Below are 57,494 nucleotides of genomic sequence, written 5' to 3' on the forward strand. Positions count from 1 at the left end.
TCCACCATGGATAAGGGAAGCTCTTATACATTCGACAGCAGGCGCAGCAAGACAAAACAGATCGTGGAAAGCGACAGAATCTGTTACGGCCAGCGGTTTGTTTCTCCAGCGTATGAAAGAATGGGAGGGGAAAAGCCCCTGACCACAGCACTATGCTTTCACGGCTCAGTCCACCCGCCCTCTCTGGCAGGCTAGCCTGGTCAGCGTGATGCTGGATGCTCCAGTGCAGAAGCTCAATGCCAAACCTTCTGCTGCCCCCCCCCCCCCCCTCTCCCAACACGGGTTTATCTGCCGCTTTATCTGTCCTGAGCCCGAGCCTCTCTGCTCAGTCACCATATACAATGTAAAAGTCTGCCTAATCAATTCTGGGGCTGCGTAGAACCAACTTGCATTGCACTGCACCCATCCTGAATACTATGGAGAGCACTACATATGGAGAATAAAGTAATACATGTGTTGTAATGAATGTAATGATCCTTCACTAGGAGTTTTAATTGAAGTGTTTAATAGAGTGGATGTGTGAGAATGAGAATAGTTGAGTATGTGGGACAAAAGGACACAATCAAAAGAGTATTGAGAAAGGCCGATTGATAGTGAGGGATTCCTCTGGGTGCAGTGTGCTACTCGGCATGCTGCCAATTGAGGGGGTTAAACAGAACATGACACATGATTAAAGGTTGAAGTCCTGTCACTAGTTCAAGCCAGTGTTAGAGATCTACTTTGGAAAATACTGACAGTTGAGAACAACATTGTGGAGGCAAATCTGTTTCTTAATATGAGTATAGTTTATATCACTGATTTGCATTAACATAGAGCAACACATTATAAATCCTCAGTAATCAAAGAATATTGTCAGAGTTTCATTGATATTGTCATAACAAACAGTAACTCGGCCCATCTTTCACGTCATAATGAGATAAGAGTACTGCTCCTCTCTGTGTCCATAGGAGTTGCATGCATAACAACACATATGATTTCAGTCTTTCTATTGGCAGCAGGTAGTGAGTTCAGGCTGGTTTCCGTTATGGGGCCTCACTTGCTCTATGGTGTTATGAATACTGGGATTGTTCTCTGGCGTCTGTCAGCACTTGAAGAATGTTGAGAAAGGAAGACCAGACCCTTTTTACCCCACTGGAGAGATGAGATGGGCCAAATGGGACTCTGGAAAGGCTATCCAGGCACCGCCCATATGTATAGCCCTGGTCTTATATTTGTCTGAAGCAATCCACTACTGGTTGTAGCAGAAGGTCAATAAACCATTTATCTGGCCTTCCTGTCCTCAACCAACATCTAACATTAACAACCAGTTATGAATCCCACTTAAAATACTGATTCCTGTTCAATATGAATTTCCTGAGTTTTTGATCAAAAGTAATATGTCTATGAAAACCTAATGTATTTGAATGTATCTTTTCTAAAATATCCCCCTTAAACCTTTCAGCGGTGTCCTTCTCTACATGGCCCCTGGACAATATAAAGCTCATAGTTAGGGTTAAGGGTTAGGATGATGAACCCTGGCATGGGCACTGGGTAGAGAGGTCAGGGTGTTAGAAGGGTTAAGTATTTTTGTTTTGATTTGTTGTATTATGTGGTGGCCCCTCCCAGCCCCCTCCCCTGGGGTCCGTGGCCCTGGGGCCGTTATAAATAGTCCCGTGGGCTCCCCCTGCTCTGACAGTGAGGCTAAATGTCTGCAGGACATGCTCAACCTTTGTCTATCAATGTTCCTCTACTAACCACCAGCAGGGTTGGCATATAGATGCACAGAGACCAACGCTCCGCTCCACACAGACAGGACACAGGTCTCTATGACTAGACTAGACAGAAAGCGACGTTGCAGGTCATTGGAAGTCAGTAAAGTTAGTGACTCCTAGAGAGTTGCATGTGGAACTGTTGTTTAAGTGCGGAAGCATCTTTAGGTTTAGAGAGGCATTTTTTGCTTCTAAGTTTGCTGTCTTGTTTTTTGTTTATACTACCTTGAAGGCATCACTGAGATAGTCATTATTGATACGGTAAACAGAGCTTGGTGACTCAAAAGGAGAATACACATTTTCTCCTGTTTTCGCTCCTCTTTTCATCCCTCCATTGCTTTGGGGTAGCCTCTTGACTTTTTGGCCACCATGTGGGAGTTCCGGTCCATGTCGTTCTGGCGGGCGGTGTTCGCTGAGTTCTATGGCACCATGTTCTTTGTGTTCTTTGGTCTGGGGGCGGCTTTGCGCTGGACCACCGGGCCCCACAACGTTCTCCATGTGGCCTTTTGCTTTGGCTTGGCCGCTGCCACCCTCATCCAGTCCATCGGTCACATCAGCGGGGGACACATCAACCCGGCTGTCACCTTCGCCTACCTGATTGGCTCCCAGATGTCCCTGTTCCGCGCCTTTTTCTACATCGTGGCCCAGTGTCTGGGGGCGCTGGCTGGGGCCGCCGTGCTCTACGGGGTCACCCCCAACAACATGAGGGGAAACCTGGCACTCAACACGGTAAGACTACCTGACCAATGACAGGTGATATAGGAATGAACCAGGGTTGGGGTTAATTCCATTTCAATTCAGTCAATTCAGCTGAATTGACTGAATTGAAATGGAATTGATCACAACCCTGATAGGAAAGTCTGTGGTGACAATCACATTTCAGAGTTCCATTGTCATCTGCCATGAATAAATGAAATTAACTTGACAGGTGATAAAGAACATCTGTGTGTGTAACTACGACTTATTTATTTGTACTATTTTCTAAATTGTAGAATAATAGTGAAGACATCAAAACTATGAAATAACAGATATGGAATCATGTAGTAACCAAAAAAGTGTTAAACAAATCAAAATATGTTTTATATTTGAGATTCTTCAAAGTAGCCTTGATGACAGCTTGCACACTCTTGGCATTCTCTCACGGGGAATGCTTTTCCAACAGTCTTGAAGGAGTTCCCACATATGCTGAGCACTTGTCATCAAGGCAAAGGATGGTTACTACATGATTCCATATGTGTTACTTCATAGTTTTGATGTCTTCACTATTATTCTACAATGTAGAAAATAGTAAAAATAAAGAAAAACCCTGGAAAGAGTAGGTGAGTCCAGACTTTTGACTGGTACCGTATATATATATATATTTGAACAATGTTAGATGTTATGAATAGTTAATAGTCATAAAATATCTGTAATTAAATGTGTACAAAAACACCACTCTTTAGAATGCATGCGCAATGTAAGATTTGCCAATTATACTTTTTTAGTGAGCTATTTTTATGCATTCAAGGTTTAACCTATTGATTGATTGACTGACTGTTAGAGTTTTTCATATCGGCCAGTGGAGTAGATATAACTTCAAAAAGTGAACAGTAATCATTCATTCAACTGTCTGTTCTATCTCGTCCCCCTTCTCCAGCTGCAGCCAGGTATCAGCCTGGGCATGGCCACCACCATGGAGGTGTTCCTCACCCTGCAGCTGGTTGTCTGCATCTTCGCTGTGACCGACGAGAGGCGTAATGGACGCCTGGGCTCTGCCGCCCTAGCCATCGGCTTCTCTGTCCTCATAGGACACCTGCTGGGGGTAAGACATGTATTCCAAATATATAAAATATATGTTTATAGACCATAGAATACAGGGAATTGTATCGGGTGAAAACGGGCTTAGACACAGGGTTGGGTGGGTTGAAGTTTAGAGATTTTTAGCACTTTAAAAATGTTGTATTTACTTAACTTTTTTGACAACTGTTTTTAATAACTTGTAATAATGCTGAAAGAGCAATAAACAAAACTAAGAGACATAGGCTTGGAGTGGGGTGGTAAGAGACCATTATGACGCATTATGATAGGATCAGGGCTAGGTTTCCCTAATGCGTTGTAGCACTAAGATCATCTTAATTCCATTGAAATTGAGTGGACGAAACATGATCTTAGCGCTACAGTACGATGCTTTTGGGAAACCCGGCCCTGAACAATATAGAACATCAGTCAATGTGGGATATTTAGGGATAGGTCAATTCCAATAATGTATATGAATAGATGATGTCAGAAGCAGGAATGCCTGATTAAACATGGGAATCCCCATCTCTGTGACTACAAGAGAGAAGGGGTGTGTAATCCATTGTTTTGATGGGGTTGGTCAGGACTCTAGATAGACCAATATGAGTGCATTAAAAAGTACTATTGTATGATGTAGGTAGGTTTTTCACCACTGCACTCTACATACTGTTACCAAAATATAACCCCGGTCTATTCTCTTTGATATAGATGTACTACACTGGTGCTGGAATGAACCCTGCCAGGTCCTTCGCCCCCGCTGTCCTGGTCAGAAACTTTGTCAACCACTGGGTAAGACACTTGGTTCACACCTTACAAAGCCACAACGTACAGCAATTTAAAGATTTTACAACAATTTACAGCAATTTACAACAACTTACAATATGTTGTTTGGAGTTTAGAACTGTGAAAAAGCTAGATGAACTCACCAACACATTCCCCTCTCTATCTCTCTCTTTGTGTCTCTGTCTCCCTCTCCCTGGTCTGGTCTGGTCCTGTGCCAGGTGTACTGGGTGGGTCCGATGATTGGTGGTGCTATGGGAGCTATTATCTATGATTTCATGCTGTTTCCCCGCATGCGCGGTCTCTCTGAGAGGATGGCCATACTGAAGGGCACCAGGCCCACAGAGGCTGAGAGCCAGCAGGACACCCGAGGAGAGGCCATCGAGCTCAAGACTCAGGCCCTATAAGCCTGGTGGAAGAAGGTTGGCTTTTTGAACCCCCTATCCCCCTATTCTGTACCCAAACCCCCTCCGAACCCTCAACCCCACCCAACACACACGCGCACACATACCTCTTCCCCCCTTCCCCTTTAACCCGCCCACACACATAGTACATATGGACCACAGACACAAACCCTCCTCACCCTCACAACAATTCCACCTTCCTCACCATCCTCATTCTCACTCTGCTGATCCAGAAACAGGACGTGCTGAATTACAGGGCAGCCAAAGCCCTAACCACCCTCCAACACTCCACCACTGACCCTCACCCATACCTCCCCCTTGGACTGCAGGATAAAGACGTAGGGTAAGAAGAGGACTTAGTTGCCACTGAAGAAAGCACCCTACTGTGGCCTGTGGTGTAGGGAATGGGTCACTCCTGGCTGACCAGGTGGCTATAACTGCTCAGGACAGGGGCATCTCTCTCTCTCTCTCTCTCTCGTTTGTAGTCTGCTAGGAGTGAAGCTACAGTAGAGCAGTGGACTTCTGCATGCTTTTTCCATTTTTTCATCCAGTTTGAATCTCTCCCTTGTGTTTTTCTGTTTTTGTTTCATGAAACTTTGGGAACCTGACATGTATGTTATATTATACCTTCAAAGAATTTATGAGGATTTTATTCGACTCAAATTCCATTTTCAAGTCTTACGTGTGTTGTGTGTGCGTGTGTGTGCCTGTTTTAGCAAACCATTTTTATTCTGGCCTTTTTTCATTACCACAATTCCTTTGTTCGTTATCATGCTTAGTTGTCTTTATTCATCACGCTGTAGCCTATTCTAAGGGAAAGAAGCATCTTTTGCCCCCCTCCTCCTTCATTGATTTTGCTACAGTAAAGTTCTGATTCACTAGTAGTTTTACAGACAACATATTTAGAGTGCTCCCCTTTTATCGCAAAGCCCTTAAATTTTTGCGTTGAAGTCAAATTGTTCTGAGTCTGTGTCTTTTCAAGGGGAGCACAAACAAGGTCAGATTTATATCAGAATAAACACACAACACACAAAACTTAACAGGTCTTTTGTTAACTCAATCTCCATCTCTATTTAAACACATCTTGAAAGGGAAAGGGGGATACCTAGTCAGTTGTACAACTGAATGCATTCAACTGAAATATGTCTTCCGCATTTAACCCAACCCCTCTGAATCAGAGAGGTGCGGGGGGCTGCCATAATCGACATCCACGTCATCGGCGCCCGGGGAACAGTGGGTTAACTGCCTTGCTCAAGGGCAGAATGACAGATTTTTACCTTGTCAGCTCGAGGATTCGATTCAGCAACCTTTCGGTTACTGGCGCAAGTCTCCTACCCGCAAAGCTACCAAATTGTACATTATTATACATTTTTTACTACAAAATTCCACTTCTTTGACCTGTTGGCTCTCCTTGACTTCGATACAGCCATGTTAAGTGCCTAAGAAGATAAAAGGGTTTTTACTGTATGCAGTTCAGTACCAGTATTATCTGTACCAGACTGTTACGTTTTACTCAGTTTCTGGAATGCCTTTTTTTTCATTAAAGCTTGTGCCCTTAGAGCGGATTTATGTACAGACGTGTGACAGCTGGATTGGCTTTCATTTCGCGTCATTTTATGTAATAACAACAACAAAAAACCTGACTGGCTTTGTTATGTGGATCAAGCTTGTTTTCTTAGTTGATTGTAGTTTTCTTATACATAACCTTTTAAAGAAAAAAAATCACCAAAATGTGGCTGAAAACCAAAATGAGTGCATGATGATGCAGTGGCTTCTTGCTGGTGTTAGCAGACACCTGGTGCGTTTTCTCTTCTCTCTAGGGGGAGAGGTTATCTTTTCTCTCTAGGGGGAGAGGTTCTCTTTTCTCTCTTGGGGGAGAGGTTCTCTTTCCTCTCTAGGGGGAGAGGTTCTCTTTTCTCTCTAGGGGGAGAGGTTCTAGGGGGAGAGGTTCTCTTTTCTCTCTAGGGGAAGAGGGATCGATTTAAGATCAGGGAGTTATTTTCAGTGTACCGGTAAGTCCACCCTCTCTGATATCTAGTCTGTTTGCCCTCCAAACTCAGGTTCTTATAACCTGGTCCTAGTTCTGTTTGTGATATGTTGCCACTAAGTTAGCAAGACAGCACAAACAGATCTGAAACCAGGCTATGGTTCTTACACCTGGGGGGTAAAAACAGAGAAGAATCGAGAAGATAATCACCTAAACTGAGGCGATTTAATTCTTTAGCTTTGTTACTAGGTGTGGACGTGGGGTAAACTAAACGTGCACCTGTATGATCTCTTCATAACATCTCTATCAGAGGGACATTAAACTTGGAGGTCAAACCCCCCTTTTTTGACTCCTTAGTCCCACTCTTCCCTCCATTCCTCCTTCCTGCTTTCACCCCCTACCTCCTCCCACTGTTTACAAGGCGGCCATTTTGTGTTCCGATCTAAAGGTGACAGGACAGTTGATGCTGCAGGGACTCTTGTGATGGGATGGAGGGGTACTGCAGTGTTGAACCAGCTCATAGCGTTATTACAAACCACTTCCATTTTCACTACTTGATAGAGCAGTAAACTGAACAAGACATGAAGCTGATTCTCCTTTTACATTCACTTTCATTTCGCTTGATTCCTCCAGCGGTAGATAGAATAGATTTCCTTCCTTATTTTAGTTTATGACTTATGTTGAACATTTTGAAATTAAAATAATTATGTTTGTATTCCATTGAAAAGCTTTGTGATGTACAGTGTAAAATGTTATTTTTTAATTGACCATGATTGTTGAAACTGGATGGATAGACAATATAATTTCAAATCTATACAATGTCTCCTCTTTGGCCATTTGGTTATGAAAGGTATGGGAAAAGACGTGATACAGTATAACAATATGCTTGGATCCTATCAAGAACATATTATAAACATACTTTCATAATCAGAGAACCCTGGATTGATTATTTTATATGTAAAAAAAAAACCATCCTAAAATTCAGATTATTCTGTCGGTCTGTTTTCTTCTAGATTGAACTGTAGGAAAAAACAGTTTTGATGTTCATTATTACCAGGCAGATGACAGGTGTTTTCAATTTCACACAAATATCTTTTATTAAGATGCTCATATTTCTGTTGGTAAATGATGGGCATTGTCACTACTGGTCTCAATGACATACAATATTACAGCGCATTCATTTAGGGTACTAAGTTCAATAATATAAACTCAATTGGCTCCAATCCCCTTGAACCGAATATACATTATTTCTAAGCCAATTGTAAAATCTAACCTCAATATAAATTTGATATTTATTAACTCCAACAGGGATTGAATTTATGTAAATAAAAATGGACTTGGAATTAATGGTTTGTGCATACATCTTCGATAAGGAGAATATTACCAACATTAAGACCTCAGTGTGTGTTAGTGTTTACTAAAGTCTCATTAGTCTCTCTGAATGGCACACAGTTGTGATATTTAGCATGCTCCTATATTGACCCAACAGCAAATCATTTTATTGAGAAAAATTAAAACTTCAAGTGGGACTGTCCAAAAGGTAAGGTATCCTAGACTGGCAGCACATAATATTGATATGATGGTTCCTAATCTGAATAGATTCTCTCAATAGCCTATATCTGGGTTTGTAGCCATGGTAGACCATCAGCACTACCAAGTGGCCAGAGGATGTATATGCATTTAAGTGACAACTGCTGAAATAACAAATTATCTTTGTTCATACCCTCTATATGAGACATGTTATTCTCACTTTAAGTAGCAAGAGACACTGTATTAAACCGGACAACCTCCAAACATCAACTTAGTCTCAGACAGTTTATTAGAAATACGTAAACAAAAATTCCCACTGCATTTAACAAACTGAAATTTATTTAACCTGATCTGCAAAAAAAGAAAGTTGCCAAAACATAGTAGTGCATTTTCTTTAACACTTGCAAATTAAATTAGGTAACTTATTGACAAGTTATATTTTTGTTATGTTTATTTTTGTTATCTGCTCCTACACTTTTGTTTGATACAAAATGTCCAACGACCACTGCATTGAAATAAACTACCGGTATATCCTTTGAAAATGTTCTGTATTTACACTGATATATACTAAAGAAAAAACATCCTCGCAAAATGCGATTGCAAGGAAAGGTTGTATCATTCATTATAACTTACAACTTATGTTATACTGTAAAATATGTTTAACATGCATAATCATTTAAATATCTCAATATTTAAATCAATGAATGAACTATTACCTGTAATATTTGCACGTTAATGTACACTGGGAAAATATTTGCTTTGAGTTAAAACTATAGATACATTAACAAAAATCTAAATCAAACTGAAACAAAATGAACAGTATGAACAATAAAATGGGACATTTTTATTTAAAAAAAGAAAAGAAACTACTTTATTGAAAATAGGCGGTTGTTTTGAAACCTGTTTTTCCCCCTCATTTAAAATTCACAAATATGTCTAAATTCAATACGTAACCTCACAGACAATATTAAATAAAAAAGGGAGAGGTGGGGTGTAACTAAGATATTATCCCATCAGAGCAGGGCCACATTCAGCAGGCAAACATTGTCAAACGTTGCAGATAGAAATAGCATGAATAGAACCGACATGATTCCTTAATTCTACATGTCAGAGGCGTGTTTGATCTACATTACGTATTTCAATCTGAATGTTCCACAACGTGGCCCTTGGTTAAGTTAAAGGACGATATAACTAAACCCCACAACAGCACATCATGGAAACAACTGAATTTTCCATGCAGAATTAGAACAGCACCACACTAGGACAGTGGCTGAAGAATGCTCTGGTGTCATGGTATGACAAACAGTCTTTCGTCAGTGAGTTTCCTGTGATGTGTTTGGAAAACTGGTGATGTTTCCTCCTTTCAAATATGGCTACCAATAACTCATCTCTAATCTTTCTCTTCAACCGACCTTTGGAGGCTTTACTTCCTTGTTGTCATTGGTTACAAAACTTCCTTTATGCTCCCATTACTCCAAGTCTGGCATCTCTGAAAAGTTAGAAGACTTAAGGTAAAAAGTTATTCTACCAATTCCACAACATCGCTCATGTGTGGATGGTATGAGGATTTTCAAGAAACTTAAAATGAAATGTACTATGAAAATGCTCAAGAATGTCTGCTTCCTACATTCTTTGGTCATGTGCTAAAATGTTATCAAAACTTACTTTCATCATCACTGTCGTGCTGTAAATAAAAGAAATTGACGATTAGTGTCAAATTTACTCGAAACGGCAAAACATAAAAGCAAGTAGATATCCTTTTCCTTACATCATCGTATACAGTAACGTTACATGTTTGCAATTCCTTTGATATTTGCTGTAAGGTTAATTTGGAGATAAAAAATAAATAAGTAGAAACACAAACCTCTTTTAGACCTTCCATACCACCCATGCCCAGATCTGGCATACCGTCTTCTCCTCCCATCGTGTTCATCATCTGAAAATAAGAGACAACAATCACCGTTTGGACATTTAAAAAAAAACTACAATGATTGAACATTTAAAAACAATACACACTTAATGCAACATGACATGCTTGCTTTGCTTGCCTCTGAAAACTTGTCAAAACTGGACAGATCCTCATCAGAATCATCTTCCCAGTCTTTCCAGTTGTTGAAGTCGACACCCAGCCATTGAAACTGTGGAAAACAAAAAAGACATCCCAAATCAACATTTTAACCAACATTTAAGACAAAATGCCCCTCTTATGTGATCTTAGTCTCAGAGTAGGATTGCTGATCAGTTTGACCTTTTTGATGAATAAGATACATGAACATGAGGGATGTAATCCTAGATGAGCACTCCTACTCTGAGACACTTTCTGAAGAAGAGCCCAGAAATACAAAAACAGAAGAGGGAATGTAGAATATTGTACCAAAACATTTCTGACCTTTGCCTTGTCCTTCGTTAACCGTGGCCATGCAATGCCTGCCTTTGCTTTCTTTAGACAACACAACACAGACCTGTCTGTACGTTTGTGCTTGGACTCCTACAAGGAGAAGAAGAGAGATGCTCATAATATATTACAAGTAATTTTGTATGAGGGATCATCTTTTTCATCCTATTTAACATCCAGGTCATTGCAGTTGGTGATTCAGCAGCTAAATGAAAAAATTAAATAATAATACTTACATTGGGGTCAATTGAGTCAAATAGGTCCAATTCATTTTGGTGTTTGAGGTTTTCAATCCCGCCAACACAACTGAAAAGACAGAACACAGTAAAATACAGTGACTTCAGAAAGTATTCATACCCCTTGATTTATTTCACATTTTGTTGCGTTACAGTCTGAATTAAAAATGGATTAAATATATATATATTATTGTTTTTCATCCATCTACACAAAATACCCCATAATGACAAAGTGAAAACAAATGTATTGATAATTAAATACAGAAATCTCATTTACAGAACTATTCACACCCCTGAGTCAAAACTTTGTAGAAGTACCTTCGGTAGCAATTACAGCTATGTCTTTCTGGGTAAATATCTAAGAGCTTTCCACACCTGGATTGTCAAACATTTTCCCATTATTCTTTTCAAAAAAATGTAAGCTCTGTGAAATTGGTTGTTGATCATTGCTAGAGAACCATTTTCAGGTCTTGCCAGATTTTCAAGTAGGTTTAAGTCAAAACTGTAACTCAGCCAGGAACATTTACTGCCTTCTTGGTAAGCAAGTCCAGTGTAGATTTAGCCTTGTGATTTAGGTTATTGTCCAGTGTCTGGTAGAAAGCAGACTGAACCAGGTTTTCCACTACGATTTTGCTTGTGTTTAGCTCCATTCAGTTTAATTTATATCTTGAAAAACTCCCAAGTCCTTAACGATTACAAGCATACCCATAACATACTGCAGCCACCACTATGATTGAAAATATGGAGAGTGGTACTCAGTAAATGTGTTGTATTTGCCCCAAACATAACACTTTGTATTCAGGTCAAAAGGTGATTTGATTTGCCACATTTTTGCAGTATTACTTTTGGTGCCTTGTTGCAAACAGGATGCATGTTTTGGAATATTTGTATTCTGTACAGGCTTCCTTCTTTGCCCTCTGTCAATTAGGTTAGTATTGTGGAGTAACTACAATGTTGTTGATCCATCCTCAGTTCTCTCTTATCACAGCCATTAAAGTCTGACTGTTTTAAAGTCACCATTGGCTTCATGGGTTAGGGCGGTTTCCTTCCTCTCCAGCAACAGAGATAGGCAGGACGCCTGTATCTTTGTAGTGACTGGGTGTATTGATACACTATCAAAGTGTAATTAATAACTTCATCATGCTCAAAGGGATAGTCAATGTCAAGGGTTGTGAATACTTTCTGAAGACACTGTAGATGAACGGTTTGCTCATTCAGACAGTAAGGGCCGATAAAATTCATCTTATTCCTGGACTAAAAGGAAAATACATATGCTTTTTAGTCCAGGCAGGATTAGGTTAAATCTGTGTCCGGGAAACTGCTTCTGCAAGTGCAATAGGCGTAATTTATGGACAGCTCACAATTTACCCTAACATCAGTGTCAATTAAACTGCAGTGTGTCCCGGGTCATGGTGAAGCAGCTTACCGAAAATCAAGTTTTGATTTTTCAAACTTTACTTGAAGATCTTTGCTGTCTTCTACCAGGAACTCAATGAACACGGAGTCCCTTCTGTCAAACCACTTTGCTGTTGCTGGCTGCCTATTGGACAATAGAGAAGAGAGAAGACTTATTAGTCCAATACAAAGCAACGGCCAATGTCTTCTAGGTTCTGTTCATAAAATCCAAACATAAATATTTGGGAAATTGCAACCCCATCATTAGGAAATAGGGATGGAAAACAATGAAGGGATAAAATCCTTTCATTTTGGATGCAAAACTGAATAATTTGCTGTTTAGAAAGCAGTCTCCAGGTCTGTTGCATGCATCATCAGGTGAAACAGAAAAAGCATGCACGTTTGCTTTAAGCATTGACTAGCTAACTAAGATAATATTGTTTGGTTACATTCAATACTATACATCAGGAACATTCATCATCAGGTAGCCAAGCTAGTCTAGCTCCTCCACCCATTCAACCTTATCCAAGGTTATACTTGGTCAGGTGGCTAATTGTCACTGGTCTCTGCCCTTATTTCAGTGGTTTTGCTGGCATTTCCTAATGGTTATTCTTGGCTAACCAGATCCAACACTCTTCCATATATTAATTCATGCGCTAGCTAGCTGACAGGTCACATAGAATGTCACTCCAATTTGCAAGCCAGTAACGTTTGCTAGGCTAGCCTATTTGCAAGGAAATAGCTAGCCCACGTGAATAAAGGACTATCTGCTCATGTAACCGTTTTGGAGAACTAAAGCCCAGCCTTGTATTATTGATAATATCTCATTACGGCTCATATGAGACTTTTCCTGGAGTGTAGAGCTGACAATTCGACTAGTGTGAACTGACAAGCGCTCCATTCATTCCCACTAATCGTACCCCATGTGCATGGAGGCAGCATGTAGGCCTAACGTTAGCTAGCTACGGTTAGCTAAAGCTATAGAGTTGCAGTTTATGTCCCGTGGACAAAATGTACTTTTATTGCAGAGTTGCTATACATATACATACATGTCGGAGCATTCCAGACAAGTAACGTTGGCTAGCTAACATAGCTAAGCTATGAGTAACAAAACTTGAAGCTAGCAATGGCTAAATTGCTAGCAAGCTACCCTGCATTTGCAAGGGAGGCCATCGCTTTGGACGCTAGCTCTCTCATCCGACCCTCCATCCCACACTTACATCTCTTGCTATCTAGTTCTTTCCGCTCCAGAAAGGCAGTATTCGTCACAATGTGCTGTTGGATATTGAGTTCAATCGGTAGCTAAATATGACAGGGCACAATGTTTCCTCGTTCTCGTGCGCAATGACGTATCTCTCGTATTCGCTGGTTTCACTATCACCGTCTGGAGACCTTTCTGGATCATTCTCTCATGCCGGGGGAAGTTTCTTGCACGCGCTTTACCTGAAGCCTAGGTTGAACGCCGTTACCGTGGCAACACACACACACACGATCTGTAACATTATTTCACCTGTATAACGCAGGTGTGTATGAACAGGTGTTACGTGTGTAAACAATATTTAAAAAATACATGTGATTTTTGTATTTAATTACCAATAAATGGGAAACATAAATACACAGTGTAAACACTAAACAGAAACAAAATATTCCATCTCCTTATTCAACAACTTTATTTCTAGCCTTGAAATTAATTTAGACAACGTCTATTAAAAGGTTGGACTGGACCTGATCCTCATGGTTGTTTGGTGTTTACATGGTCAGCTCCTGCAAAGAAGAATTCAAAAGGTTTTTGCATCTTAGGAGATTCCAACATTGAATAGAACAGAATAGAATCTAGAACTGTAATGTCCAGATGTGCCTGTAATCACCTTACAACATAGAAATCAAAGAAACACGTAAATTACACATGATCTTACATTTACAACAGATTGACAACCAATTAAATATTCTTACCATGATGGCACTGATGATGTCATTGTTGTTTTTGAGCGCTCGTATAGCCTTCAGTCGAGACACATTGGCTTGTGACATCACCAGTTCAATGTCCTTCACGGCAGTCTCATCAACCTGCAAAGCATGATGGAACACATTGGTAGTGAATCAGGAACTGCTTATACTGTTAGAGCATAATGAGGAAGTAAAAACTGCTGATGTCATAAACAATGTTTTATGATAAAAGTTAAGTAAACGCCAGAGGATGTAGGTTGGAACAAGCCTGGTTCAAGATCTGACAGAACAGCACAAACAGATACGGGGCCACGCTAAGTTCGACCCTTCACCTCTTCCTCTTTGCTCTCCTCTTGTATACTGTGGGCTTCTGTGTGTTCTCCTGGATGATGGACGTTCTGTCTTCTCCCTGGACCTTGAACTTCTCTGCTGCTGCCAGCTGAGCTTGTTGGGACAACTCCTCAATCTGGAAGAAAAGGAAATCCACTCTCAGAAAACAGAATTGCAAGAATATCTCTAATTCATAAAGAACTTAACATAAATACTTTAATAAATAAATTGCTTATGGCATTTATAGCAATTTTATAAGGTATGTGTAAACTATTTGAAAGTAATCACGTCCGATCTGAAATGAGAAGCCACACTTTTTCAGATCCAACCAAGATGCAATGGATAAATGATTCTCCTCGCGTTTCTGATTACTACTTAAACCTTGTGTGGTTACATTTTCAATGTTTACTAAAATAAAAATGATACAATTAATATTTTTTTTAACCTGAGACTCATTGGCCTTGGCTCATTTTCTGTGACGAACATGTAAAAGATCACATTTTCATTGAGTGCACACCCCCCTACACATTTATATTACATATGTGGTTATCCAAGTGTATTAAAAGTGTGGAAAGGTGGGTGTGTAGGGGAAAACAAATAAAAATGAAACAAAAAGGTTTCCTCTGTGACTTCACTCGTCTTCCTCCTCCCTGGGCTTGCTGTTTCAACATAGCACCAAGAACCTGTCTGTCTGTCTCCCTGCCCGTCGGACTGTCTCCAACTTTTCTCGCACTCTTTACCCTTTGTAGTGTGTGAAACTACACAAATCAAATCAAATGTATTTATAAAGCCCTTCTTACATCAGCTGATATCTCAAAGTGCTGTACAGAAACCCAGCCTAAAACCCCAAACAGCAAGCAATGCAGGTGTAGAAGCACAATCTCTTGTGGGAATCTGCACAATGTTATTACAATACATTATTTCGATACATTGTGAAAAATTCTGTATTTTCCCACACTCTACCCCAGCCGGTACAAATTGGGACACAACAAATAAATAGCTTTCCATGTGTGGCTCCATACCACAATCAATCAGTACGGCAAAAATAATCTCTTCAAAATAATTTTTGCAGAGAGAGAAGCTAGTGTTTTCCAAATATGAGGATCATGTCTCTGTCAATTCGGAGTCTGACAGTGAGTTGGAAGAAGAGGAGAAGATTGACCCTCAGCCAGCCCCAGGACCAGCCCATCAGCAGACAGCCCCAGGACCAGCCCTTCAACAAAATTGTGTAATTGAATGGTCTTCTTGCCCAAGGAATGAGCCACCTCGCATGGCTGTCAATGTGATAAAACTAGGGATAAAACTAGGCCTGACGCAGATGGCGGTTACGCATGTGCAGGACATAAAGTCTTCTTTTGAACTGTTCATTCCAGACACCATCCAGAAAATCATTCTGGACTGCACTAATTTGGAGGGAAGGCACATTTTTGTAGAGAGATGGAAGGAAATTGACCAAACTCATTTACATGGATACTTTGGGGTTCTTATCCTTGCTGGTGTTTTCAGATCCAATGTGGAATCCACAGAATCCCTATGGGATGCAGAAACTGGCAGAGAACCTTTCCATGCTACAATGTGTCAGGACCCGGTGTGAGAAACAGTCACTAATAGTCGGCAGAACCCAGAAGATGAGGCAGACACAGCAGTACTAGAGACGGTGGTTTAATCAAGGTAAAAGATCTTCAGGCAAAAATATAAATCCACAACGTCAAAAGTAAAGCCAAGAGAAAAAATGGAAATCCTCCAAAATACAAAGAAAATCCACAAAGTGGTAAGAACAGCAGGGAAAAAACAAACCTCAAAAGACTAATCAAAAATAAACAAGAACAAAACCAGAGTACCTCTGGAAAATCCAACAAGAGAAATATATGTTCACAGCATGGCTGGGGCTGGGTGCTAACATACAAACACAGAGCCAAGAACTGAGGGACACTAATGGTTTAAATACCTACAAGGAAATGAGGCACAGGTGAAAACAATAACTAGAAGGGGAAAAAACAAAAGGTTCAAAAAGGCGCAATGGGGACATCTAGTGACCAAAACCTGAACAGTCCTGGCCAAAACCTGACACAATGGATTATCCGCTTTGATTACCGAGACACCAGACCAGCTCGGCGGCAAGCTAGCTGCAATCAGGTCAGTGTGGGACAAGTGGGTGGACAGCCTTCCCCTGTTTTACAACCCAGGGCCCAACGTTGATGAGCAGCTTATGCCATTTAGGGGCCGCTGCTCCTTCAGGCAGTACATACCGTCTAAACCCGCAAAATATGAAATCAAGATCTGGGCTGCCTGTGATGCTGCTTCATCATATGCGTGGAACTTGCAAGTGTATACGGGGAAGCCAGATGGAGGAGCCCCTGAGAATAATCAAGGGATGCAGGTTGTCTTGGACGTGACACAGGGACTCCGTGGCCACAACATCACATGCAATAAAAAATTTACTTCACACAAGCTGGGACAGGAGCTCCTCAAGAGGAAGTTAACTGGCCACTTGTGATGTTCTTCAAATCTTGGACATCATCTGAATGGCATTGAACCCAGATTGGAACAGAAGGAAGCTCCAGAGGAGACAGCTCTTTCTTGAGGAGCTGGGTAAGACCTCAAATCCAGAGTTGGCAACATATCCCAAGGACCACAGCTTCTGCAGCCATCGTGAAGAGAATGCTGGTGCCCCATCTGCCCGAACCACAGAACCAACAACTCCAATACCAGAAGTAAGTGTGAGTGATGTTGTTGCATGTGTGTCTGACTCTCCTACCTTGGCCTGCTGTAACTATATATGTGAGTGAGATGTTAGTACAATTCCTGAACTAAGTGTTTGCATTTATTTTAATGGCCAGATTGGGAATTTAGCCAGGACACCGGGGTTAACACCCCTACTCTTACAATAAGTGCCATGGGATCTTTATTGACCTCAGAGTTTCAGGACACCCGTTTAATATCCCATCCAAAAGACAACACCCTACACTGGGGAATTGGGATATTTTTTAGACCAGAGGAAAGAGTGCCTCCTACTGGCACTCCAACACCACCTGGTTTCCCATCCAGGGACTGACCAGGACAAACCCTGCTTAGCTTCAGAAGCAAGCCAGCAGTGGTATGCAGGGTGGTATGGCTGCTGGTGTTTTAGATTGCAGCCGGTAGCATCAAGGACAGGAAGACACATAACACATGCATTAAGTGCAAAAAATACATTTGCATCACACAGTAAAACTGTGTGTGTAGTCCGGCCTTAATATGTGTTCAATGGGGCACATTTGTAATTTCCATACCATACTGTATGTAAAATGTGTCCTTCCAAATTGTTCAGTTCAAAGCAATAAACATCAATAGTGATAAAAACCTTGTTTCATTTATATTTGTTCAAGATAAACATTTATTCCACCCATGTCCTGATTATGATAGATTTGTTTACAAAAATCAAATTTTATCAACAACAAAAAACGAATTGTGCTTTTATTTATAAATGTGATCTAGCAGAGAAAACATCTAAGTATTAAGTATTTTTACGTAAATTGTTATGGCTGTTTTGTTTTAAAAACCCAATAACATTGGGTGAACATTGGGTGAATAACAGAAACAGAAACACAACACAATGGTTAAAATAGTGTCACTTGCCTTAGCTTCCCCGAAGAAAATGTATGCGTCAGAGGCGGAGCTGTTGTAGACGTCTGGCTTGGGGATGACAAACAGGATGTTCGTGGACTTCCTGATGTTAACCCTGGTTATGCCCATCACCTGGCCTGGTGTTGATAGAGAAGATCATTGCTTTATTCTCCATAGAAAACATGTTGTTTATAGGAAACGTATTGCCTATAGTGTGCAATAAACATATTGTCCGTAGGAAACTGAACTGAAAGTCATTACAACCATTAAAAAGGGATAAGATAAGTCTCTGAAGAATTACATAGCAGTGATTTCCAGGTTGAGTGGAGAAATAACAAAAAGGGGCATTGACAGCAGTAGGTGTAGCTAGCTAGCATGCTAACCTTATCTTGCTATTTAATACTATCTGTTGTTGCTGGATTTCTTTTTTTACTACACCGTATTCAAAAGATTAGCCAGCTGTCTAGGCTATGGCTGGTTCTGGAGCTGGATTTGTCATAAGCATTTAGGGGAAAACTTAGCCATAGATGGATAGCGGAAACCAGTATCTTTGACTTCCCCATTGATTGTTATCTCCAATGTTTTGGCATCTTCCATAAATTGCGGACTCAAATCCGCCATAGAAATAGGAAGAATAAGATGAAGCTCTGATAATATGGGTAAATATTGAACGGTTTGGGCTAGAGACTAGTTCTTCTACACTGTAATGGACACTGTGCAAGTTTTGTTAGGCTGGCAGGCTATTCGGCTGCGGTACAATAAAGCCAAGTCCTGTGCTCATAGTTCTCACAGGGGAAGTGAAATTATAGGCTACAACGACTTTGCTCATGATGCATGCCGCAAATGACATGTAACAACAGCACAATAAATGTTACTTGAATTTTCTTTTCACAGTGTGCTATTTCATTAAAGGATACACACTTGTGGTTTCTAGCTGCACCAATAAAAGCAGTGGAGCATGTAGTGAAGCAAAACTTTAGAGGTCAAAACCATTCATCTTGGGTAAATGGGGGGAGTGGGGTTGCAAAATATAATTATATCACACAATTTACCATTTATAAAATGGTAATATTATATATATATATATATATATATATATATATAACATTTGTTTTACGTGCTCCTAACCAACTGTGCTATTTTATTAGTTTGTAACTTATTTTTTTACTTATTTTGTACATAATGTTGCTGCTTCCGTTTCTTATGACCGAGAAGAACTTCTGGATTACTCACCTCGAACAGGAAGAAGCTTTTTCCTTTAACGAGTCCGACGAGTCCGACGCGAAGGATATATTGCTTTCTCGGGAACAGGCCCAAATCTCTGTCATTTGCGTGAAGAAAAGACGTAGAAAAAGGGGGCAGAGGTCAAGCAGCCTTCTAAACATTTGTAGGCGAGCGAGTAAACTCCCACTGCCATCCGTTTTATTGGCCAACGTGCAATCATTGGAAAATAAAATTGATGGCCTACGATCAAGATTATCCTACCAACGGGACATTAAAAACTGTATTATCTTATGTTTCACTGAGTCGTGGCTGAACGACGAATATAGAGCTGGCGAGATTTTCCATGCACCAGCAGGACAGAGAAGCTACGTCTGGTAAGATGAGGGGTGGGGGTGTGTGTCTATTTGTCAACAGCTGGTGCGTGATTTCTAATATTAGATAAGTCTCAAGGTATTGCTCGCCTGAGGTAGAGTACCTTATGATAAGCTGTAGACCACACTATCTACCAAGAGAGTTCTCATCTATATTATTCATAGCCATCTATTTACCACCACAAACCGATGCTGGCACTAAGGCTGCACTCAACCAGCTGTATAAGGCCATAAGCAAACAAGAAAATGCTCATCCAGAAGCGGCGCTCCTAGTGGCCGGGGACTTTAATGCAGGCAAACTTCAAATTCCTTTTACATAATTTCTACCAGCATGTCACATGTGCAACCAGAGGAGAAAAAAAACTCTAGACCACCTTTACTCCACACACAGAGATGCATACAAAGCTCTCCCCCGCCCTCCATTTTACCAAATCTGATCATAATTCTATCCTCCTGATTCCTGCTTACAAGTAAAAACTAAAGCAGGAAGTATCAGTGACTCGCTCAATATGGAAGTGGTCAGATGACGCGGATGCTATGCTACAGGACTAGCACACATTGTCCCGGGATTCATCCAATAGCATTGAGGAGTATACCCCCTCAGAATCGGCTTCATCAATAAGTGCATCGACGACATCATCCCCCCAGTGACTGTATGTACATATCCCAACCAGAAGCCATGGATTACAGGCAACATCCGCTTCGAGATAAAGGCTATAGCTGCCGCTTTCAAGGAGCGGGACACTACGCTTATAAGAAATCCCGCTACGCCCTCAGACGTACCATCAAACTAGGCAAAGCGTCAATACAGGATTAAGATTGACTCCTACTACACTGGCTCTGATGCTCGGCGGATGTGGCAGGGCTAGAAAACTATTACGGACTACAAAGGGAAACCCAGACGCGAACTTCCCAGTGACGCGAGCCTTCTAGGCGAGCTAAAATACTTTTATGCTCGCTTCAAGGCAAGCAACACTGAAGCATGCACAAGAGCACCAGCTGTTCTGGACGACTGTGTGATAACGCTCTCGGTAGCCGTTGTGAGCAAGACCTTTAAACAAGTCAACATTCACAAAGCCGCGGGGCCAGACAGATTACCAGGACGTGTACTCAAAGCATGCGCGGTCCAACTGGCAAGTGCCTTCACTGACTTTTCAACCTGTCCCTGACCGAGTCTGTAATACCTACATGTTTCAAGCAGACCACCATTGTCCCTGTGCCCAAAGAAGAGAAGGTAACCTGCCTAAATGATTACCGCACGACAAGGGCACGACAAAACCTATTCCCCCTCAGGAGACTGAAAAGATTTGGCATGGATCCTTAGATCCTCAAACGGTTTTACAGCTGCACCATCGAGAGCATCCTAACGGGTTGCATTACTGCCTGGTATGGCAATTGCTCGGCCTCCGACCGCAAGGCACTACAGAGGGTAGTACGTACGGCCCAATACATCACCGGGGACAAGCTTCCTGCCATCCGGGGCCTGTATACCAGGCGGTGTCAGAGGAAGGCCCTAAAAATTGTCAAAGACTCCAGCCACCCCAGTCATAGACTCTTCTCTCTGCTACCGCACGGCAAGCGGTACCAGAGTGCCAAGTCTAGGTCCAAGATGCTTCTAAACAGCTTCTACCCCCAAGCCATAAGACTCCTGAACATCTAATCAAATGGCTACCCAGACTATTTGCATTGCTATCTAGCCCTGCTCAATTGCATGGCAGGTCGACAGCCCTCTGTGATTTCCGAGGAAACTCGGGTGACACCAGATTCTCTCAGAAATGTAGACTTTGGCAATTTCCGGGATTCCTCGAGTGGCAGGTGGAATTCGAGGAAGAGCGAGGGCGACAGGGAACAGACATTCTCTGTTTCCCGTAGCCGCCCATCAATCCAGATGGTCAAGGCTATGAGGGAGTCGAGGTCCATGGGCAGCTCCCGCGCTGCGAACTCGTCTTTAATCACCTCCGATAATCCGTGAAGGAACGTGTCAATGTGGGAGTAACAGTCCACCATTTGCCTCAGTCTGGAGGAGTTTGTGGCAGAGGTAAGAAAAGTGTTCGATTCTCCATTGTCCGAAAGAGAGGCTGCTTGTAAGCTGCTCTAACTGTGTCAAGACTCCAGTAGTGTCGAAGACTACGCGGTGGATTTTTACACGTTGGTATTTAGGCCGAAATTTGCATGTGTATATCTGGTTTATATGAGTATTGGGACTCAGTCAAAGGTGTAGACCTGGTTTGTTGGAGTACTGGAGCTGTGGTGCAGAGGTAGACCTGGTTTACAATTTGAGTATTCGGGCTTCGGCACATTTAGACCTGGCTTAGTTTACTAATTGGGATCAAACACAGGTGCAGACTTTATAGGTATGTAAATTGCTGAAGTACAGGTGTAGACCTGGTTGGTATGAATATAGGGACTGAAATGCAGAAGTACTCATTGTTATGACAATTGGTTCTGGCACGTAGCAGTAGACCTGTTTAAAAAAATGTATCTATATTGGGTTAGACGTGCAGGTGTACACCTGGTTTAGTGGAAATTCAGTAAGAGAGATTTGGTCATTTCTTAAAGCAATAATCTTTATTTAATATTGATTAATTATTGCAATAATGAGGCTGGTCGACCCCCCACTCTTGATTGTTGGACCAAGTAACCTAACCTTTACACAAATGCAGAGTACTATATATAGCTGACACTAACAATGCTCAGTCATGGTTGGTTCAACCCCCCTCATGCAGACCAAAGAACATCATAAGCCACTCTGGGTTTATCCTGTTGTTACCTGCACGTGGGTTGTTGTCTTAACCCCACCCTGGCTTAGTTTCCCAGATGCAAGGATGATTTTGAAACAATGAGGGATTGTTCTGCTTCTAAGCTATCTCTAGTAAAACACATTTTTTTCTCTGTAATGCAGTCTTTAACACATTTGTCAGCTCAAGCCATCTCCAGTGACCATATGCCCAGATTAGCTGCAGGGAACTAGAGTGGAGCCCATGAAAACACAGACACTAGTAGGACAGAAATGTCTTACTATTAGTTAAATATGAATTGTTAACCATTAATATCAAATAAATCAGGTAAATATGTAATTTTTCCCTCATACTGGTCTATAACACTATTGGGGCTGAAGTAGAAGTGTAAACCTGATTTGTATGAATGTTGAGGCTTGGGCACTTGGGTAGATCTGTTTTTATATGAGTATGCCCTTGGATTTACCTGGTTTATATGAGTAATGGGGTGTAGGGATACACAAGGCTCATACAGGTAATGGGTGTGGATGGACATCTATTGCCCATTCATATATTTTCTGGCAACAAGTTTGTGGTAGGAAAAAAGCCAGTGGGGCTGGGTTACATGTTTTATTATACCACTGTACTCAGAAATGATCTATGAAATTATGAGTGCATACATGTCCGAGATCACAGGACTAACATATGCAAATAACAGCGTTGGGGTATGCAGTGAATAGCTGGATATAGGTTACTTTTGGTGATTTGGGGAATAGAGGCCTAAGGAAAGTGGATAACAGGGCTGGGATAGGCAAGTAACAGATATGAGATGTATTGGCAAAGGAACTGGGTCTATGAATAACAAATAGGGCATTTAGGGCTAAGACATGGGTATATTGGTACTTGATTGTATCAATATTAGGCTATTGGCATGTGGGTGTTATGGTTAGGACATGGGGGTTTGAGTAATGGGTTTGAGGTGTGTGGGTAATGGGGTTTAGGTGTGTGGGTATGTGGGTATGTGGGCTGAGGTATATAGATATTGGGGCTGAGGAATAGAGGTAAATGTCTGTTAATGTTATGGCATTACATTTGCATAGTGGCATGTTAGGGAAAATGTTGGGAACAAGGTTAAATAGGTCGTTTCACTAAGGTAATGCATGCGCTGTACATATTTGTGCTGAGAAGTGTGTATGTAGATTGCACTGGATTGCCCAAGAAGATGCTCGAGTCTCCCCAAATCCTTGCCAACAATTTTTAACCAATCACAGAGGGTTCTATGACGAACTTCCTGTTTTCAGTTGTCTCTCGTCATTAAACTGTTGGACATGGCTTGAAAGTACAAACCATTTCCATAAGTATATTATTGAGTACGCGGTTGTCATAATAATGAAACAGCTAACGTGGTTATGTGAAAGTTCAGAATGTGTATGATGTAAGTAGGGGTTGATTTTGTATTAGGCTGTGTCTCAAGGACGTGGAAAGAGAAGGACAACCTCGAGTATAGAGAAGGGGACTCGATTAATTGTTAGCTAACGTTACGGATAGATTAAAATGGATAACAAGTATATATTGACTACAAAATACGTGTTATCAACATATCCACTGCAGCACACGATTTTCAGGCAATGTCCATATATGTTTTAGCTAGTTCCGTAATCTAAACCCCATCCGACAGCTACGGCAAAAGGTGAGACGGTTCACCCCACACCGCATTCTAATTTAGTAAAATGATTATGGACGTTCCACTTTGGAATTTGAACAGATTCCTTGGGTTCCTCGCTGCGCAACTCGAATGTCAGCGAATATTTGTCTAGTAATCTGATGTGTCACAATTTGTACTACTTCAGTTTTTCTCTTCATGTTCAACAGGGGGATATTTTCTCGATTGAAGGGATTATATGGGATCGCAAGGTAACTGTCTAATAAATATTTATAATTGTTTCATATGACTGTCAGAGGTCAAATGTTGCTCACAACCAAACATGTTAATAGAGGATCGGGTTGAGCTAGCCTCAGTTTCCTTTGTTTACTCAGTCTGCATTTCAGAACAGCTGATACGTCCATTTCAGCACTGCCGCGATACTGCCAGCCAGCCAGCGTGTTGTAGCTTTGACTTGTCCTGCGACCACTGACACCAAACATATGAGCTCAAGCGGAATGGTAGCACCCGCTCCAACAGACATGTTTCACAGTTGTTATTTGTAGTGGTTTAAGACTTGCGATATTCGAACGTTCTGTCTGTATTGCGTCGCGGTGCATACACCTTGCATTCATTGCCTCACGCAACATACCGGTAGGTCGAGTAGCAACGATGTACCAGCAGAAATAAGTGATTTAAACCACAAGTCAACATTTTAACCTGGCTGCATGCTTTTTTGTTGTTGTAACAGTCCATTCGAGCACCGAATGGAAACTGTATATATAGTCTAGTCGTGGTGTTCTTATATCTCATGAATGTGTCATTATTGTCATGGTAGGCTAGTAAACTCCTACTGCATTGTTACACTGTTATGGTTCAGATTTAGGTAAAGATTAAGGAAGGAGTCAATTACATTGTGTTTATTTCAAGTTTTATGAACTGAAATTAGTAATTTCAGAATATGGGATTAGCCAAACTCCCTAATTATGTTCATTTAATTCTGATGTTGCCTATTAAGGTCAGTATTTCACTTGACATGTTTTTGTTTCACAAGTGGCTTGCCTTAAACACAAGCCACTATTGATTATGAGGTGGCTGTATGACACACTCTCTCTCTGTCCTTGGTGTCTCCTGTGCAGTTTCATTTTAGCTCAGATTTTCAAAATTGTATACAGATCAGAGTATATTGGGATTGCCTGAAATGAGAGAATGACATATTAGAAACTTTGTTGGTCCTGTATGGCTCAGTTAGTAGACCATGGAACGTGCAACGACAGGATTATGGGTTCAATTCCCTGTTTACAGTACAGTTTCATCCCGGTGTAATAAATGTAACATTACATATTTTCCTTTAATGGCTTGAATATGTGTCTAACAGAGGAGGCTCCTCAGGGGAGGACCATCCTCCTCAGTGAATTTCATGGATTTTTTGAAATAGTGAAACATTAAAGTTATAGTTTTTAGATACAACTATACTAAATATATTCACCAAATAATTTATTAAAACACTGTTTTGCAAAGGTCTACAGTAGCCTAAACAGCACTCTGTAGGTCAGCACCATGGTGTAGCCTGAGGACAGTTAGTTTACGTCCTCCTCTGGGTACATTGACTTCAATACAAAATCTAGGAAGCTCATGGTTCTCACCCCCTTCCATAGACTTGGACAGCAATTATGACAACTTCCGGAGGACGTCCTCCAACCTATCAGAGCACTTGCAGCATTAACAGATGTCTACTCGGTCAAAGGATCAGAGTTTAAATCTAGTTCTAAAAGCATAAGCTACAGCTAGCTAGCATTGCAGTGCATAAAATGTGACTCAAAGAGAGTGAAAGACTATAGTTGTACAGTTTTGAACAAATTAATTTCTTTAAAAATGAACGAGATGGAGAGAGCTATATTTTGTTGTATTTTTTTTTCTCACTTTCTCTTAGCTAGCGAATGCAGCTAGATAGTTTAGCCTACTCAAACACCTAGCTCAAACAGAGAGGGATGCTATGTTAGTTAGTTGGCTATCCAACATTGGAACTCTTCCAAGTCAAGGTAAGCTTTTGGTTTTATTAATTTATTGCCACCGGGGCCTGCCGGTGTAACTGCTAAACTGCTTGCTGACTGTACTCTCTACTGCATGATTGTAGCAGGTTTACTAACGCGTTAGTTCTAGTAGCTATGTTGATTATGAGATTAGCTAATATGTTGACAACGATGTAGGCTGTGTGTAGCGGTTATGTTATGAAGGTTTGGCTTGGAAAGTTTTTTTCGCCTGTGACAGCTGATGTGTTGTGCCATGAAGTCCACAAGCGAAGGGAAAAGGTGAGAGGAGGAGAGCGCGTTGATGCGAGAGAGAATTATATGAGCAAAATTATCATGTTGTTTGTATGTGGATGCTATGAAAGTGAACTGTTTGCGTGATCAGGTGTGTGTTCATTCTGCCAATTCTGTTGAAAAATGTTTCTTAAACGGAAGCAAACGAAGCTTTGATAAACATACCTGAATTTGTCCAATAGAAACTTTCGTTTGCAACTGTTGGACTAATGATTACGCCCTAGATCAGCTAGATGCAGGCAAGAGTCTGCAAGGCGGTATTGAATGTGTCAGTCTGTTACCTTGATTACTCATAATGTTCTCTCGACCTGTGCACCTACGTTGTAAACGTTTATTCATAGGCTAGGTTGTAGCAGCCTCATGATGGGTATAGGGAAAATTTGAGTATCATGTAGTAGCTTAAACCTATCAATGTTTTATTGAGCTGGATGAATGGAATATGAATAACAGTCATCCAATATGCTATATTCTGCCGGGGCGGCAGGGTAGCCTAGTGGTTAGAGCGTTGGGCTAGTAACCGAAAGGTTGCAAGTTCAAATCCCCGAGCTGACAAGGTACAAATCTGTCGTTCTGCCCCTGAACAAGGCAGTTAACCCACTGTTCCTAGGCCGTCATTGAAAATAAGAGTTTGTTCTTAACTGACTTGCCTAGTTAAATAAAGGTTAAATGTAAGTCGCTCTGGATAAGAGCGTCTGCTAAATGACTTAAATATAAATATATAAATATAATAGAAATAAGGCCATGCTCATAAAAAAAATAAAAATCTTCCTCCCTCATCTTGAACGTCACCGACCACTACTGGTGTCTAATGGTTTCTCTCTTGTGTTTCCCTATGCAGTTTCATCAGTTGAAATGAGTGTGCGCGCGGGGCAGGGTAGCGACGAGGTTCTGGTGTCCCAGGCGGTGTGGGACTACTTGGCTGCCGCCGGCCGGCCCTGGCTCATAGACTTCCAGGACAAGCAGGGCCTCAGCGCAGGCATTATCCGCAGAGGGGAGCGGGGAGGCTGCTGCGCAGTGCGGCTACGCCCCGTAGAGGGCTCCCGTTCTGGGGGAGGACCAGGGATGATGGAGGGGGGATACATCTCCAATGAGACGCGTAAGTCCTTCATAGACTTATGCCGCTGTGCCCGGAAAGAGATGAGCAAACAGGAGGGGGGTCCTAAGTGGAAGAGGTCCGTGCTGCCCTGTGTTGGGGTGGGGGTCCTGGAGGGGGATGGAGAGGGGAGCCTGCTAACACCTCAGCCTCCCCAGCCCAGACGCTCTCAGAGGCAGCAACAGAGGTGTAGGAAGCCTGCGGAGGATGAGGCCTGTGTGGTCCTCTCCAACTCCATGAACTGCATGTCCCACGATGCATCAGGACAGAGGAAGCAGGACAACATGGAAGTCAACTGCAGTATGATGGCATCCTCTCATAGCCGCTCCCAGAGTGAAGCAGACGACCACACCTCATGTTCCATCTGCATGGGAGACATGGTGGAGAGGACCACGCTGGAGAGGTATAGCTACATATTTCAAGTTTTAATGTCACGTGCACAGGTACAGTGAAATGCCTTTCTTGCAAGCTCTAACCCCAATAATGCAGTAATCAATAACAATGTAATACTAAAAATAAAAAGGTTGGGCTCCCGAGTGGCGCAGTGGTCTAAGACACTGCATCTCAGTGTAAGAGGCGTCACTGCAGTACCTGGTTTGAATCCAGGCTGCATCACATCTGGCTGTGATTGGGAGTCCCATAGGGTGGCGCACAATTTGCCCCGCGTCGTCCGGGTTTGGTCGGGGTAGGCCATCATTGTAAATAAGAATTTGTTCATACTTCTTAGGGATAGCCCCTTTTTTCCCCAATTTTCACCTAAAATGACATGCCCAAATCTAACTGCCTGTAGCTCAGGCCCTGAAGCAAGGATATGCATATGTAACAGTATAACTTTAGTACGTCCCCTCGCCCCGACACGGGCGCGAACCAGGGACCCTCTGCACACATCAACAACTGACACCCACGAAGTGTCGTTACCCATCGCTCCACAAAAGCCGCGGCTTTTGCAGAGCAAGGGGAAACCCTACATCTAGGTTTCAGAGCAAGTGACGTAACTGATTGAAACGCTACTAGCGCGTACCCGCTAACTAGCTAGCCATTTCACATCCGTTACACATATTCTTGGTACAATTTGAAAGGAAACACTTTGACGTTTGTGGAAATGTGAATTGAATGTAGGAGAATATAACACAATCGGTCTGGTAGAAGAAAATACAAAGAAAAAATTTACTTTTTTTTTTCTACCACCATCTTTGAAATGCAACAGAAAGGTCCCAAATCTAGCCATCACTCTGGTTGTAATTCCGATGGTGTCCACAAGATGGCAACAGTGTATGTGTATAGTTTCAGACGGATAACTTGTAGTATGAGAACTACATGACATTTAGTGTGAAGTCACCCAGGTACATTTGGGCAAATCGTGAAGGAGACATTTACATTCACATTACATTTTTCTGCAAGAATATCGTCAAATCTGTATACTTGGACTTTGATTTAGCTTTTCCAGTATTAGTAGCCATATTATAAGTTCAACATTTGCAAAATACCCAGTTTTCATAACTCTCCATATTTGTATAATTTTTGTACAAAAGGAAAAGGCTTGCTGTCGCACAAGGTTAGCAGCTACATTTTGCGACAGATACAGGGTTTCCCGATACTCCCGTAAAGCCCAGCTCATTGGCTATCTAGCTAGCTTTCTTTGACCCTGATTGGTGCTTATTTGACAAAGTTACATTTGATCAAGTGAAGACCGCCCGCGTAATCGGCGTGTCCTGAAGGCGTCGCTCTCTGACCAAATTTGGTGTTATATAGGATATACTACACCCCGAGTGATATAGTGAAGTCTGGTTACGTTCTAGGATCTCTGAGGAATAAATACAAATGTGATTTGACTGATTGAAACAACGTTTAGGGTTAGATTTTCACAGATTCCTTTCTTTGCAAATTGAACTAGTGGAAAGACAAAATCGATCGTGCATGCTATATGGACCTTTTTAGGATGTGAGAAAGGATTTTATCTCTGGGACCCTTTGGATGATAAATCAGAGCAAGATTTCAGAATGTAAGTACACATTTCACCTTCAGAGGTTAATTTATCAAACCTATTGCGGTGAAAAAAGTGTTATTGTTAGGAGCTCTCCTCAAACAATAGCATGGCATTTTTTCGCAGTAATAGCTACTGTAAATTGGACAGTGCAGTTATATTAACAAGAATTTAAGCTTTCAGCCGATGTTAGACACTTCTATGTACCGACATTTGTTTTTTCTCTCAAATCTGCAATCGTGACACACGGCGCTGCATGATTTACAACTGTCTCGTTGACGGGACTCCTATCCCTAAGACTGACTTGCCTAGTTAAATAAAGGTTCAACAAAAAAAAAACACTGTAAAAAATTTGAACAGTATAAAATAAGTAAGCATACTATGTACAAGGTCAGTTCCAGTACCATATTTACAATGTGCAGGCATACTGGATCGATAGAGATAGATATGTAGAGGGGTAAGGTAACTAGGCATCAGGATATATGATAAACAGAGTAGCTGCAGCATATATGAATGTGTGTGTAGAGTCAGTATAAATGTATGTGCATATTATGTGTGTGAGCAAATGGAGTGTTTGTATGTGGGTTGGAGTATCAGTGTGCATTGTGTGTAGGGCCCTGTGAGTGTACATAGAGACCGTGCAAAAATAAGTGCAAATTTGAAAGTAAAACCATTCTCTCTCACTCCCTCCCAAGGTGTGGCCACGCATTCTGTCGGTCATGTCTGGACCAGGCCTTCAAGGTGAAGAGAGCGTGTCCGGTGTGTCGTCTGGTGTACGGCCAGCTCATAGGAAATCAGCCGGCTTCCGGGACTATGATGGTGGAGAGGGACCCAGATCTGGAGTTGCCGGGACATGAGGGCCACGGGTGTATCTGCATCATCTATAGCTTCACACCTGGTCTACAGGCGGTGAGTGTATATGACAAAAGAAACACGTTCATGAGAAAAAACACGAGGTACAGTTGAAGTACGAAGTTTACATACACTTAGGTTGGAGTCATTAAAACTCGTTTTTCTACCACGCCACAAATTTCTTGTTAACAAATTATAGTTTTGGCAAGTCGGTTAGGACATCTACTTTGTGCATGACACAAGTCATTTTCCCAGCAATTGTTTACAGACAGATTATTTCACTTATAATTCAATGTATCACAATTCCAGTGGGTTGGAAGTTTACATACACTAAGTCGCCTGTGCCTTTTTAAACAGCTTGGAAAATTCCAGAAAATTATGTCATGGCTTTAGAAGCTTTTGATAGGCTAATTGACATCATTTGAGTCAATTGGAGGTGTACCTGTGGATGTATTTCAAGGCCTACCTTCAAACTCAGTGCCTCTTCGCTTGACATCATGGGAAAATCAAAAGAAATCAGCCAAGACCTCAGAAAAATTTTGTAGACCTCCACAAGTCTGGTTCATCCTTGGGAGCGATTTCCAAACGCCTGAAGGTACCACGTTCATCTGTAAAAACAATAGTATGCAAGTATAAACACCATGGGACCACGCAGCCGTCATACCTCTCAGGAAGGAGACACGTTCTGTTTCCCAGAGATGAACGTACTTTGGTGCGAAAAGAAATTAAGTACTGGAATAGGCCTAGCTTGAAAATCAGACATTTCATCCATTTGGTGGTGAAAAGTTGTAATTATTGTAGCCAGTTGTCTGTATGAACCGTGCTTAAAGGATGTATAGTCTTAGGTCTATGTTGTTGTATAGCTAGAGTTATGGGCCATTTTGCATACATTTACTTTTATTCCCCTAAGTGCACGTGGAACTGCATGAAAATCATTGTTTATTTCAAACCGTTTTGAAATTGATTCCAATGTCACACAATGGCCCCATTTTATTTATAGAAAGACCCATAAACAGAATATGAGGTGACCAGTGTTCAATTACTCTATATACAGCGCATTCGCAAAGTATTCAGACCCCTTAAAAAAAATATATATATATAAGTATTCAGACACTTTGCTATGAGACTTGAAATTGAGCATTCTGTTTCCATTGATTATCCTTGATGTTTCTACAACAGTCCACCTGTGGTAAATTCAATTGATTGGACATGATTTGGAAAGGCACACACCTGTCTATGTAAAGTCCCACAGTTGACAGTGCATGTCAGAGCAAAAACCAAGCCACGAGTTCAAAGGAATTGTCCGTAGAGCTCCGGGACAGGAATGTAGAAGCACAGATCTGGGGAAGGGTAACAAAAATATTCTGCAGCATTGAAAGTCCCAAAGAACACAGTGGCCTCCATCATTCTTAATTGGAAGAAGTTTGGAACCACCAAGACTCTTCCTAGAGCTGCCCGCCCGGCCAAACTGAGCAATCGGGGGGGAATGGCCTTGGTCAGGGAGGTGACCAAGAACCCAATGGTCACTCTGACAGAGCTCCAGAGTTCCTCTGTGGAGATGGGAGAACCTTCCAGAAGGACAACCATCTCTGCAGCACTCAACTAATCAGGCCTTTATGGTAGAGTGGCCAGACGGAAGCCACTCCTCGGTGAAAGGCACATGACAGCCTGCTTGTGTGTGTGTGTGTGTGTGTGTGTGTGTGTGTGTGTGTGTGTGTGTGTGTGTGTGTGTGTGTGTGTGTGTGTGTGTGTGTGTGTGTGTGTGTGTGTGTGTACATCTCATTTTTGTTCCTGTTCTTTTCAAACTTTCCTCTGAATTATGCCTGGGTCATGCAGCCGGAGCACCCTAACCCTGGTGTAAGCTACCCGGGTACGGACCGCATGGCTTACCTCCCAGACAGCCCAGAGGGGAACCGGGTCCTGGGCCTGCTCCGCCGGGCCTTTGAGCAGCGCCTCATCTTCACTATAGGGACCTCCATGACTACGGGAATGCATAACGTCATTACCTGGAACGACATCCACCACAAAACCTCCATATGGGGCGGACCACGCTGGTATGGAAACGCCTGAATTTACTGAAGGCTAATGGAGATTTTTGTGTGTTTCTAAGATGTGAGATGTGACAGTAGCTTTAAAATACATGTTTTTTAACAAATTTCAAACATCTAGTGATAAATGTATGTACAGTGGGGAGAACAAGTATTTGAAACACTGCCGATTTTGCAGGTTTTCCTATTTACAAAGCATGTAGAGGTCTGTCATTTTTATCATAGGTACACTTCAACTGTGAGAGACGGAATCTAAAACAAAAATCCAGAAAATCACATTATATGATTTTTAAGTAATTAATTTGTATTTTATTGCATGACATAAGTATTTGATACATCAGAAAAGCAGAACTTAATATTTGCTACAGAAACCTTTGTTTGCAATTACAGAGATCATACGTTTCCTGTAGTTCTTGACCAGGTTTGCACACACTGCAGCAGGGATTTTGGCCCACTCCTCCATACAGACCTTCTCCAGATCCTTCAGGTTTCGGGGCTGTTGCTGGGCGATACGGACTTTCAGCTCCCTCCAAAGATTTTCTATTGGGTTCAGGTCTGGAGACTGGCTAGGCCACTCCAGGACTTTGAGATGCTTCTTATGGAGCCACTCCTTAGTTGCCCTGGCTGTGTGTTTCGGGTCGTTGTCATGCTGGAAGACCCAGCCACGACCCATCTTCAATGCTCTTACTGAGGGAAGGAGGTTGTTGGCCAAGATCTCGCGATACATGGCCCCATCCATCCTCCCCTCAATACGGTGCAGTCGTCCTGTCCCCTTTGCAGAAAAGCATCCCCAAAGAATGATGTTTCCACCTCCATGCTTCACGGTTGGGATGGTGTTCTTGGGGTTGTACTCATCCTTCTTCTTCCTCCAAACACGGCGAGTGGAGTTTAGACCAAAAAGCTCTATTTTTGTCTCATCAGACCACATGACCTTCTCCCATTCCTCCTCTGGATCATCCAGATGGTCATTGGCAAACTTCAGACGGGCCTGGACATGCGCTGGCTTGAGGAGGGGGACCTTGCGTGCGCTGCAGGATTTTAATCCATGACGGCGTAGTGTGTTACTAATGGTTTTCTTTGAGACTGTGGTCCCAGCTCTCTTCAGGTCATTGATCAGGTCCTGCCGTGTAGTTCTGGGCTGATCCCTCACCTTCCTCATGATAATTGATGCCCCACGAGGTGAGATCTTGCATGGAGCCCCAGACTGAGGGTGATTGACTGTCATCTTGAACTTCTTCCATTTTCTAATAATTGCGCCAACTCACCAAGCTGCTTGCCTATTGTCCTGTAGCCCATCCCAACCTTGTGCAGGTCTACAATTTTATCCCTGATGTCCTTACACAGCTCTCTGGTCTTGGCCATTGTGGAGAGGTTGGAGTCTGTTTGATTGAGTGTGTGGACAGGTGTCTTTTATACAGGTAACGAGTTCAAACAGGTGCAGTTAATACAGGTAATGAGTGGAGAACAGGAGGGCTTCTTAAAGAAAAACGAACAGGTCTGTGAGAGCCGGAATTCTTACTGGTTGGTAGGTGATGAAATACTTATGTCATGCAATAAAATGCAAATGAATTACTTAAAAATCATACAATGTGATTTTCTGGATTTTTGTTTTAGATTCCGTCTCTCACAGTTGAAGTGTACCTATGATATAAATTACAGACCTCTACATGCTTTGTAAGCAGGAAAACCTGCAAAATCGGCAGTGTATCAAATACTTGTTCTCCCCACTGTATATCTCAAACTCTTTCTTTCACTCGATCACTCACAAGTTACATAGAATCACATGGCTTTAGTCTTATGAGATGTGACCGAACAAGAAAGCTATCCATGTTTTGAGCATGTGGTGAGAGGTTAAATAATGATTTCTGTCGGGCATTTGCTCCTAGAAGGCACTCTAGCTGTTCCTGCGATGACAACTCTCAATGACATGCTAATGGTGTTTTTATTTCATTTCCCCTGACAGCTTTGGCTACCCAGACCCCACTTACCTGGTGAGAGTGACTGAGGAACTCAGAGAGAAAGGCATCACTGCAGACTGACCGTCCAGATTCCAGAATGTTCCATTCTAGGAACACTAGGGATTCTAGGAACCTCTAGCTGTCCTGCTGCTGGTGGTTGCTAGGCTGCAGGCTCCTGGACCTAGACCCAGCAGGGCTGCGGATGAATACGACAGTGGACAGGGCTTGGCTCCACAGCAGAAACAGGACTACAGCCCAGTGAAGACTCTCATATCACTCCAATACCTCTTTTATGTGGAAAATCCTAACTTCCACTTAAATTGAATTTTCATTTAATCATGCATTGATGTCAATGGGAGACCATTCGACTTAAGTGGAAGTGAAAATTTGTCTAAAGTGGAATTTAGGTTTCACCCTTGTGTTCCTATGTTAGGTATCTATCTTCTGCTCAATCCAGCAGCACTTTGTGTGGAAGAAAACATAAAAGTGAGAGCAATGTGATTTTCTTTGTGACACAATCCTCTACCTTTCACTTGTGTTGACAATAGCAGTACATTTGTTTGCTGAACTCATCCGAGCAGTTATAATATAGGGATTTAATAAGTTGGTAAGTATTATTTTGAAATCTAAGTAAAAGAGAAGTCTATTTTGCCTGATATGTTTATTTCCATGCTGGGGGACACGTTCTTTATTTACCAGTTGCAAGCGCACATTATTGGTGGTCTTTCCAGTACGTTCATAGAATAATTATCTTTTTCTGTCATTGTTTTCCGTGATAACCTGTTACTTACAATTTGTATAAAGACCATATCTGAGATAGGTGGCAGGCAGAATAGCACTGTCTGCTTCAATAGAAAGCTTCTAACTAAATAATTTAATTTCTCTAAAAGACGTTGCAATCTAAAGCACTCACAGGCACTTTGACAAAGGGAGTCAGTCAGTCGTTCAGTTCAGTGGAGGGCTGGTTGTTCTCTGCATATCATTAGAATGATCATGGTTCTCTGCTTCCTTTTCAGGCAAGACTAGTCTATGGAATAGTGCTCTGAGCAAATCGGGTAGGTGTTAGTCGTTAACAGCCCTGAAGCTAATAGCCTGGTAGCTATAAGTTGATGTCAATTTGCTTCGAGCCCTTCATTTCCCTTTTGATCTTCCTCTCCTTTGATTTCTTCTCGTTTTTACTTACATAGGAAGAATGTTTTCTATTTCTGCTGGTCTAGGATCGGTGTGGCCTTTTTAAATCATAATGAATAAATGAGGGACCCTGATCCTAGATCAGCACTCGTACTCTGAGACTCTCTTTTTATGAATACGGAACCAGGTTTTGAACTGCTTGAGTTCAGTTCAGTTTGATGTCCAGTCAGTCATTGGTCCTCATTTTCTAATGACCAGATTTACACGATGATGTCAAATGAGAAGGGCAAGATGTCGAACCACTTAAACCAAATCAAAGACAGAAAAGGGCTCTGAAATAATTAACTATGTGTCTGAAATGGCACTCTATTCCCTATATAGTGCACGAGTGCTGATAGGGGCCCATAGGGCTCTGGTCAAAAGTGGTGCACTATATAGGACCCATAGGACTGGTTAAAAGTAGTGTACTGTGTTGGGAATAGGGTGCCATTTTGGACGCCAGCCCTGTCTGAACAGATGTTTGATTGTCTCATAAATAAAGAGGTATCTATCTGCTGTAATTAAAGTTTGTCTTAAGATATCATCTAGGATTAACAGTAAGTACCTGTAATATGAACATGTTAAGGAGAATACTGCAGTCCCTTATAGGTGTATTGCCAGTGATTTATTGAATTACCTTGTTTTGATACATTTCTCATTGTTAGCGTGCCTTCTATTCAAGTTTTGAAGAAAATGTAGCATGTTGATACTAATGAATGATAAGCAATTCTTTAGTAGACTGTATCAAATTGTTATTTGGAGTGTCAGCCGCAGCAGAATTATGTTTGTGCTTTGTCTGCCTTTCTACAGTTTGAGAATATAGAAACGGATGTGTATTTGACGTAACCTTTCTGTTATAAACAGTCGAAGTAGTCCAAAAATTTAGCCTCACTCATATGATCAAACTGTGTGAAGAAGAATATGCATATAGTCCAGTCTGTGTTAACCTCTTATTTGTCCTCAGTCGGATGATGTGAAAGAATTTACTTGGCCCATACATTAATTAAATATCCCTTGCTACGACCCAAATGGCACCCTATTTATGATAGAAAAAGTAGTGCACTATATAGGGTGCCATTTGGGACTTGACCTTTTCCCCCATCTCTTTTTGTATTTTTTTGTTTAGGGATCAACTCGAATATCTTTGAGAGACAGGAATAGTAGTTCAAATCAAGCTACCATGCAAATATTTCTATGCAGTAAACTATGTGAACTGGGGGTTGGGGTACAGGCAGGGGAATAAATACTGAAAAGGATTGTGTTGCAAATTGATTGTGAAAAGTTAAAGATTTGCTTTTCTAATTGTGTTCATTTGTATTTTATGAGTCTGTTGATGTTAAACAATTATGTGGTTTACATTTTAATACTTGAATAAAAACGGTTATGTTCTGTTTATGGTGGTGGTATTGTTTATTATTGATTTAATATTATGTAAATCGCCTCAGTACAAATCTGACATTTATGATCACATGTTTTTCACTCCATTATGCAATATTATAGCAAGACTATTTTATTTATGGTTGTAACACAACTCAACCCTCAGGAAGATATCCTATGCCTTGGTTCACACATGGCAGTGCAAACTATTGAAGTGGAACGTTACTGTAGCCTTTACACTTACATTGTAGCTTCTGCCGAACATTAGCAACGGGTGACGTATGGTAATGACTAGATGTGGGAGGCTTTACTCCTCTTTCTGTCGACATAGTCCTCTTCCTGAAAAGCAAAGTTCAGCTCAGACGAGTTGGTCAGATGACTTTGCGTTTTCCTGTTTCTGCTACAAATTACCTATGTATAAAATGTCCTCAAACGCTTAATCTATAATGACATCATCTGGATTCTCCAACATAGGCGACAGATGTACTTCTGCAACAGAGCAGAGACTCGGCGGCGACGAGGAGGACCATTGCATAATATGCATGGACAGTTTTCAGGAAAAGATCACTTTAAAATGTTCTCACTCATTCTGTTCAAGTTGTATTGACTCGTTTTTCAAAATTAAGCCCGCATGTCCGGTATGTAATAGTTTTCACGGGACCTACGAAGGAACGCAGCCCCGGAACGGGATCATGACAGTGAGACGCAACTGGCAGTGTTTACCTGGCTATGAGGAGGGGAATGGACATATCACGATTGATTATCACTTTCCAGCCGGAGTACAAGGGGTGAGATTTATTGTAGCCTATGTTTACTTTATATGTGACGCAGATGGGCCTATATTTTATCGCAGGATTGAAAGTGTCAATAGACATTGTGCCACTCTTGACTTGAAGACGAAAGGGCCATGCGTATAGTCGGAGATTCGTCAGAGATTCATCATAATGTTGTTCTTGAAAGCCCTTATATGAAAGTCGATGTATTGCTTTGGTACTGCCCCTCCATGGCATTACAGTCTTGCTGGTGATGTCATGCCAGACAGATTAGCTGTTGACTTCTTTATCACCTAAGGTGGAGTTTGATCCTCCATGAGTCCCTAATTATAAGTAGTAGGCTTCATCTTACCACCACCAGTCAGTTATTTGAAATAACATGATTAGGCCTACAGCCAGTGGAGAAGACCCAGCTCCGGTTTTGAGTCTGGTTCCTCTTGAGGTTTCTTCCTTCTAGGGAGTTTTTCCTTGCTACTGTGGAAAAGGGTTTTATAGACACAGTTGATTGATTGATATTACTCTTTCTCGCCACATCCCTCCAGCCTGAGCATCCGAACCCGGGTGAGAAGTACTGCAGCACATCCAGGACAGCCTTTCTGCCAGCCTGTGAGGAAGGAGAGAAGGTACTGAGGCTGCTCCAGACAGCCTTTCACAGGAGGCTCATCTTCACCATCGGGACATCAGCCACCACCGGCCTCAACAACTCCATCACATGGAACGACATACACCACAAGACCAACATTAGTGGAGGACCACAGTTGTAAGTAGGCCTATCTATCCTAGTCAGAGGAAATAGAATCAGAATACTCACACACTGTTTGAATGCTCCTGAAGTTTCATTGTGACATTTCTATCTCTAAGACTAATGAAGACCCATATCAGTGTATGACGGTGTTGTAACGGTGTTATTGACATTCGAGAGCGTTTGAACTTTGCCATGTTTTTGAAATGGCAGATCAATGTGACACTGAAGCTGATACGCCGTCTCTCTTTTCTCCTTGTTAGTTTTGGGTATCCAGACCCGGGCTACCTCTCTAGGGTCCAGGAGGAGCTTCGTCTGAAGGGAGTGATAGAGGAGAGCTGACTCCACTGGAGCTTCATGAAACCATAGAACTAGAATTACTCTTAGTTCAAATTCTATACATATTGTCACACTCAGGAATCAAACACAAGATGAGAAGAGCAGTTACGGTGTTGGGGAAGCTACACTGAAAATATAGCTTACCAAGCTACCAATTCACACTAGAAGCTTAGCTACCCTTAAGAAAAATATAGTTTCCTTCAAGTTACTTTGAAAAAGTAGTACACTACATCAAAACTACTTTGTGAAAAATTATCAAATTTAAATCTGAAATGTCATAGACTACAAGTTGCAAGAACAGATCACTTTACTGGTAAAATGTTAACAGAATGTGTAATTTGGCCTATTAAACATAACAACTTAAAATTAAGAAAGGAAGGTATTGCCTATTTCGCCCATATTTTCTTTTCTTTTAGCAAAAAACAGTGTGGGTTTTCAGTAGTTAGCTACACCACCACATGGCAAAAAAAGTAATTAACTACTGAAAACACTACCTAGATTTGAATTCAGTTAAACTACCACCAAGCTACTGTAAAATGTAGTTAAATTACTAGTTGAACTACATGTAGTTCACTACTCCCCAACACTGAGCAGTTATGATTGTAGCCAACGGTTCCCAAAAAGGTTGGTTACAGACGTACAAAAATATCATACCGCCAAGACATGCTATCCTCTCACCGTTACAATAACAGGGTATTTTTTTTAAATATTTTTTTTGGGGGGGGGAGGGGTACTGATAGTTGTGCATCTAGAAGTGTTAAGAAAAATATTTGATTCTTATTTACAATAAAAGTCACTTCAAAATGACACAATGCATTATTTACTATTGTGCACAAAATAATCTGAAACACAACCAAAACAAAGAGCAAATGCATCCAACAAATTTGTAGTCACAAGCTTGATGTAGTCATTGCGTGCTATGAATATGGGACCAAGTGCTGTAATTTCTAAATGGGTCACCCGATATGGATGAGAGTACCCTCAAATTAAAGCAGTCAGTCTTTGTTTAATTTCAAATCCAAACTTTTGGAGTACAGAGCCAAAAGACGAAAAGATTCTTCACTGTCCCAATAAGTATTTGTGCTCCTGAGTGGCACAGCGGTCTAAGGCACTGCATTTCAGTGCTAGAGGCATCACGACAGACCCTGGTTCAAGGCTGTATCACAACCGGCCGTGATTGGGAGTTCCATAGGGCGGCGCACAATTGGCCCAGCGTCGTTAGGGTTTGGCCAGGGTAGGCCATCATTTTAAATATGAATTTGTTCTTAACTGACTTGCCTAGTTAAATGAAGGTTTAATAAACATAAATACATAATTATGGAGGGCACTGTATATGGTAGCATAGCTTTAAGATGGTTCATCGAAGATGTGTGTTTTGACTCAATGCCTGAAAGTTGTGTTCTCAATATTATGTTGCAGTTTCTTTATTTGTTTAAAAATGCGTATTTTTCTCCACTGATTATGTGGCAGAAAAAAAGCTTTTGATCCATGTATCAGAGACCTAAGAGAACATTTATATTATTTAAAAAAAATATATATATATATACAAACACTGACTGTACAAAACATTAAGAACACCTTATTGAGTTGCACCCTCCACACATACTATACACAATCCATATCTCAATTGTCTCAAGGCTTAAAATTCCTTCTTTAACCTGTCTCCTCCCCTTCATCTACACTGATTGACGTGGATTTAACATGTGACATCAATAAGGGATTATAGCTTTCACCTGGATTCACCTGGTAAGTCTACGTCATGGAAAGAGCAGGTGTTCTTAATGTTATATATATATACACTGCTCAAAAAAATTAAGGGAACACTTAAACAACACAATGTAACTCCAAGTCAATCACACTTCTGTGAAATCAAACTGTCCACTTAGGAAGCAACACTGATTGACAATAAATTTCACATGCTGTTGTGCAAATGAAATAGACAAAAGGTGGAAATTATAGGCAATTAGCAAGACACCCCCAATAAAGGAGTGGTTCTGCAGGTGGTGACCACAGACCACTTCTCAGTTCCTATGCTTCCTGGCTGATGTTTTTAGTGTCCAGAGCATGGAGGCGCTACCAGGAGACAGGCCAGTACATCAGGAGACTTGGAGGAGGCCGTAGGAGGGCAACAACCCAGCAGCAGGACCGCTACCTCCGCCTTTGTGCAAGGAGGAGCACTGCCAGAGCCCTGCAAAATGACCTCCAGCAGGCCACAAATGTGCATGTGTCTGCTCAAACGGTCAGAAACAGACTCCATGAGGGTGGTATGAGGGCCCGACATCCACAGGTGGGGGTTGTGCTTACAGCCCAACACCGTGCAGGACGTTTGGCATTTGCCAGAGAACACCAAGATTGGCAAATTCGTCACTGGCGCCCTGTGCTCTTCACAGATGAAAGCAGGTTCACACTGAGCACATGTGACAGACGTGACAGAGTCTGGAGACGCTGTGGAGAACGTTCTGCTGCCTGCAACATCCTCCAGCATGACCGGTTTGGCGGTGGGTCAGTCATGGTGTGGGGTGGCATTTCTTTGTGGGGCCGCACAGCCCTCCATGTGCTCGCCAGAGGTAGCCTGACTGCCATTAGGTACCGAGACGAGATCCTCAGACCCCTTGTGAGACCATATGCTGACACATGCACATTTGTGGCCTGCTGGAGGTCATTTTGCAGGGCTCTGGCAGTGCTCCTCCTTGCACAAAGGCGGAGGTAGCGGTCCTGCTGCTGGGTTGTTGCCCTCCTACGGCCTCCTCCACGTCTCCTGATGTACTGGCCTGTCTCCTGGTAGCGCCTCCATGCTCTGGACACTACGCTGACAGACACAGCAAACCTTCTTGCCACAGCTCCCATTGATGTGCCATCCTGGATGAGCTGCACTACCTGAGCCACTTGTGTGGGTTGTAGACTCCGTCTCATGCTACCACTAGAGTGAAAGCACCGCCAGCATTCAAAAGTGACCAAAACATCAGCCAGGAAGCATAGGAACTGAAAAGTGGTCTGTGGTCACCACCTGCAGAACCACTCCTTTATTGGGGGTGTCTTGCTAATTGCCTATAATTTCCACCTTTTGCCTATTCCATTTGCACAACAGCATGTGAAATTTATTGTCAATCAGTGTTGCTTCCTAAGTGGACAGTTTAATTTCACAGAAGTGTGATTGACTTGGAGTTACATTGTGTTGTTTAAGTGTTCCCTTTATTTTTTTGAGCAGTGTATATATATACTGAACAAAAATATAAATGCAACATGTAAAGTGTTGGTCCCATGTTTCATGAGCTGAAAGAAAAGATCCCAGAAATGTTCCATACGCACAAAAAGCGTATTTCTCTCAAATATTGTGCACGAACTTGTTTACATCCCTGCTAGTAAGCATTTCTGCTTTGCCAAGATAATGCATCCACCTGACAGGTGTGGCATATCAAGAAGCTGAATAAACAGCATGATCATTACACAGGTGCGTGCAATTGGCATTCTGACTGCAGGAATGTCCACCAGAGCTGTTGCCATGAAATTGAATGTTAATTTCTCTACCAAAAGCCGCCTCCAATGTCGTTTTAGAGAATTTGGCAGTACGTCCAACCGGCCTCACAACCGCAAACCACATGTAACCACACATGTAACCACGCCAGTCCAGGACCTCCACATCCAGATTCTTCACCTGCGGGTTCATCAGAGACCAGCCACACGGACAGCTAATGAAACTGAGTATTTCTGTCTATAATAAAGCCCTTTTGTAATGGAAAGTGTAGCCTATAGTTCGAATTATTGAAGTTTAAGTTATGAAGCCTGTAAGAATCTTTGATAGCCTAGTGGTGCTCATCCTGTCGAGGTGATCTGTGCGTGTTGGTAGGCGCAACTAATGTGTAGGCCTGCGGCTGCATTTCAGATACATTTTTGTACATTCGAACAGCAGTAGGACCAGTGTACCTTGTTTTATTAGGGCTCTAAAGTAATACTCGTTGTGCCCCCCTATGGATTTAAATTCCCAATCTGGCCCTCATACCATCATGGCCACCTAATCATCCCCAGCTTCCAATTTGCTCATTCATCGCCACTCCTCTCCCCTGTAACTATTCCCTAGGTCGTTGCTGTAAATGAGAATGTGTTCACAGTCAACTTATCTGGTAAAATAAGGGTAACCACCCCCCCCAAAAAAAGTTATGGCTTCCCAGTGGGCGTGCCTGGCTCCGAAGTGGGTAGGCCTGGCTCCCAAGTGGGTCCCAGGCCCACCCATGGCTGCGCCCCTGAACAATCATGTGAAACCATAGATTAGGGCCTAATGAATTGATTTAAATTGACTGATTTCCTTATATGAACTGTAACTCAGTAAAATCGTTGAAATTGTTGCATTTATATTTTTGTTCAGTGTGTGTGTATATATATATATATAGTACCAGTCAAAAGTTTGGACACACCTACTCATTCAAGGGTTTTTCTTTATTTTTACTATTTTCTACATTGTAGAATAATAGTGAAGACATCAAAACTATGACATAACACATATGGAATCAAAAAAGTGTTAAACAAATCCAAATATATTTTAGATTTTAGATTCTTCAAAGTAGCCACCCTTTGCTTTGATGACAGCTTTGCACACTCTTGGCATTCTCTCAACCAGCTTCATGAGGTAGTCACCTGGAATTTCAATAAACAGGTGTGCCTTGTTAAAAGGTAATTTGTGGAATTTCTTTCCTTCTATCATTTGTTTTTCAACAGGATAATGACCCAACACACCTCCAGGCTGTGTAAGGGCTATTTGACCAATAAGGAGAGTGATGGAATGCTGCAGATGACCAGGCCTCCACAATCACCCGACCTCAACCCAATGGAGATAGTTTGGGATGAGTTGGACCGCAGAGTGAAGGAAAAGCAGCCAACAAGTGCTCAGCATATGTGGGAACTCCTTCAAGACTGTTGGAAAAGCATTCCAGGTGAAGCTGGTTGAGAGAATGCCAAGAGTGTGCAAAGCTGTCATCAAGACAAAAGGTGGCTATTTTTTTAATTTTTTAATTTCACCTTTATTTAACCAGGTAGGCTAGTTGAGAACAAGTTCTCATTTACAACTGCGACCTGGCCAAGATAAAGCAAAGCAGTGTGACACAAACAACACAGAGTTACACATGGAATAAACAAACATACAGTCAATAACACAATAGAGAAAAAGTCTATATACAGTGTGTGCATATGAGGTAAGATAAGGGAGGTAGGCAATAAAGAGGCCATTTCCAAGATTTTTCAAGAATTTCTAATATAAAATATATTTTGATTTGTTTAACACTTTTTTGGTTACTACATGATTCCATATGTGTTATTTTATAGTTTTGATGTCTTCACTATTATTCTACAATGTAAAAATAATAAAAAAGAAAGAAAGACCCTTGAATGAGTAGGTGTGTCGAAACATTTTACTATTACTGTATATATATATATATGTATATATATATACTATTATTTTATAATAATAATATATAAATGTTTTCTTATATACCTCCTAATTCATCTCAATTATATGATTGTTTATAGAGCAGTCAATAAAATCTGTTAATTAATTGTTTTAATGTACAGGATGTCCTTGTTGTGTATGACAGAATCCGCACCTCCATGGCATTTTCCTTCTACCTCAATAGAGGGCGATCCTCTACTTCAAAATAACAGGAGCGTGCTTGGTATGCCGCCTCATCAGCACCAAATCCACTAAAACACTATAAAACAGCACCTCCCAACACCCCACCCGTCAAACCGGGAACATTCTCAGAACATTACCTAAGAATCCCATTAAGTTCTATTTACTGTAGGGTTGTATCTAACATGATGATAACAAAATGTTTATTTTTTTTTCCAGAAAATGTTTTAAATGAAATATCCTTGGAATGTTCTCCTAGCGGTAACTAAAATGTTGTGTTCAACATCTGTAACAACAGAACTACAGAACATTCCCCAAATGTTCTAATTAGGTTTCCAGGTAATGTAATAACACAATGTATCAGTAATGAGATGGCACCGACAGACATGGTCGCCCTGTTTCTAGCTCCTAGCAAACTTTGCTATATTTCATTTTTTTGTTTGTTATTTCTTACATTATTTAATCAGAACGTTTCGAGTACTATCACCTACAGCCGAAAATGCATTTTGGATATTAGATCAGTGGTCACTCACCAGAAATTAGACTAGAAATTTGACTTCCCAGACCTGGATCCTTTGTTTGAACTGCCCGAGGCGGCCCCATTCATCATGAATGATACTCCAAAAAGTTGCTGCCGGAGGAGAGGGAGGAGAAATAGGGTCCTAGTCAGACTCAGGAGGTCGGCATACCACCCACTGGTTCCGAGTATATTACTCGCTAAAGTTCAGTCCATGAACAATAAAATAGATGAGCTCAGTGCGAGGATCTCCTTCCAGAGAGACATAAGGGACTGTAACATAGTCTGTTTAACGGAATCATGGCTCTCTCCGGATATATTGTCCCCATCCATACAACCAGCAGGGTTCTCCGTTCATTGCACGGACAGGAAAAATAACTCTCCGGGAAACACAGAGGTGGAGGAGAATGTCTTATGATTAAAAACTCATGGTGTGATTGAGGTAACATACAGAAAGTCAAGTCATTTTGTTCTCCCCATCTGGAATACCTCATCCTCAAATGCCCACCTCATTACTTCCCAAGATAATTTTATTTGGTTAAAGTCACTGTCGTGTATGTTCCCCTACAAGCTGACACTGCAATGGCTCTCAAGGAACTACAGTTGAAGTCGGAAGTTTACATACACCTTAGCCAAATACATTTCAACTCAGTTTTTCACAATTCCTGACATTTAATCCAAGTAAAAATTCCCTGTCTTAGGTCAGTTAGATTCACCACTTTATTTTAAGAATGTGAAATGTCAGAATAATAGTAGGGGAAATGATTTATTTCAGCTTTTATTTCTTTCATCACATTCCCGGTGGGTCAGAAGTTTACATACACTCAATTAGTATTTGGTAGCATTGCCTTTAAATTGTTTAACTTGGGTCAAACGTTTCGGGTAGCCTTACAAAATAAGTTGGGTGAATTTTGTCCCATTCCTCCTGACAGAGCTGGTGTAACTGAATAAGGTTTGTAGGCCTCCTTGCTCGTACACGCTTTTTCAGTTCTGCCCACACATTTTCTATATGATTGAGGTCAGGGCTTTCTGATGGCCACTCCAATACCTTGACTTTGTTGTTCTTAAGCCATTTTGCCACAACTTTGGAAGTTTCCTTGGGGTCATTGTCCATTCGGAAGACCCATTTGTGACCAGGCTTTAACTTTCTGACTGATGTCTTGAGATGTTGCTTCAATATATCCACATAATTATCCTTTCTCATGATGCCATCTATTTTGTGAAGTGCACCAGCCCCGCCTGCAGCAAAGCACCCCCACAGCATGATGCTGCCACCTCGTGCTTCGCGGTTGGGATGGTGTTCTTCGGCTTGCAAGCATCCCCCTTTTACCAACAAACATAACGATGGTCATTATGGCCAAACAGTTCTATTTTTGTTTCATCAGACCAGAGAACATTTCTCCAAAAACTACGATCTTTGTCCCCATGTGCAGTTGCAAACCGTAATCTGTCTTTTTTATGGCGGTTTTGGAGCAGTGGCTTCTTCCTTGCTGAGCGGCCTTTCAGGTTATGTCGATATAGGACTCGTTTTACTGTGGATATAGATACTTTTGTACCTGTTTCCTCCAGCATCTTCACAAGGTCCTTTGCTGTTGTTCTGGGATTGATTTGCACTTTTCGCACCAAAGTACGTTCATCTCTAGGAGACAGAGCGCGTCTCGTTCCTGAGCGGTATGACGGCTGCGTGGTCCCATGGTGTTTATACTTGCGTACTATTGTTTGTACAGATGAACGTGGTACCTTCAGGCGTTTGGAAATTGCTCCCAAGGATGAACCAGACTTGTGGAGGTCTACAATTTTTTTTCTGAGATCTTGGCTGATTTCTTTAGATTTTCCCATGATGTCAAGCAAAGAGGCACTGAGTGTGAAGGTAGGCCTTGAAATACATTCACAGGTGTACCTACAATTGACTCAAATGATGTCAATTAGCCTATCAGAAGCTTCTAAAGCCATGACATCCTTTTCTGGAAATGTCCAAGCTGTTTAAAGGCACTGTCAACTTAGTGTATGTAAACTTCTGACCCACTGGAATTCTTATACAGTGAATTATAAGCTAAATAATCTGTTTATAAACAATTTTTGGAAAAATGACTTGTGTCATGCACAAAGTAGATGTTCTTACTGACTTGCCAAAACTGTAGTTTGTTAACTTCTCTAGGATAGGGGGCAGCATTTTCACGTTTGGATGAAAAGCACACCCAAATTCAACTGCCAGCTACTCATCCCCAGAAGATAAGATATGCATTATATTAGTAGATTTGGATAGAAAACACTCTGACGTTTCTAAAACTGTTTGAATCATGTCTGTGAGTATAACAGAACTGATTTAGCAGGCGAAACCCCGAGGACAAACCATTCAGATTTTTTTTTGAGGTCACTCTTTTCAATGGGTTTTCACTGGGAATACAAATTTCTAATTGACCTTCTTGCAGTTCCTACCGCTTACACTGGATGTCAACAGTCTTTAGAAATTGGTTGAGGTTTTTTCCTTTGTGTAATGAAGAAGTACGGCCATCTTGAACGAGGGTCACTGGAAGTGTACTGTTAGTTAGAGGCGCGTGACAAGAAAGCTAACTACAGTTTGAATTAATCCTGTATTGAACACACCGTCTTCAATTTTATCGATTATTTACTTGAAAAATACCTAAAGTTGTATTACAAAAGTAGTTTGAAATGTTTTGGCAAAGTTTACAGGTAACTTTTGAGATATTTTGTAGTCACGTTGCACAAGTTGGAACCGGTGTTTTTCTGGATCAAACGCGCCAAATAAATGGACATTTTGGATATATATCGACGGAATTAATCGAACAAAAGGACCATTTGTGATGTTTATGGGACTTATTGGAGTGCCAACAACAGAAGCTCGTCAAAGGTAAGGCATGAATTATATTTTTATTTCTGCGTTTTGTGTCGCGCCTGCAGGGTTGAAATATGCTTCTCTCTCTGTTTACTATGGTGCTGTCCTCAGATAATAGCATTGTTTGCTTTCGCCGAAAAGCCTATTTGAATTCTGATACGTTGGCTGGATTCACAACCAGTGTAGCTTTAATTTGGTATCTTTCATGTGTGATTTAATGAAAGTTTGATTTTTATAGTAATTTATTTGAATATGGCGCTCTGCATTTTCTCTGGCTTTTGGCCAAGTGAGACAGTATCGTCCCGCCTAAACTCAGATTTTTGGATATAAATATAAACTTTACCGAACACAACATACATGTATTGTGTAACATGAAGTCCTATGAGTGTCATCGGATGAAGATCATCAAAGGTTAGTGATTAATTTTTTCTCTATTTCTGCTTTTTGTTACTCCTCTCTTTGGCTGGAAAAATGGCTGTGTTTTTCTGTGGCTATGTACTGACCTAACATAATCATCATGCTTTCGCCGTAAATCCTTTTTGAAATCAGATATGTTGGCTGGATTCACAACAAGTGTAGCTTTAATTTGGTGTCTTTCATGTGTGATTTCATGAAAGTTTGATTTTTATAGTAATTTATTTGAATTTGGCGCTCTGCATTTTTACTGGCTTTTGGCCAAGTGGGGCGTTAGCGTCCCGCATATCCCCGAGAAGTTAACAAGAAATTTGTGGAGTGGTTGAAAAACAAGTTTTAATGACTCCAACCTAAGTGTATGTAAACTGCCAACTTCAACTGTAAACTGGATTTTGTGCAAACTGGAAACCGTATATCCTGAGGTCGCATTTATTGTAGTTGGGGACTTTAATAAAGGAAATCTGATGGAAACTCCCAAAATCCTATCAACACATCTCCTTTGCTAGTCGACGACCCCGGCAGTGAAGATTGTCAAAAGCTTCAACTTCCTCTGCATGCACATCACTGATGACCTGAAATGGTCGATTTAAACCTCAGGAGGCTAAAGAAATTTGACTTGGCCCCTAAGACCGTCACAAGTGTCTACAGCTGCACAATTGAGAGTGTCCTGTTGGGCTGTATCACCGCCTGGTACGGAAATTGCACCGTCCGCAACTGCAGGGCTCTCCAGAAGGTGGTCCGGTCAGCCCAGCACACCATTGGGGACACACTGCCTGTCCTTCAGGACATTTGTAGCACCCGGTGTCACAGGAAGGCCATGAATATCCTCAAGGACCTCAGCCAGCCGAGCCACAGCCTGTTCAGCCCACTACCAACAAGAAGGCAGAGACAGTGCAGGTGCGTCAAAGCAGGCCATCAGACTGTTAAACAGCCACCACTTGAAATCCTCCGCACAGTACCCTGCCCTCTGCCTAGTATCCTACTCTACCCCTCATTCACTGTCACTAGCCGACTACCACCAGGTACTCTACCTTGCACTTTAGGGACTGCTGCCCTATGTACATAGTCACTGAAAATTGGTCACTTTAATCATGTTTAAATATTTATGCACTACCGTTCAACAGTTTGGGGTCACTTGGAAATGTCCATTAAAATAACATCAAGTTGATCATAAATTTATTGTAGACATTATTAATATTGTAAATGACTATTGTAGCTGGAAACGGCAGATTTTTTTGTGGAATATCTACATAGGCGTACAGAGGCCCATTATCAGCAACCATCACTCCTGTGTGATGACTTTTGTGATAGACTTTTTCAATGTGTGTAGCTCCCTGTACAATTTCTTAAGGAAACCCACGGTGGCTGCACAGTACACTGGGGAAAAACTGAAAAGACTTCTTGATCAGAGATGGACTGGCCACCTTAACACGCTGTCAACATCACAGAGATGCTCAGTGAAATCGAGTCTACTTGTACATATGGCACAGTTTATTGCGAACATCCTGGGGCTCCTCGACCCTCATAACAAGTTACTGCAGTCTGAATCTGCTGATCTACACACTGGTGTCAAACCTGTCCGCAGTAGGTATGGGTGCGTTGAAAACTGTAATGTGATGCTGAATTTGGAAGCTGTGTGTGAATGGGCATTTTTTTCTTATTGGCGGCAGATTCAAATTGGCTACTGTCATGTAGGAAATTTCACATCAGCTATGAATATAGAATATGCAGTTAGATTGATTTAGTTTGCTTTTCTGTGTGATTTTCATCCCCAGGTTCCAATTTGCTCATTCATCCCCCCTCCTCTCCCTTGTAACTACAGTGATCCCTCGCCACTTCGCGGTTCACTTATCGCGGATTCGCTATTTCGCGGATTTTCATAATGCATTTTTTTTTTTTTTTTTGTGCATTGTGCTCTGCATTCTGATTCGCTAAAAACTCACTCCCGCTTCTTGTATCAAAACATGCTACGAATTGTGCTATCATTTTGTCGTCTCGTGCAGTTATGTGTACGTACATAAAACAGCTTGGCAAATTTACATTAAGTTGGCCAAATTATCTTGTAATTTCGAACATCTCCTAAACCCATAATGTCGACGAAACGGCCTACACGTGAGTCACTGTATTTGTATACATGTAATAGTTGCTAATTGTAAAAAAAAAAAAGTTTTCTATTTCGCGGATTTCACTTATCGCGGGTCATTTTCGGAACGTAACCCCCGCGATAAACGAGGGATTACTGTATTCCCTGGGCAATTGCTGTAAATGAAAATATGTTCTCAGTCTTATCTGGTAAAAAGTAATTAAAATCACCCATAACAACAAGCAGGGAATATTCCTGTACAGGGTCCTGCGAGTTTGGGGAGTTTGTCAGAAAATAGAAAGTGACATAGCATTTGAAAGCTACAGCCCTTGTCTTTTGTAAATTGAACTAAAATCTTACTGCTGGCAATGTCATAAGAATCCCACCCATTAAGACCATAAATCATGCGCTATGGTCATATGCAATGTAGGTCAAGTCACCAAAACTGCAAACATTTGGTATGCATGGAAACGGTACACCCTGATGGTCATTGTAAAGCAATGCATTTCCTTCTCCATCCATATTACCTTGTATGAATCCTCCACATCCGCCGTTGATCTACAGTACCAGTCAAAAGTTTGGACACACCTACTCATTAATCTATACATTGTAGAATAACAATGAAGACATCAAAACTATGAAATAACATATGGAATCATGTGGTAACCAAAAAAAGTGTTAAACAAATCAAAATATATTTTAGATTCCTCAAAGTAGCCACTCTTTGCCTTGATGACAACTTTGCACACGCTTGGCATTCTCTCAACCAGCTTCATGAGGTAGTCACCTGGAATGCATTTCAATTAACAGGTGTGCCTTGTTAAAAGTTCATTTTAGGAATTTCTTTCCTTCTTAATGCATTTGAGCCAATCAGTTGTGTCGTGACAAGGTAGGGGTGGTATACCATCACCCCGGACACTTTATCTGGCATGGATCTGCAGGACTTCCTCCAGCTGAAAAAGCTAATTAACATTTTGCCTTCGCTTTGCAGTCGCTGTACTCATAATATACAGGAGAACCATCGCCTTATGGTGAGGATAGCTGAGTTGCATGCCCGGCTTCAGACGCAGTCGTTAGGTAAGGGCAATTTAAGTGTAGCAAATGATGGCCGGACAATTTTCTCATGGCTTTTGGAAAGAAATGCATGCTCAACCGGTGTCGCTCATTCAGCCGATAGAAGCTTTCAACCGGTTTTCCCGACAAGTCGGATTTAGAGCCTTCCCAGGTCTCTCCTCCATCCGTTACAGGGTCTGAGCCGCTGAAGCTCTGACTCCAATAGTGCTGACAAATTGAAAACCCTAGTCATTGGCGATCCCATTACATGCAATAAAGAGACTTAAAAAGAATCATCCAGCGATCATTCATTGTTTACCAGGGGGCAGGGCTGCCGACAAAAAGGCTAATCTGAAGATGGTGCTGGCTGAGGCTAAAATTGGCGAGTATAGATGGTATAGGGATATTGTTATCCATGTCGGCAACAACAATGTTAGAAAGGAACAATCAGAGGTCACCAAGTGCAACATAGCTTCAGCGTGTAATTTAGCTAGAAAGATGTGTTGGCATTGAGTAATTGTCTCTGATGAGCTCTGCAGGAGACTTGTAACAATCAATCACTGGTTGAAAACTCTTTTCTGCCCCTCCCAAAAGATAGAATTTGTAGATAAGTGGCCCTCTTTCTGGGATTCACCCACAAACAGGAGCAAACCTGGCCTGCTGAGGAGTGATGTACTCCATCCTAGCTAGAGGGGTTCTGTCATCTTATCTATTAACATAGACAGGGCTCTAACTTCTCTAGCTTCACAATGAGATAGGGTGCAGGCCAGGCAGCAGACTGTTAGCTAGCCTACCAGCTTAGTGGAGACTGCCCCTAGCAGAGTCAGTGTAGTCAGCTCAGTTTTCCCCATTGAGACCGTGTCTGTGCCTCAATCTAGGTCTGGCAAAACTTAAGGGAATTTCACTGGAATAAAGACCTCCTCCATTCCTGACATTATTGAAAGACATTGTGATAATACCTCATATCTCAAAATAGGACTACTTAATGTTAGATCCCTCACTTCCAAGGCAGTCATAGTCAATGAACTAATCACTGATCATAAACTTTAGTCCCGTGTGACTCAGTTGGAAGAGCATGGCGCTTGCAATGCCAGGGTTGTGGGCTTGATTCCCACAGTGGACACGTACGAAAATGTATGCACTCAAGTTAAGAGTTAAAGTATGCACTCTGGGTAAGAGCATCTGCTAAATAACTTGAACGTAAATTGGCCTGACTGAAAGATGGCTCAAGCCTGATGAATTTACTGTGTTCAATGAGGCGTCTGCTCCTGGTTACACTTGTGACCAAATCCCACGAGGTGTTGCTAACATTTATGACAGCAAATTTCAATTCACGAAAACAAAGACTGCATTTTCGTCTTTTGAGGTTCTAGTCATGAAATCTATGCAGCCTAATCCCTTTTGGTGACTTCAATATTCACATGGTGAAGTCCACAGATCCACTCCAAAGGCTTTTGGAGTCATCATCGACTCAGTGGGTTTTGTCCAACATGTCTCGGGTCCTAGGCATTGCCACAATCATACCCTGGCTTTGTCCCGTGGAATAGATATTGTGGATCTAAACGTTTTTCCTCATAATCCTGGACTATCGGAGCACAATTTTATTACGTTTGCAATCACAACAAATAATTCACTCAGACTCCAACCAAGGATAATCAAGAGCCGCGCTATCAATTCTCGGACAATGCAAAGATTCCTAGATGCCCTTCCAGACTCCCTCTACCTACCCGAGGATGTCGGAGTACAAAAATCAGTTAACCACCTAACCGAGGATCTAATCTTAACTTTGCGTAATACCCTAGATTCAGTCGCACCGCTAAAAACAAAAAACTATCTCCCTGGTACACAGAAAATACCAGAGCCCTGAAAGTTTCCAGAAAATTCCCTCTTCCGACTAACTTGGAAAGACAGTACCTTGCAATATCGAAAAGCCCTCACTGCTGCTCGAGCAGTCAACTTTTCCAACCTGATTGAGGAGAATAAAAACAATCCCCCAAAAATGTTTTGACACTGTCGCAAAGCTAACTAAAAAGCAACATTCCCCAAGTGAGGATGGTCTTAATTTCAGCAGTAATGAATTCATTAACTTTTTTGACGAAAAGGTAATGATCATTAGAAAGCAAATTACAGACTCCTCTTTGAATATGCTTATTTCTCCAAAACTCAGTTGTCCTGAGTCTGCACAGTACTGCCAGGACCTCAGACCAATGGAAACACTCAAGTTTTTTAAAATTCTGTATCCCTCGACACATTCACAAAAATAGTCATGGCCTTTAAACCTTCCAGCTGCCTACTGGACCCTATTCCAACTTAACAAATGAAGAGCTACTTCCTGTGCTTGGCCCTCCTATGTTGAAAATAATAAACGGCTCCCTATCCTCCGGATGTGTACCAAACTCACTAAAGGTGGCAGTAATAAAGCCTCTCATGAAAAAGCCAAACCTTGATCCGGGAAAATTGTAAAAACTATCGGTCTATATCGAATCTCCCATTCCTTGCCAAATTTTTGAAAAAGCTGTTGCTCAGCAACTCACTGCCTTCCTGAAGATAAATAATGTATATGAAACACTCCAGTCTGATTTTAAACCCCATCAAAGTATTGAGACAGCCCTTGTGAAGGTGGTAAATTATCTTTTAATCTGTCCTTGTGCTTCTAGACCTCAGTGCCGATTCTGACACCATCGATCACCACATTCTTCGACACCATACACTTGGTCTGAGGCTGTGAGGCCGGTTGGACGTACTACCAAATTTTCTAAAATGACGTTGGAGGCGGCTTATGGTAGCGAAATGAACCTTCAATTCTCTGGCAACAGCTCTGGTAGACATTCAAAACTAGAGACATCTGTTGCATTGTGTTTTGTGATAAAACTGCACATTTTAGAGTGGCAGTTTATTGTCCCAAGCACAAGGTTGTGCCGTTTTATCAGCTTCTTGATAGGCCACACCTGTCAGGTGGATGGATTATCTTGGAAAAGTAGAGATGCTCACTAATAGGGATGTAAACAACGTTTTTATAAAATGTTTGAAATGAAATATCCTTGGAATGTTCTCCTAACATTACGGTTGTTTACAACATCTGTAAAAACTACCCCAGAACATTCCCCCAAGGTTCTTATTAGGTTGCCAAGAAATGTAATAACACAATGTTCCAGTAATGTTCTTAGAACATACTGCCTCAACAAAATGTGGGAGCAATAGAAGTGGTTCAGGAACATTCCGCTAATGTTGATGGATATGTTATTCAAAACACCCATAACAAGAAGCAGGGAAAATTATGATATGATGGTTCTAATAATGTTCCCTGAACATATTTCACCAATAAAATGTTGGTAACAATAGAAGTTGTTCTAAAAAAACATTCCTGGAATATTCTGCTAATGTTGTTGGAGATATTACTACTAACACCTTTAACAACAAAGAAACATTCCTGCGAGTCTCTTATAAATTTATCCTGTAAGGTTATGACATGATGAATTGTTCTACAAACATATTTCAACCATAATGGAAATAGTTCTGAAAACCTTGCCGCAATGTTCTGCTAATATTGATGTGTAATGTAACATTATCACAACTTTTCAACAAAGGGCATTTCAATCTTCTTACGTCATTAGATTTTATTAGGATATTGTCTAAATATAGCTATAGCTTTTGTAAAGTATGATATTCAAGTAGATTTGAACCTGCGATCTGCCGTCTTCAAGCTCTGTAGGCTACTTAGTCTGCTGCAACACCAGAATCCTAATGTTTCTAGTGGATATCCCTTTGTACTGAAATCCTTCAATTATGATCCAAACTATGGCTATAGACGGGTTGGTTGTTTAGCAATAAAGCCGACTCATGCACAACTATGGGGCAAAACAGACAGGGTTGGCTTAGATTGTTGACAGCATGTAAACTATATTTAATCTCCAATATTTAATGAAAACATAAATACATTTTCACAATGAGCACTTGCTGTCTCTCAAATACATCGTTACAGTTGTTGGTAAGACATGGTATCAAGAACAAGATGAAACTAGCTGAAACGAGTCACTTACGATTCAATGCCTCACAAAGTAGGGCACCTATTGGTAGATGGGTAAAAAAAAAGCAGACATTGAATATCCCTTTGAGCATGTTAAAGTTATTCATTACACTTTGGGTGGTGTATCAATATACCCAGTCACTACAGTTGCTGCACCAGTTGCTGGAGAGGAAGGAAACTGCTCAGGGATTTCACCATGAGGCCAGGGGTGACTTTAAAATAGTCCCCCCTTTTAAAATGCCTGTGGTAGGATAAAACTGAGGATGGATCAACAACACTGTAGTTACTCCACAATACTAACCTAATTGACAGAGTGAAAAGAAAGAAGCCTGTACAGAATAAACATATTTTAAAACATGCATCCTGTTTGCAACAAGGCACTAAAGTAATACTGGAAAACATTTCGCAAATCAATTCACTTGTTGTCCTGAATACAAAGTGTTGTGTTTGGGGCAAATCCAATACAACACATTAATAAGTATCACTCTCCATATTTTCAAGCATAGTGGTGGCTGCATCATGTTATGGGTATGCTTATAATCATTAAGGACTGGGGAGTTTTTCAGGATAAAGAAATGTATGGAATGGAGCTAAGCACAGGCAAAATCCTAGATGAAAACCTGCTTCAGTCTGCTTTCCACCAGACACTGTGAGATGAATTCACCTTTCAGCAGGACAATAACCTAAAACACAAGGCCAAATCTACGCTGAAGGTGCTTACCAAGAAGACACTGAATGTTCCTGAGTTACAGTTTTGACTTAAATCTACTTCAAAATCTATGGCAAGACCTGAAAATTGTTGTCCAGCAATGATCAAAAACCAATTTGACAGAGCTTGAATAATTTTGAAAATAATAATGAGCAAATGTTGCACAATCCAGGTGTGGAGAGCTCTTACAGACTTACCCAGAAAAACTCACAACTGTAATTGCTGCCAAAGGTGCTTCTACAAAGTTTTGACTCAGTGGTGGGAATACAGTACTTATGTAAATTAGATATTTCTGGATAAAATGTTCTATACATTTTCAATCATTTCTAAAAACATGTTTTCATTTTGACATTATTGGGTATTGTGTGTAGATGGGTGAGAAAAAAACAATATATTTAATCCGGTAACACAACAACACGTGGAATAAGTCAAGGGGTATGAATACTTTCTGAAGGCACTGTATACGTACACCTCACCTCAATCTGCCAGTGATTTCTGAAATCAAGTTTGTATGAAAAATAAAAGTCAGAACACCCCAACTTTACAGTATATAAATTAGATTGGTAGAGTAAGAAATAATAGAGGATACTTCTTTTTCTAGATGTAGTTATCCTCTCTTTTGTAAAGACAAAGACCACAACCTGTAAGTCAGAGTATAAGTGTAAACACATTTATAGTTGTCTTAGTCCATCCCAGTGGGCAAGTGGATTAATTCCAGATAAAACACTGCAAAGCTCCCAGGTTCAATCCCTGCGTGTGACTATCTACAAATTACGGTAAAACTATGTTTACAATAAATGTCTAATAAATTGCCTTATGTGTTTTTACATGGATTGTCGTTTAACTAACTTCCACAACGGTAAGATAACACAAACACATGAAAGAAACCTCCATGGACTGTTCAAAACAAAATGGTATCATTCTGGGAACATAGGAAGAACATTGAGGGAATGTTTTGTGTAACCTAATAGAAACATTAAAACATTATCTGAATGTCAGCACAACTCGACAGTTTTAGTGTTTTGGGAACTTTTAAAGGACATAAAAAAATATTCTGGGAATGTTCTTACAACATCAAACAAATGTTTTTTCAACCTAATAGAAACATTGTAATCATCGGCACAACCGGACAGTTTTTTGTGTTATGGCAACATATCTCTTGCCATGTCCCCACAATGTTACCACAACCTAAAGAAATGTGTTAGGAACTATTAAAGAACAGACTAAATGTGTTCTGGGAATGTTCTTGCAACGTCAGGTGAATGTTTTACACAAATATAATCATAAGCACAACTAGACCGTTTTTCTGTTATGAGAACATTTGTCGCAACCTAACAAATACCAATTTTGGTATTCTGGATAGTCTCCATAACCCACAGTCACAGAGAAGAGCACAGCATCTGCCATAGAGAGTACTGTATGAGTCATGTGTTTTTATGGGGCTCAGGGCAGCGTTGGCATTAGCA

At 41.3% G+C, this 57,494-nt stretch overlaps 4 protein-coding genes and 1 pseudogene across 9 annotated transcripts; 3 read left to right on the forward strand and 2 right to left on the reverse strand.

Moving 5' to 3' along the window:
- Positions 1 to 1,300: 1,300 nt before the first annotated feature.
- LOC120060995 (lens fiber major intrinsic protein-like) lies at positions 1,301 to 5,866 on the forward strand. Of its 2 annotated transcripts, XM_039010460.1 has the most exons (5): positions 1,301 to 2,477; positions 3,385 to 3,549; positions 4,233 to 4,313; positions 4,526 to 4,726; positions 4,942 to 5,866. In XM_039010460.1, exons 1-4 carry the CDS (start codon positions 2,118 to 2,120, stop codon positions 4,709 to 4,711), a joined length of 792 nt encoding a protein of 263 aa, XP_038866388.1. In that variant the 5' UTR covers positions 1,301 to 2,117; the 3' UTR covers positions 4,712 to 4,726; positions 4,942 to 5,866. The 2 variants fall into 2 exon arrangements, with proteins under 2 accessions (XP_038866388.1, XP_038866387.1); XM_039010459.1 differs by having other exon boundaries at positions 4,526 to 5,866.
- A 2,625-nt stretch (positions 5,867 to 8,491) lies between these two features.
- Positions 8,492 to 14,278, reverse strand: LOC120060996 (prostaglandin E synthase 3-like). 2 transcript variants are annotated; one of them, XM_039010461.1, is made up of 9 exons: positions 14,205 to 14,278; positions 13,977 to 14,015; positions 12,283 to 12,396; positions 10,857 to 10,926; positions 10,615 to 10,713; positions 10,274 to 10,363; positions 10,090 to 10,161; positions 9,891 to 9,909; positions 8,492 to 9,714 (listed from the first exon to the last, which is right to left on the reverse strand). In XM_039010461.1, exons 2-9 carry the CDS (start codon positions 13,985 to 13,987, stop codon positions 9,695 to 9,697), a joined length of 495 nt encoding a protein of 164 aa, XP_038866389.1. In that variant the 5' UTR covers positions 13,988 to 14,015; positions 14,205 to 14,278; the 3' UTR covers positions 8,492 to 9,694. The 2 variants fall into 2 exon arrangements, with proteins under 2 accessions (XP_038866389.1, XP_038866390.1); XM_039010462.1 differs by lacking the exons at positions 13,977 to 14,015; positions 14,205 to 14,278 and adding an exon at positions 13,472 to 13,838.
- On the reverse strand, positions 12,320 to 21,736 carry LOC120060957 (annotated as a pseudogene).
- Positions 21,737 to 23,752: 2,016 nt separating this feature from the next.
- Positions 23,753 to 36,910, forward strand: dtx3 (deltex E3 ubiquitin ligase 3). Of its 4 annotated transcripts, XM_039010463.1 has the most exons (6): positions 23,758 to 24,136; positions 24,319 to 24,360; positions 27,251 to 27,908; positions 30,185 to 30,398; positions 32,178 to 32,395; positions 34,353 to 36,910. In XM_039010463.1, the coding sequence occupies exons 2-6, from the start codon at positions 24,348 to 24,350 to the stop codon at positions 34,426 to 34,428; spliced, it is 1,179 nt and encodes a 392-aa protein (XP_038866391.1). In that variant the 5' UTR covers positions 23,758 to 24,136; positions 24,319 to 24,347; the 3' UTR covers positions 34,429 to 36,910. The 4 variants fall into 4 exon arrangements, with proteins under 4 accessions (XP_038866393.1, XP_038866391.1, XP_038866392.1 ...); XM_039010465.1 differs by lacking the exon at positions 24,319 to 24,360 and having other exon boundaries at positions 23,753 to 23,881; XM_039010464.1 differs by lacking the exon at positions 24,319 to 24,360.
- A 304-nt stretch (positions 36,911 to 37,214) lies between these two features.
- LOC120060999 (probable E3 ubiquitin-protein ligase DTX3) lies at positions 37,215 to 39,555 on the forward strand. Its single transcript, XM_039010467.1, has 3 exons — positions 37,215 to 37,682; positions 38,210 to 38,427; positions 38,673 to 39,555. Exons 1-3 carry the CDS (start codon positions 37,341 to 37,343, stop codon positions 38,749 to 38,751), a joined length of 639 nt encoding a protein of 212 aa, XP_038866395.1. The 5' UTR covers positions 37,215 to 37,340; the 3' UTR covers positions 38,752 to 39,555.
- Positions 39,556 to 57,494: the final 17,939 nt, after the last annotated feature.

Source organism: Salvelinus namaycush, chromosome 16 (assembly GCF_016432855.1).
Source record: "Salvelinus namaycush isolate Seneca chromosome 16, SaNama_1.0, whole genome shotgun sequence".
NCBI classification, from domain to species: Eukaryota; Metazoa; Chordata; class Actinopteri; order Salmoniformes; family Salmonidae; genus Salvelinus; species Salvelinus namaycush.

Bases quoted from the DNA above. Each gene is read 5' to 3' on its own strand.
- LOC120060995 (XM_039010459.1), top strand. From the start codon at position 2,118: ATGTGGGAGTTCCGGTCCATGTCGTTCTGGCGGGCGGTGTTCGCTGAG. The intron at 3,550-4,232 runs GTAAGACATGTA...TCTTTGATATAG, and splicing joins TCATAGGACACCTGCTGGGG to ATGTACTACACTGGTGCTGG. The intron at 4,314-4,525 runs GTAAGACACTTG...GTCCTGTGCCAG, and splicing joins GAAACTTTGTCAACCACTGG to GTGTACTGGGTGGGTCCGAT.
- LOC120060999 (XM_039010467.1), top strand. From the start codon at position 37,341: ATGACATCATCTGGATTCTCCAACATAGGCGACAGATGTACTTCTGCA. The intron at 37,683-38,209 runs GTGAGATTTATT...ACATCCCTCCAG, and splicing joins TTCCAGCCGGAGTACAAGGG to CCTGAGCATCCGAACCCGGG. The intron at 38,428-38,672 runs GTAAGTAGGCCT...TCTCCTTGTTAG, and splicing joins ATTAGTGGAGGACCACAGTT to TTTTGGGTATCCAGACCCGG.
- dtx3 (XM_039010463.1), top strand. The intron at 27,909-30,184 runs GTATAGCTACAT...CTCCCTCCCAAG, and splicing joins GAGAGGACCACGCTGGAGAG to GTGTGGCCACGCATTCTGTC. The intron at 30,399-32,177 runs GTGAGTGTATAT...TGGGTCATGCAG, and splicing joins TCACACCTGGTCTACAGGCG to CCGGAGCACCCTAACCCTGG.
- LOC120060996 (XM_039010461.1), bottom strand. The intron at 10,714-10,856 runs GTAAGTATTATT...TTCTCCTTGTAG, and splicing joins TTGACTCAATTGACCCCAAT to GAGTCCAAGCACAAACGTAC. The intron at 10,364-10,614 runs GTCAGAAATGTT...TGTTTTCCACAG, and splicing joins TAACGAAGGACAAGGCAAAG to TTTCAATGGCTGGGTGTCGA.